General features: G+C 40.0%; 1 protein-coding gene across 2 annotated transcripts; it reads right to left on the reverse strand.

Moving 5' to 3' along the window:
- Positions 1 to 21,510: 21,510 nt before the first annotated feature.
- On the reverse strand, positions 21,511 to 58,530 carry LOC144537679 (monocarboxylate transporter 2). 2 transcript variants are annotated; one of them, XM_078281490.1, is made up of 7 exons: positions 58,439 to 58,530; positions 42,534 to 42,779; positions 31,794 to 31,937; positions 29,433 to 30,236; positions 28,286 to 28,753; positions 27,995 to 28,156; positions 21,511 to 27,697 (listed from the first exon to the last, which is right to left on the reverse strand). In XM_078281490.1, exons 2-7 carry the CDS (start codon positions 42,748 to 42,750, stop codon positions 27,417 to 27,419), a joined length of 2,076 nt encoding a protein of 691 aa, XP_078137616.1. In that variant the 5' UTR covers positions 42,751 to 42,779; positions 58,439 to 58,530; the 3' UTR covers positions 21,511 to 27,416. The 2 variants fall into 2 exon arrangements, with proteins under 2 accessions (XP_078137616.1, XP_078137617.1); XM_078281491.1 differs by lacking the exons at positions 27,995 to 28,156; positions 28,286 to 28,753.
- Positions 58,531 to 60,948: the final 2,418 nt, after the last annotated feature.

A 60,948-nucleotide genomic window follows, 5' to 3' on the forward strand; every position in this document is an offset into this window, starting at 1 on the left:
GGTGTTTGAGTACTTTAATTGACTGTATTTGCTAAACTAACGATGTTTGATTGTATTAGGTAACATAATGCAAGTAAATTGAGACAACAGTAGAGAAGTAGAAATGTATTTGATGTGGTTGTTGTATTTTGTATAATTGTTTAAATTGAGTACATTTCAGATTTATCTTGTACTATGGTAGGGTCGAGATAAGGTCAGTGGCAGGCTATAAAAGGCTGCCAGTTTCCATCTAGTGCTGCTACTGTCTGGACCACATGCTTCCGCTGGTGCTCAGTTTGTTGGTTGCGATCATGGCTTCCATGTTTGTGTTAATTGTTGGGGAAATAAACACCTGTTGATCTGCACCGTACCTCTGCTTCAAGTCTCCGGCTGTAATTATCCAGCCGCTATGCGGCCGTCCTAACAGCGACCAATCGCAAACATCTACCACAGCCGCATATTTTAAATAAGAAGAGCAAACTATAATTCTACATAAATATGAAAAACACAGACACGGTTTTGCAGGCAAAACGCAATACAGTCGCTGCTTCCTCAAACAGGAAGGAAAGCTGGCAAAAAAAGCCAACGATGTAAATGTGTAAATCACAACTCTTATCAATATCTTGGACTTCATATCTTTGGACTTGAGATATGAGTCAGCCCTGCTACACAATGTATTGTCAAAGAACCCTTAAAGCTGAAACTGGCTTTGCATTAACCAATAACAAAGTCCTCTACTGACATTCCCATTTCAGTGTTGTCGTGCGGACTTAATGATTAGAGCTGTATGCTTTAATTCGAAAACATTCCAACAATAACTTATTTTTTCATAAAAGAGAAACAGCCACCAGATTGTGCGAGAGGCCGACTAAAACATCTCACTTCAAAAGACACAGCCAAACCAAACACACAGGTTACTCAAACAAGAAATGAAAAAAACGTATGAACACAAACGAGGGTTGTTCAACCTCAGGCAATCAAAGCGACCCTCGTTTCTTCTCATTAGCTTCTCAGATTCCTTTGACAGAGCTACCTGTACATCAGAGATCACAGCAGGCCCCATGATGAGTGAGACGCCAATTTGTCTTGACATGTTAAGTTGTGACTTGATCGGATTACGAGACGCAGCAGCGTTAATGGATGAGCTGAGCGTTTGTCTTTGTACACTGAAGGCAGCACCGTATTTAGTTACCTACACAAGCCTGTGACCTTGCCAGTGTCCATCATGCAGGGATTTATCGACAACATCATTGCAAGATTTCAATCAAACATAGTTGAGAATTTACTGAGGTATAACCTAATCTTACTTTCCATGTGCCGTTTCTACTTCCTTTTGTCTTCTGTCACAAGGGACTACCGTCATAAAGAACAGTTGGAATTGCCATACACTGCAAAAATGCCTTCTCAAGTTTAAGTGAAAACTTTATACGAGTATACTTTTGCATGAAAACAATCAAATTCGGCTGCCAGTGCAGTTAGCGATTTTCACTTGATAAGTTTTATTAAAATAAAGCCCTATGCGCACGGGACTAGTATTACCTGGGGACCTTAATAATAATAATAATAGCTGCCAAACATCAACATTGTCACTGTGAGCACAATTGCATGCTAACGTAAGCATGTAGCTCCAATGAAGCATTGCCTTTCAGATCCACGAAGCTGTATACTGATTTATTACAATGGACATTGTAAAAAATATCAACTTTGATGACACATTCGACCAATAATTATGGTCAAACTCACATTAGTCTATATCCTTCGCGTTCCACTTCCGGGATTTCTCCGGTGCTGCAGGAAATTCCGCCGGATGCATGCATTTTCAGTTTCCTTCTGCTTTCTTTGTGTTGGAATTTTAAATCCGGTGGAGTTCTGAGGACTATGGTTAACTGCTCCTCAGATCTCTGCAGGGTAAATCCAGACAGCTAGCTAGACTATCTGTCCAATCTGAGATTCCTCTCGCACGACTATTTTGCAGCGGCTCTGTGCGGCGTTCAGCAGCGCCCATGACGATTCTGATTGGTTTAAAGAAATGCCATTAAACCAGAGCACGTTGTCGTCCAATCCCCAAATGCTATGTGGAGTAGCCAGACCCTCCTTCAGCGTACTTTTTAGAAGGGTCTGACAAAGCGAGACTAACCTGACATTAAAGGGGGGGACTATGTAACGTATAAAATAACACTTCATCTTACTGTAAAACATTTTCTCAGCGAAACCTTCCCTTGGATAAATACAGAGAGGATAAGAAATTAAATTTAACATATTTATGTCCTATTCCTAGTTGCTGGTCAGGTTGACAGTATGCACCTGGCTAGTGTCAGTGTGTTATTGCCAACAGTGTCTCTACAGATCAGGCACTCAGCCACCCTGAGATAGTGCTGCCCTCCGTGCCCTGTTCCAGTTGTGAGGAAATCTGTCAGCTAAAGCACACCAAGGCCATTACTGCTGCCTGCCAGCCAGCGTCACATTCCTCTTTATATAAAAAGGTTTAAGAGTTTCACACGTCTCAAATACAATATTACAAGCAACATACATGTAACTTTGCTTTGTAAATGAAGTAGAATGAAACAACTGCCAAAGAAACTCCATTTTTCTCCCACAGATAGCACAGAAATCCCACGAGTGCAGGGATGAAATATTTTCGATGAGGTCAAATTTTATTATAAACGCTCAGAACAAAACTAATTACAGTGATTACATGAATATGTCACCTTGTTTATCTGATTGCTTTGCAGGCCCTTCAGTGAAATCAATTTTCATGGTTCAAATTGAATCCCTTAATTGAGAGAGGTTCTTTCCGTGTTTCAGCGTCCGATGCACTGCATTGATTGATGTCTGGTTTAGCGATCACCGCAGGGAAACAGCAGCGAGGCGGCTAACACCGCATGAAAAATGTCGACTGGAGCAGACAAAGCAAAAACGCGAAATGTAGTTCCGCCAGGGGTTATGTTATTAAATAATGTCTCTGTGTACGAGTATGTGTCTGCATGGGCATGTCTGCACTTGTGTGTGATTGTGTTTGTGCAAACCCCCGCTGCGTGACATGTTCAGTTACAGTAAAATGATTATAGCGTGGCAAGAACATTGTATCAGAATACAGCTATTGTAAATGACAAAGAAGTGCCATCAATTCTCAACTAATTGTGAAGCTATTTTTGGGTTTTAATAAGATTAGATTCATCAGTTTGTGTTATGGGAGCTGAATAGTCCTTAACACTTGCATTTGCAAAACCACAGCCTCTCAGTTAGAGGGGATGGGACGGCATGTTTCTCTTAGTGTCACAGTTTTAAGTTAGGGGAAACGACAGACAGTACCATTTGTGAGGTAGGCTACATGTGCTCAGTTTTGGTTTTACAAACAAATAAGGTAGTGTCTAATCTGGCTAAATTGTTAGCTTGTTACCACCTGTATGTTTATTTGTACACTCAGGGTTCTCAGAGGACAATGTTATCAACTGACAGATCAACTGGCCACATCTATGAAAATAAAACCCAAGTCGATATAAACCATAGTTTTACTTTAAAGCTAATACACCAATTTATATTTAGCTGGGCTAGCAATGTTGCTATAGGGGTGGCAATGTTCAAACGGTTGGTCCACCACTTGGGTCCAGACTGAAATATCTCAACATCTACTACAGTAGGTAGATTGGCATGACATTTATACAGAATGTTAAAAGTAATGAACGTGAAGGTATAACCTAATCTTACTTTCCTTAGAAGACATGAATGTCACAGCCTCTAATGCACCCACTTATACAGTAATAGCGCCTTCTTTCCGACCCCACTCCGTGCCCGAGTGCGCCACAGATGCACCAAAGCAGCCTGGCCACGGAATTACCAAAAGTGTTTGGCACACTACGGACGTCAGAAAGTCGAACATGACAAAAAGTCATGTCCCCCTTATATTAATTCATCAATAGGACACTTTTGATGTACAAGCACAAACCGTTCTGTGGTTATTTAACAGTCTGATGCTGGTTGCACCGTTTGTACACTTATCTCGTGCGCACAAATTATTGATCTGCTGCGCGTAAATGTCGCCGGACTTCACCATTTTGTCAACAGCCATAATGAGAGGAGTGGAGTTAATGGACTTATTAACTTTGTATCACCTCATTTGGCAATGGTTTGAATGTAACAGACGTTCATTAATATACAACAGTGGCACACTATAGCTTTAATTGAGGTAACGAGTTATATCGTGCACACAAATTATTAAATTGTGGCCTCATATTGTTTCTGTTTACGGCTACTTATGGGCTCTGTAGATTTTTTTAAAAAGGTATCTGAAAAGGATTATTGGAGTATGTATGCAAGTAAGATAACACATAATTACCAGTCACTATTTTTTTCAGGTAATCCTGCTGTGTAGCCTTCACTCACATGGAAAAAAAGGACTATATTAAATATGCTTTGTTTGTTGGATAAAGTAATCCATCAGATCAGAGTTACAGAAGTGTGGATGCATGTTAAGTTTGTCCATACAGAAATCTTGCCTGAACAACACCAGCATTACATTAGCATGAATCAGCTCTGAAAGATGATTTATTGCACAGCTGCACGACGACAGTTGTGTATTGGAACCAAAGCAGTTGCCCCTAAATTATTCATGAGATATAATAAGAGGATAGTTGCCATACAGAGTGTTTGTCGATGAGAAGATAGAGCTGAGGAGAGGGAACTCTGGTGTGCAAAGTGAACACACCTTTTAGTGAGATGGAAATAGGCAGTTAAAGAGTGAAGGAAAGTATGTTTACCGTGTTGCACACAGAGCTAAAGCCTTTCAAAAAGGAGAAAGATTTTCTGAGACCTCCGCTTTGGCTTGCTTCAGGGAATCTGTAGTGCAATGTTTTTTCTGGCCCGTGGACACATCGAGTTCTCTGCCACAACAAAAGGAGACTCATTCGAAGGGGAGGAGAGAGGCAGCTTTCAAACAGCATATATTAAATGTCTTCTTCTGCTGCTCTCACCTTCTGTGTTTCCTCTCCTTTGAGTTTGTCTCACGCCCCCAGGCTACAGCACTTACAAGGCTCCCTGCTATGGTCTCTGGTCACACTGTATTTACCTCACTGTCACTGTAGCTACGAGGTCAGCGCAGAGTTTAAATACACCAGTTACAATAGCAGCACATAAGTTCCTACCTTAACTTTAAGCTTTATTGAGTCACACTTGTTAAGTAAGAACTGCAGCCACAAACAAAGCGGTTTGGATGGTTTATCAAGAGACAACCAGATCAACCATCACAGTGACTCACCAATTCAGTCTGAACCAGCAGCGTATTGTGATAGTTCAACTAATACGATAGTGAACAGTGAACATGTTGTTCCGGTCTGGGCTAGTCAGTACCAGAAATATTGCAGTTGTCTCGAGGTGTACTGTAATCCTCCTTGGGTAAAGATTCACTAGTTGGTCAAACTCGGTTTCCTTGTGTCTGAGTATTTGACTGATTAAAAAGGCTTGGACATACCTTCCGCCTTCCCCGTCCACAGACGTGCACGTGGTCCCATTCATACTACAATTGAGAATCCGCATTGGTTTGGTGTTCCACGCATGGGCATTTCCCGATCCACGAGCGTTTATGCGATTTTTTTCGCCAGAAGTCCAACACCATTTGACTGTCTTTGTATTCCATCTCCTCGCACAACCTCTCCCCAAAACAAAGCATCCATTGTGTCACATTCTTCTTCTTGGCAAACCAGCTACAGATGCATACGCCACCATCTGGAGTGGAGCTTCTGGAAGGCCTACAATCTCATGGAAAACATGTTTGAAAATGTCTGTGCTTCTTAACAACAAAAAGCAAGTCTCTACACTGTATTGATGACATAAAAAGTATATATTTTGATGTACACCAGAGGGCTGATGAAAGAAAAAAAATTGGAGTTGTATCATTCCCAGAAATAAGTTTCAGATGAATAGTGAGGGAGACTCATTTAGGCAAATACTCTTTAAAACTCGCAGAAAACATTAATGCAAGTAGTGCCATGCACTATTTTACCCTTCCAATTAACAGTGGCACTACCAAATATCACTTCATTGCCTGTATTATGTGCATTTCAATACATCCATACGTTAAATGTGATCTTTTTACCCGATAGCGTTATTTCTTGACTTTTGATGATGTCATAGTAAACTACCCGTGCCTACCAACTACACCACCACGGTGCCAAACCAACCAGACAGCAGGTAGGCCCACTCATTTCACCTGTAGCTCTGGTAGCCGATTGTTCTGCTGTGTAGATTCATATGCAGTGGTGGAATATAACTAAGTACATTTACTCAAGTACTGTACTTTAAGTACAAATTTGAGGTACTTGTACTTTACTTGAGTCTTTTCATGCCACTTTCTACTTCTACTCCACTACGCTTCAGAAGGATATGCTCCACTACATTCATCTGACAGCTTTAGATGCTAGTTACTTTACAAATTAAGATGTTTGCACACAACACGCATGTAGTTTATAAAATATGTTTTATTATATAGATTAAACAAACAATATATAACCTGCAAGTCCAGCTGAAATGATTAGACGATTAAACACTTAGTTGAATGACAGTTTGGATCGTTTCTAGTAAAAAAAAAAAAAATTCTGCATTGAGACTTTTTCTTTTAATACTTTAAGTAAACTTTTCTAATGATACTTGCATAACAATTTCAAAGCAGGACTTTTACTTGAGTATTTTTACAGTGTGGTATTAGTACTTTTACTTGGATCTGAATACTTCACCACTGTTCATATGCACAAGCAGCAAACCTTGGAAGAAATGATAGTATCCAGTTTTTTTTCCAGGGTTGTGGTTACACCGTGACAATATGTTCTGGGAGCACTGTCATAACACCCTAAATTGTGATCTAACGTGTGTCATGCTGGTGCAACAGACTGCAGGCAAACACAAAGCGGTCAGTTTTCCCACCTGAAGTTGGCCTCTTTGAGCGGAGCAGAGTGTGAGCCGGTTTGCATGGAGGCCATGTTACCATCAGGCGAGCTATTGGGTGAGGAGGAGCACATCAGATCCATAAAAGCCAAAGATGTTCAAGGAGAGATGTTGGTCCTCTTCTCAGGGAGCAAACTTGGGGGGGGAGTCATGGATGCTACCTGACCTAGTGAAGCAGCACAGCACGGCGCTACAGCAGCTGGGAGAGAAAGCAGAGAAAATGCTCTATCGGAGAGGTAATTTGTGGAACACACTGGAAGTGATTCATTTTTATGCTCTAGTGTTCTTTATATAATGAACAGAGGAGGTGTTCATTAAGGAGAATGGCTTCTACGTCCGCCAATTAGGGGTAGATGATTAGCAAGGAGATATGCTAAAATTGCAAATCCAACCGCTTTGAGACAGGAAGTGTTTTGATAGTACCTCACTATACGAGTCCCGTGCCAACATTTGTCCTTGATGTCATTTTTCCCCAGAGACGAAACTAAACCGCTTTCCTTTAGTTTGCCGTTCCTTCTCCACTCTGGACTGCTGGCTGGACATCTAGCCCTGTATCAGTAAGGTCCAATGCCATATCAGGAAGCAAAGTGCCCTCTATGTAAAAAGGCCTAAAATTAACTTGATTTTTAGTTAACTTTAACCATGATCTTTCCCTAAACTTAAATGGGACGTACTCGGCCTTCATAACATTAATATAGCAGCAATCCAATATTTGCTGTGTAAAGATATAGCAGAGAAATGGTGTGCGTATGTGCGTGCGTGTGTAATCCGGGCTCCTCCGTTTGTTTTGATAGCCGGTCCGGCCACGCGTGCATGTGGCCGTAAAAAAATAAAAACGTAGGTATTTCATGTACTGGGGAACCGTCTGTGAGCCGTGTGGAGGCAATCCCAGCCTGCAGTTTTCTTTCCTTCAATATTTTGTGTACAGCCCCTTTAACCAAGTGTTTTAGTTGTCCAACTTTCAACGTGCATTTGCCATATCCACAATCTTTTCTAACCACAACCATACTGTAGTTTAAGATATCATTTAGAAAGCATTAGCACTGAACATTAAAAAGATGCTGCCTCTGAACATAATCCCAGGTTGTCAATAGTATTTTTGTTTTGGCGAAAGGGTTACCCTACTTTGATAACCACATTCCTGACATGAAAAGATTGAAAGGACCATTTTGGGAAATGAAATACAGACTACAGAAAATGTTACATATTGAAGCTAAAAATCACTTCTCATTGAAAGTGTCATATCATGCACCAGGTAGCGAGAAGGTCCTTTCAGAAGAGTTTTTCTGTGTTTCTCTCACTGGTTTAAAATGGGCAGGAAAACAATGTCATTTACGTATGTTGCCAGGCGACCGTCAATCAAATCTGATCAAACCACACCCACACTGTCCTGATGAAGCAGGTCAGTGGATTTTTTGAGAGTGTTTAACTCGGAATAAAAAATACTTAATGGATGTTGCATATTTACGTGTGAATATTTAAGCTTATAGAGTAAAATTTCAGATTTGAAACCACTTTTCAGGAGCTTTAAGACATGCAATACTTCCTGCAGTTGATATGAAAGTGTCCAGAAAATTACCAGAAAAGATACCTTGCACAAAAAAAATAAATAAAACAATATCAGGCATTGGATGAATTACAACCTCAGGGAGGTCTTTTAGTATCTGGTGCAGTTTCACTTCACACTTTGTTCATCCACAGTCCGACTTGGTGCTGAGACAGGTGACCTTTTTACCTCACGTCATGGCGTGAAAGATGCAACCTGCTGCTGTATGAATTCTGTGTAACCTTGCCCCGTAGACAGGACATGCCTAAGTATATCCGCCTGCAGTGTGATAGGTCAGGAGGCGGCCTGCTCGTCAGAAGTAAAAAATAAAAACGTACCTCGTTGATTAAAGCATCCTGGTGTCCTGCTCAAACCTGTGCATTTCAAGAGGGAAGCAACAGAAAAAAGAAATAAAAAAGCAGCCTGAATTCATGCAAAGAATGTGCGGTCAGGAATCACTACATGATGATGTGATGCGACGTTAAGTGGTGCTGGATGGGGTTTTAGCAAGCTGAGAGGTGGAAAGAAGCGATATGGAAAGAGCCGGAGACGTGCTGGCACCTGAGCCTGAAGTGAACTCTTTCCTGCACATTCAAACTTCCCGTAGTGACACTCCTGCAGGGCCGACGGCTAGAATTATAACATCAGAATTCAGCTCAGACCTGTGCATGCTTTAGTCTTCAATGTTTGTACATCTACTCCCAATTCATATTTTTGAATAATGACATGCATGTAGGACACAATCGGAGCCCAGCTTCTGCTGGATGTCGGGATCACAGTGACTATGTTTACATGCACATAACATTCCCGTTTTTGCCCTTATTCCGAAAACATTTTACATGGCTAATGAAAGTTAATATTCCACAAATTTCTCCATTTAAAATGCAGCTGTGCAAAATAGGATTTTTTCAAAGTTTTCTTGTTCCACCGTGCAAACACAGCGTCCCCCTTTCATTCTTTCAACAAGCTTCTTGAAAAAGGTCGGTGTTGCGATGTTTTAGCACATCCAAAAAATTAAAGTCTTTCTTAATGTTTAAAAGTAGCTGCGTTTCTCCTTCTCTTTTGTTCTTGCATCTCTATCACAGCCTTGCAAACTGTCGGCTGGTTGGTTTGTGTACAGCAACCATAGCAACGCACAGAGCTGACCGTAAGCCGTAAAGAGGCAAGAGGCCACAAACTGGCCATAACAGTCACAAACTGCAGTAAAAATCCGATTGAGACGCATATTCCGAATGCTCTGTACTGTCCGAAAACGCTCAATTTAGAAATCCATCTAAAAATGTATCCAAACAGAATATGCTGTTTACATGACCTGTATCAAATTCGGATTATTGTCATATTCTGAATAATAGTGGAATATTAGTGTGCATGTAGGCTAAACGTAGTCAGTGTCATTTTTATGGTTACGTAAAACAGGTGAGTAATTAATGATAGCAGAAACAGACATTGCAAGGTGCTTTTGCAGGTCTGCTGGGGAGATAAGGTGAGTGTGAGCGGAGTCAGAGAAACTGCTGGGACTTGCAGCACATTAGTTTGGATGTCAGCACTTTGATTGTAATTAAATACCAAAAACTGGTCTGCCCTACTTTTGCCCAACTTTGGCAGCCGAGCACATATTCTCCACACCGCCGGGTTGAGGGACGTGATTAATGACATCGGCGTGAAGAAAAAAAATCTGTGTCATCTCTTGTTTGTTTCATTGTTGATCCCCCCTTCTTCTGTGTGAGAGGCGGGGGCATATGTTTTTTTAACGCCTTCCGTCTCAGCTGTGATTTATCCCTCTGTTGTGTGTCTTTCGCATGATGGTCTAATAAAAAAAAGAAGAGCTGGAAATACTTTAACACAAACTGGGAAACTCCAAAGACCCTTATTACTCAATTTAATTTGCTTACACAAAAAGCCTTTTCCCTTCTGCCTGGATGCTGTTATCATTGAGAAATTCTCCTCACCAGGCTAAATAAAAGGTTGAGTAAAGTATAGAATACCTCCAGTGTCTGTGTGTTTGAAAATTAATTTCCACCTCCAAATGTGCAGACTTGGTTCTGTTTCCTGATGATCTGCTTTTAGCAGATCCTGTAGCTTTATGCGAAATGGTGTGACGTCCTGTTGTTTCTAGTCTTACTATTTGTTATGCTGTTTGTTCTCTACAGTTTCTGGTGTGTCCTGCCAGCTTCTGCCTGTCCTACTTTACTGTCTCCTTCAATATTATGATTATTTCATCATTATTTTCAGAATTGTTTCTTTTAGACATTTTGCTTAATGCCATGACATTATTAATAACAATTAAAGCCATAGTGCGTAGTTTCTGCCGCCCCCATGAGGAATTCTAAGTAATGACAACAAAACTGTTGACGTGTCCACATGATACAAGCCTACCGTGATTGCGCAGCACCCCCACCCCTCATCCACACAGTTGCTAGTAGCCAAGGAGGACACGGAGGATTAAAAAACACCGACTCTTCAGAAGAGGTCATTATCGTCACTCGAGTTTCTGCGCGGGAAAGTCAGCGGACGCCACAATCTTCTGAACACAGCCATACTGAGAAATACAGAGAGAGTTGTGTGGAGCCGATAGTCTTAATTAGCTTTGTAGCAACTCATTGTTGCAATGGCTTGAATGTAACAGACGTTCATTAATATCCAAAAGTTACGCACTGAAGCTTTAAAATAAACAAAATGAGCAAACCCGCTCAGTGTACTAAAAACATAATTATTGCTCAAGAATAGTATAAGTAACTCAAAATTGTACTTAAGTATACAATGCTTGAGTAAATACATGTAGTTACTTTCCACCACTGGCTCAAAGGAATACATTTGGGTGCAAAACCGCTTTTGAAGATAAACATGATAAGCATTTCATCTTTCATCAACCAAAAACAAACTTGTTTGTTTCTGCATGATTACCTGAGATCAAACTCATTTGTAATCTTGATTTCTCACAACACAAGAAACCACCGACTTTAAGAGAAACATGTGCAGTCTGCTTGTCAGTAATTAAAATGTAATTTCCTCGCGAAGCAGAACAACAACACACACCGAGGACAAAACAAGGACACACTGCCAAGGAAAGGCATTGTTTTGGGAGACATTTTGGCGATGGCTTTGCTTTGTTGTGGTTTTGTGCTGGTGTCTATATTATTTATCGATGGTGAATTTCATCAGGAACTATGCACAGCCGGCTCTTTCCTCAATTGATAAACCGGATTGACTCGATAAATAATATAAATCAATGATTGGAAGACTTGACAGCCGGCAACACCGAGGCTGACGACGATTGATCCCAAAGACTTGACTGAGACTATTTGCTTGTTTTTGAGCTTTTACGCCCAAGGCATATTTCGTAGTCAAGCTGACAGTTGTGCAGCACACAATCTGCCCATACCCCAGAAAATTCACCCTCAGCACTAACTTTGGCCTCCCACTCACTGTCAAAGCCAGACAAAATTCATATTTTGGAGTCCATCAAAATAAAAGAAAAAAAAAGAAAAAAAAAAAACCACACACCAGAATCCTCCTTCGGGGCGGATTTTGGCTTTGAAAACCAGTGCTGTCGCTGCAACAGAGACATTGCAGACCTAGTTATCAAATTTAGCGTTGTATAATTTTCTGTCCCTAAATGATAGAGATTAGGAAATGCAAAGGCGGTCTAAAAAGTTGAAGACAAAAGACACCAAGCAGTCCTTTCCATCTCACACAAAAGCAAAAATCACCTCAATGAAACTTGCTCTCCTCCTTTGAAGCCAGCCACTATAAATAACTTCCCAGTGGTATTACATGGTGGGACTGCAGAGAAAACCGAGCTAACAGTGCCCTCTATGTGCAGGCTGAAGCTTTGTGCCTGCAAATGTGGCACACAGTCATGGAAAACTGCTCAAGTGATGCACTGAGTATACAGAATCCTGCACAGATATTGTGCTGCGGCTGCTTCTGCACAGGATGACTTCATCGGTAAAACTTTTTCCCTTTTACCTGCCGCTGAGACGCTGCATTGTTTCCACATGGGCTCCTTATTAAAAAGCGTCTAGGGTGAAAGTCAGAGGGAGAGCTTCATGCTCCCGGTGCCCTCTCTAAGTGCAGTGTCATTAGAATTTAAGTGGGAAGGCAGGCCAGATCAAAGCAGATCTTCACTGTCTGACTTCATCTCGGCTAAAGCCCGAGAAACCCCGTCACAACCTCCAGATGCTCCAAAAAACGATTTTCCTTTCAGACTCATTATTCCCTCCAGTGCCGGGTGATGCTACACACAGCAGTCACGCTTGTGTAACCCAAATAAAAGCCCTCCGTTTGAAGACTTGTTTAGATAGTAGTCTATTACAGAGCTATAAAAACTGCAATTAGATGGAAAATCTAGAAATCAGTGTCAAAATCCCAGCAGATTTTTTCCAGAGAGTAATTACATATAAAAAGACAATTCCCTTCATTCGCCTTTGGTGAATGTAACCTTGGCTGGGAGGAGTTGATGTCGTCAGACGGTGTCCAACGTTCATTGGATGCATCGACCCTGAACCATAACACCCTCCTGTTGATGGGTCAGCAGTGGTGGCCAAATCACTACCCATCTCCTCCTCCTGGCTTCCAGCTTGGCTCCTCTCTCCTGTTCCATAACCAGCAGGAGGCTCTTTCTGTTGCCTCCCCCATCCTGTGAGCTGCTGACTTCCTGTCATTCCAATGGCTGTGAGCAGTCTCCATACTGACTGGGCAGGGAATCCTCTACAGCCAACCTCGACTGGGAATAGCCATGCTTGCCATCCCCCTGCAGTCGTGCAAAAGGTCCTGGTACTTGGCGCTCTTCCTTTCAAAGGCTTGATCGCACCCTTCTTCCCACAGGACTCTAAGTTCTATATGTAGTTGTGTGTATATATATATATATATATATATATATATATATATATATATATATATATATATATATATATATATATATATATACATATATATATATATATATATATATATATATATATATATATATATATATATATATATATACACATATATATACACACACACATATATACACACATACACACATTTATAATTATTTTTACATTTGCACAACTTAAATTGATAATGTCTTTAAAAAGTAAAACATTTGGTGCTTTACACAAGACAGACATGACAGAAGTACAGCAACCACAAAAGAATGTGAGAATGAAAAACCACACCGAAAGAATTTTTTAATAATACGGTGAAGCAAAAGGAAGGCCAAATGCTTTCAAAGCCATTGAACAGGAATTATCTTGTCAAGATTTTTGAAGGGCCAGTGTGAATAGAAGTTGTAAGGGCATTTCTAAAATTGTCAATTAAAGTGGCATCACTAAACTTTTCTCAACTTGACAAGTGTACAGTAGCCTGTAGCTGAAGTAAATGTAGAAGACGTGTAGAAAAGTAACAGCAACAACAAAAACACATTGTAAGTAGGAAATGTCTCGTCAAGTTAAACAAACTGAATAATAGTGCTAAATCGTTTTTGGCTTGAAATAAGGAAGTGTAACTGTCCATCACTGAAAACTTCTTAGTATAGTAGTATCTTATTTTTTTTCTATAACATTAAACATTCATGACTAAACAAGCAACAATCAATCGTTTAAGAGTTTGACATTTAGAACATTTAGATTTGAACATTCAGATAATCTGTTGCTAAATCCTGATTGGTGCACTCAAGGACATGAGTTCACTTTTTTCCCCAACTAAACCACACCCACTTCGAAGTACTAAGAAGACAGACAAAACTATACAAAAATATGGAAACCCCTCATGTGAAATAAAAAATAACTGCCATAAAAAAAATGGTTGTGTATGATGTATTTGTGAATGAAAAGAAGATGATTGGGAAAATATTGTGTCTTTAAATACCAATGGGGATTTTGGGCTTTGCTGCTCAAACCAAGACTGTATGTACTGGACAATCTAATAGTTGCCCACTGCAACCGGATTTTGACTTAATAATGGGGGGTAGACAAGTTTTAATAAGGGGACAGAAGACACCAGGGCGTCCATCTTTTCAGGACTGGTTTACTGAACTCAGTAAAGTAGTCTTATATGAGCTGATGTCTCTATAAAAGTACTGATAGGAGGGCGAATATATTGACAAATGGGGAAAATACATTGAATATCCAAGTTGGGATAACGGGGATTGACCCCTTCTTGTGTTGGTAGCACAATATAGACCTATATATTACTTGGATTGTTTTACCTGGAAAATCTGGCACTCTAATATTACCAAAGACATATGGGCATGTTTGGCATTTCTTTCTCATTAATTTTATTAAGAAATAATTTGTCTTCCGTTAAGTTATGTGATGTTTGTTAGTCATGTTTGTCTGTACAGTGTATAAATCATAAAAAAATTATTCTGGTTTAAATACTTTTTTTCTAAAATAATTGTGTCTTTAGCTCATATTTTCATGCTAAAATAGACACATTTTAAAAAAAGGGAATGTCTGCTTTTGCTCATACGTTTCAGAACTTCAATATTTTGCTGGGCTGGTGTTGATATCTGAATAACTTCCAGTATAACTCCCGACAATCTCCCCTTCAAGATCAGGATTATGTCTTTTTAAAGTGTCTTCCTGACACTGAGCTACAGCTAGATCCAGTCATTAAGTGGCAGAACGCTTGCTGGAGAACGAACAGCCAGTTCTTCACTGCACAACCTGGCGCTGGAGCAGACAGATATGCTGATATGCCATCTATAGCCTCAGGCCTTTTCTGACTTCCAAAGGCTTCCGCTGTCAAAGTGGGGCGCCTGGGAGTGCATGACACAAAAGTTAAATGAAGGTTAAATGGAAGCACTTCAAAGTGGGAGATCTCCACAGAAAAATAACGCAGGAAAGGTTAATGTGTGTCTTGTTGAGACACCAGAGCAGCTTGTAGCTTTTGGGCATGACGGTTTGAGGTCCGGTTTGGTTCAGAACGCCTTGGGGACAGCGTTTATTGGTTTCATTCACACAGTCAAATAGTACAGCGCAGTAACAGGGGTTTAAACTGATGCTTGGAAAGCAGATTTGTTTCATGTCAGATTTTCCTCAGTCATAGCGTCAGTACCATAGACTGTAAAGATAACGGACATTAGTTTGTGGACTGCGGTTTTGAAGCCTTGAGTTTGGCAATTTAGCTGTTTTTTAACCGGACGTGGTGTTTTTTGGACGAAAGGTGGAGCTGGGGTGGATGATAAGGCCAAGCCAGTGTCGTCTATGGCTGCAATGGCACTGTGGCAAAGTTTTAACGGCAGGTAAACGCGGACCTCTGGGTACTGGTGCCATTCATCTGCATGTACGTCAGTACACAGAAAATAGGCAGACTTTCCCTTAAGTTACCAGCTAACGCTAGGGCTAGCTAGCTAGTTTGGTTGGCAATGTGCTACTGAACGCTAAAAACATTTTTAGGCAACCAAAATGTTCAAATACACTTTGATGAAGTGAAAACACACAGTGAGAGGGTCAAAGTTCAAGACAAAAACACAGACAACATCCAAAACCAAGTTCACGGTTATTTTAATGTACACACTGTCTTGGTTAGCATTGCTAAGCCTCTGTCCTGATTAACAGGTCAGTGTGTAGCCACGCCCTAAAGCATCCCCTGCTTTATTGTCTATTTTAAAACCATAATTTACAATATGAACATCATGCTATATTGAAGACTTAATACTAGTGGTTGAGATCATAAACTTATTAAAATGTTAATTGCGGTAATAAATCGGGGTAGAACTACTAGGAACTAGGGACTTTTTTTTGCAACCAGTAGAGTCACCTCCTGCTGGAAATTAGTTAAAGGCCAGGGAATGTTTAAAAAGAACTAGCTCGTCGTATCAAGTGTTGTCCGACCACAATCAAAATTGGGTGAAAAGTCTCATACTGAGGTACAAGACACGAAAAAAAAAAATCATACAAATTTGGATAACAGTGCACCCTTCGTTTCCCTGAAGGCAGTCAGAGTGTTGCACTCATTTGTACAAACAAAGAGCAAAGGAAGTAGCTCTGTGCAGAACGAAAAAAAGAGGAAAGCTTGAAAGAAGTTGTGTTACTGCTGACTTTCTCACTTCCACACTCTTGGCTAATTTCCTGTGTGAATTGAGCATGTTTGTCTGATTGGATTTTGACAATTTACAGAATCTGTTGGACACAGCTCACCCAATCCCAAAGTTGGAAAGATGTGGGAGAAGGGGGTTAAGACATGTACTAGCCCTTATGACCTGCAAATGACCAAAACCATTCTTACAGGCTGTTTAGCAATGCATTTCCTTTTCAGTCAGAGACAGAGATTGACCATTAATAGCAAATGGTTAAATTTGCCAGAGCTTTGCTCTTTGGGAGTGTTCAAAGAATTCAAGCAGCAAAGAAGATTATGTAGGAGATCCAATCCCCCCCCCCCCTTAAAAAAACAAATACTCTAACATCAGATCTAATACTAAATCAACAATACCAACAATGGAAGAAGATGGTTGAGGTGGTGGCGGGACCTTCAGCAGCTAACGGCAACAGACTTATGTTAATGGCTGTATGATTAGACCTAACAAGTCAGCTGATAGGCTCAGAGCTGTAAAGCATGAATGAAACAGCCGATGCCAATCGGCTAGAAAAAGCTTCAACTCAGTGCTTTGCCTGAAGTAATGCTCCGCTCCATTTATTTTATCCAACAGGCAAAGCTTCCATAGAATTAGCAAGAGTAGTTGGGGCTGTGTATCGTTCATTTTTTTTCGATATTAATACTGTGACTTCGATTTAGGGGTTCCTAAACAATACTTTTTTTGATACCAATTCGATAAAACTAAGAAATTACAACATTATGGCACAAATCTTTAGTTATTTTGCTGCTCCTACTATGTGAGCCCCGTTTCTGTGCGTAAGAGTTTTTCCTTCCTGCCTCTATGACGTGTAACAATAGACAGCCAATCAGCATCATTATGAGGTCTTAATAGAAGCATGCTGCGTGCTTATTGGCTCACTGACTCTGATGAGATTTACTCCTTATGTATTGAAATTGGTTATTGAATGACGAGGCATTTTTCGATACTCGATACTTTAGAGGCAATTCGGTCTACAGAGTATTGAGTTTGGTACACAGCCCTGTCCACAAATTGTATTGACAGTACCTAAATGTGTAGTAAATGAGAGCCTCTGCACAGTGACACACACTACATGTATATTTGTACATAAACATGTGGCCGCTGCTCCTATCCAGATACACTTTTACAGTCCATGCAGCAGGGGAAAATCTTAAGAAGCTAGACCTCCATTACATACAAGTCCTGGTCCATGTTGTTTGCAGCCCGTTTTAAATAAAAAGAGCAAGAAAAAGAAACCAGAGGAATACGGGCCATTGGAAGCAGATAGATGGAAGGCAATCAGCAGCTCAACGGCACATCAAAAGGAATGGTAACATCTCCAGTGGGCCGCCTGCGTCCCTTCACTGTTTAACCTATTATCACAACATCGGTAATGAAGTGCGCTTGGCCTGTATTCCAATGCGACAGCTAACTGCCAACAGACAGGACTCAAAAGGCAGCCGACCCGAAATGCTGCAGCATTACAGCGAATAGAGTTTGACACCGTTTTGGAGGTCAACTTCTTCTGCATTGAAACCCCGACAGGTTCCCCCGCCCCCAGATTGCCCGGCACTGCTGAAACGCCTATCACAGAAAACTGGAGAGACTTATTGTACTCTCCTCTCCTGTTGACCCCTACTGCCCCATTAAAATCTAGCCTCAAACTCTGCCTGAGGGTCTCCAGCCATCATCGGCACGTGCAGCCTCGCCAAAGCATCGCATACTAATGAGACAGAGGGGAGGGGGTGTTTCAGTGCATCTTTAAAAGTGCTGGTTGGGATTGGTTACCAGGCATAATTAATGCTAAGTCTCGTGCTTGCTTATTAGTGGGTTTGAAGCAGGAGGAGAGCAGGAAGAGTTCCACCTGGAGTGTAATGAGAGCTGCTGGTCCCATCCCGGTGATCGTGTGTGCCGACTGGTAATTTAAATACGCACACAGATATTATTATGCATTGTGCTGACATGCTAAAGGATTATTACCTCCATCTTGGAGGTTCTGTTTTCGCCTAATGGTTTATTGGTTTGTCTCTCTGTCAGCAGCATCTCAGAAAAATGTGTAAGAGTTGAAATTTGGTGTGCAGGTCAGCTTGCGGTGATGAAATTAGCCGACTGTATCTTGACTGATCATATGCATATTAGTCCATATAGCGTATCGCTGTATTAGAAATCTGTTTAAGAAACAACCAAATAATGTTATTAATCACTATCCTGATTAGTGGGTGAGAATCACAGAGGCCCCATGATACAAGATGATTACAACGCTTGTGTCACAATATGATATTATTGCGATTCAAAACATATTGGATATTTCACGATATATTGCAATTCATAACGTTTTTACCAACTTCGAATAATGTCCCCAAAGGAAACAACTGTTTTTATCTAAAAAAGATCTCCCTTTAATTGTATTGCTGCAAAAATGGGATTGTCAAGCAGATAACACGACCAACACATACAGTATATAATTAAAAAAAAATATATATAAAAAAAAACTATGTTCTGTGTATCGATACAGTATTACCACGGAAAATATCGAGATGCATGCTGTATTGATTCCCCACGCCACCACCCTTAATCCTGATTACCTGTTGTCCAGGAGGGTGGACACAGAGGCAGTGACACACAGCAGGATCTGCAGCACCTTGGGCAGGTAGATGTGGATGAGGTGGCCCAGTTTCTGGATCAGCACATTGATGATGTTCAGCAGGCTGTGCTGACGGCCCAGCGGCAGGACGGCAGCCACGTCTGTCTCCGCTACGGCTTTCTCCACTGCTGCCAGGCACGAACCTGAGGACACAAAGGTTGGCAAGGGACTGGTAAAAGGCTGTTTTTACACCCGAGTCTCAGGGGAGCATCAGTTCAAGAGAGACTTGTGTACTGAGCTGCATATGATAAACTATTAGAATCATTCAAATCTACAGGAGGGCAGTCTAACTGTGGGTGAAAGAAACAATTAATGTATTCATCAGTCCATAAAATTGCCCGTCACAGGTTACCAGAGAGCAAACTAAAAGTTTTGAAATAGCTTATTCTGTTTATTTACACCAGCAAAAAGCCAATATCAAAATGTGTTATGATGTAAAAGCAAGCAGGACCTCACATCTTAAAAACCTTAAATGCAAAATATGATGGTTCATTTCCAGATAATCTTAATGATTAATTATGAAAAAATAATTGGTAATCTTTTCCTGGCCCAAAGGGGCTTTACCAGTTAGAAGAACTTGGAAATACACTTAATCAAACTTCAAACATAATTTTAGATGTCAGAGAGTTCTTTATCTCAATGAGACAGCCACATAAAACTAAATTAAACTTTACTTTGATTAGGGTTGAAACTCAACTAAAAATGTAGCCGTGAGCCACGAAGACTTATACAGTGGCTTCACAAAGCATTCAGACCCCTTTTTGCACACTTTGTGTTGTAGTTTGGATAAGTGTCATTTTTGCCCATCAATCTCAATAACACAGAATGACAAAGTGAAAACACTTTTAGATTGTTTTGCAAATTTATTAAAAATCAAAAAACTATAATTCAGTACTAGTATTCACAAACTTAATTGCCTGAAAAGCCTCCTTTTGTAAGTCTCTACAAGCTTTGCACACCTGGATTTTTGGGAAGTTTATTCCATTCTTTCTGGCAGATCCTCTCAAACTCGCATACGTCGGGTCGTTGTCGTGCAGAAAGGTGAGCCGTCGACCCAGTTTTTCTTCAAGGACCTCCCTGTCTTTGGCTCCTTCCCTCAATTCTGATCAGTCTCCCTGACAGGCGGGTAGCTTTCAAACTCCTTTCCAATCAATTGGATTTGCTACAGGTGGACTCCAATCAAGCAATATGATCAAGGCAGAATGGGAGGCAGATGAGCTCAATTTCAAGTCTCATAGCAAAAAGTCTGGATACTTAGATCAATGTAATATTCAGGTTTTTCCTTATATATTTGAAAAGAAAGTCAAAAATACTGTTTTGTCTTTGTCTTAATGGGGTATGCTATTTATTAGCTATTAGCACATACAGTGGGGCTGGGATGAAGAATCAAGAAGGATATATGTTATAAACATATTTAAACCTGCGGTTAGAAGGTAATTGTGTAAAAGGTGCTTAGGTAGGATTGTGACGCTCCAGGATTTAGCCAAAAAATTTGAACATTGACAACTTCTTAGTCCCTCCCCCCTTTCCGCTAAAGCCTAAAACGGTCTCCTAAGCCCCTCCCCCCACAAGGGAGAATGAATGCGTGTGCCTGAGCAGTGATTGACACGCAGTTAGACACCCCCTCTGGCCATGATTGGTGCATCTGAACAGGGAGCTGTGGAGTTTTGCAATTCGCACTACAGGCTGTAGGTGGGGCCAGAGGAGCCGGATTTTATTTTTTTAAATGACCTGCTTCATGTAGTTCTACTGGAACATAGGGTCAGTTTCAGCAGATATGACAGAAAGTTAGTTTTATAAGTCTTACCTACTGCACCTTTAAAGTAATTAATTACTGATCATGTTGTCCTTTAATTAAAAAATAAAGTATTTTAGTCTGAATAACCAGTGGTGGTATGTGATAATGAGCTGAAAACAATGTATCCAAACTAAAGAAAAAAATATGAAATGGCTGTGAGCTGGACCAGGGATGTGTTTGTTTGTTGACTGTTTAGTGGTTTTGGTTCATCTGTTCAGATTGTTTTTCAAGCTGAATGAGACAAACATGCACCCTGATGGATGCAAATTCATTTTCTATTATCTAAGACTAATGTAACAAAATTAAGAGGGGGTAGGACCAGAAACGTTCGCATCTTCTTCCTTTTCGAACATGAACAATTTTATTTGAGTTGTGTGGTCAATATAGCTGCTACTCCGTGACCAAAGAAAATAGTAAAATCATAGTTAATTTGCTTTTCCTTGGGTATTTCATTTTCCACGTATTTTGTAGTCTCACTAATATTAGGCTGTTTGAATAATAGCAGCTTTCCCCCTCTGACAGCTTAACCATAAAATCATAAACAGTCATTTGGCAAAGACTTATTTGGATATATACTTTATTGATTGAGCTACAGTGATAAGTGATAACATTCTTTTATATAATATATATCATCATAACATAAATCAGTATTCTTATACCCGTTTGGTACTTTTTCCTCACTCTAACATGACGGCTGCAGAGGTAGTGGAAATACTGACACAATCTCAGGAACGCTTTAATGGCCATGTATAGTTGCCCTGATGAGAAAGCATACAGCAGTGTGTCTGCTACTGGAAGGATGTAACGGACTGAGTTCACTGCTGAGACAAACTACAGAACTGAGGTCCAAACATGTGAACACAACTGTCCTCAAATGGGTTCATACACAGAAATATTATGCATCCTATAAACACAATACAAAGCAAAGATCGCAAAGAAAATAATAATTATTCAGGGTGTTTTCACACTTGGTCTGTTTCAGCCCTGCAAAAGAACTCTGACCTATTAGTCAGCATTTGTTTGTGCATATGTGAACAGTCTAAAGAGACTCAGACCACTCTGGAACAAACCGTACTCAGGCTACCGAGAAGGCCGGAGTATGGTTTGGTTTCAAGTCTGTGTTGTGGTTTTCTTCACCTGTGCATAGTGAACACAGCAGGCTTTAGGTTCGTTTTTCCTTTTGCTAGTCTCGCGTTGCCAGACCTTCCTCCACAGTGCTGCTGAGGAGGGTCTGGCTAGTCCACACAGCATTCCGGGATGGGAGAAAAATGTGCTCTGGTTTACTGGCATTTCTTTAAACCAATCACATCGTCTTGGGCATCGCTAAGCGACTGACAGAGCCATGGTGCCGCTGCAAAATAGCCTCGGGAAGGAACTTATTCAAAAGTAGTTTTAGTCGCGCAACAGAAAACTCAGATTGGACAGATAGTCTAGCTAGCTGTCTGGATTTACCCTGCAGAGATCTGAGGAGCAGTTAACCATAGTCCTCAGAAATCCACCGGAGTTTAGAATGCTAACACGAAGAAAGAGGAAGTTGACAATGGAGACAAAGTCTATGGATATAGACTAGCCTTTTGCCAATGTGTTTTAGCTCTGATGTCCCATCAGAGCTGATGTGGGACCAGAAAGAGAGCTGAGTCCTCTTTCAAGTAAACTGATAATGTGAACGCAAGGACTGAGTTTGGTTCGTTTAAACAGGACTATATGTGACTATACCTGGTGTTACAGCTTATTTGTTCACAAATTGTGTTAATATGGTGTAAAGACTCAGACACACAGAGTGAATTTTGAGTGAGTAGCTACATAATTTGATTATTTACATAAAATGAAAGACAGTAAACATGCAATCAGCAGGAAGAAAGGACAGAAATGACCCTGAATGTCATAGTTTAGGCAACACAATTCCATTTTTTCACGTGTTCACAAAAAGCTGTTTCTAATGGCCAGAATAGCACAATAAGGCACAGATATGTTCTGTTGTAGTCCTTCAGCCTCCCAGTAGCAAACCACCTTGTATACATCAACAGCAACAAATTGTAACCACATAAACCGGGGAAAAAAAAGAAATATACATACATGGAAGTGTCAAGAAGATGCAAGATTGAGATCTGCAGATTGGAAATTTGTTAAATTATAAAACACTTAATTGAGGCAGAAAAGATCCCATTGGCTCAGGGGGCAGAGATTAGCTTCTTTAAACAAATCAGTTTTCCAAATGGAGTTTTGAATGTAAAAATCCTGACTTCAAAATAAAAACATTCATTTTCATTAGAGTAAACTCAGGTCCAGAAAACATAATGCTGAGTCAAAAGGCATAATTAAAATGAATTTCGCTTCTCGGCTACAAACTCTTCCATGTGATGATAACATTTCTGCCTCAATGATTGGAGCCATATGAATGTTTGAAACCCCAACCTGCTGTCATTTCTATCAGATAAACACTGTGACGACGGCATATAATCCAACTGGACACTAAGTGACATCTCTTCCAGTCTCTTAGAAATGTTAAAGCCTTTACTTTCTGCATATTGCTATCACAGGAGGGAAAGAAAAAGCAAAAAAAACAAAAAAAAAAACAGCCAGAGCATGTCCTAAAGTGAGCACTTAACATTTCCTCTATTAAACACTTATTTGTGCGTACAGAAATAATCCCAGAGGGCTAAAAGTATTTCATATTCATTTCAATTTACCCTCTTTACTAAATTAGGTTTTAAGCAAACCTCCAAATGAACCTGTTTCTAAATATACCATACAAAAAAACAAAGATGTGATGCAATAGAATTGATAAGGCTATTGGTGCATGTCAAATTCAAATCAATTATCTCCATTTGTTTGAAATCATTATAACTTATTTCCTTTTGTTCTAAGACTAAACAATATGAACCAAAACACAGAAATGTATTGCTTAAATTTGAATAAATAACGTCAAGAACGTTAAGGAGAATACCATAAAATATCAGGCATGTGTATTCACTATATATCGTGACCAGAATTGTTAGGGACCTTGAAACCAGCAGTTCCCAACATTTTTTGCTGATGTCATCTTAAAATGAGACATTACTTGTGAGCCCTTCTCACAGACTTAATATAGTACCAAAGGATACAACTATCCAGTACTTCACAAGAAAACAGCAATCATAGAAGCATCTGAAAACACAATTTTGTGTCGCAGATCATATTTTAGATTTCTTCCATATAGATGTTGCAGATTTTGCTGCATGCTTCCTGGACTACTGCTATTATTTCTGCTCCACCTACAAGAAGAATAACACCCTCTTTTGAGTCTCTTCTTAACGATTATAGTGAAAAAACTAAGTATAATTCATAACTTCTACATGAATGGAAAAAAGCAAACACAATGTTGAAATCCAATGGCATTCCCCTTAGTTCCACCAAACCATTACAAGGTTGTGTTTTGTTCTATTTGTATATGTTAACATGTAAATACCAAGAAAGTATATTCATAATGACAATACCCCCACACATAAAAGTACTGATGCACTCCCATTACCTATGAAACTGAATCCTACTATTGACAATACAAAAATAAATTCAAGAAAGTAAGAGTTGTCCTGTTGAATGGGAAGTGTTTTTAAAACCAGCAGGGGGCAGTGCTATTTGGTAGAAAGTGATAGTACAACAGTCTAATGTCCCTCATTGAGAATCATCATGTACAATGAGCATCAGTACCCACAGTGACGTCTGAGTTCAGTGAATTAAAGTACAGACATGGCAATATGACAACACTGAAATGCTAGTGAACATAAGCGCATTATGGGAGAATGAATCAGAGTAGCTAAACTAACAGACAAACTCTTAGGAGTGTTGAACTCAACACGCAATGACACAAACTGGGTTGGTCCACGTGTTGCTGGAGCTGCAGTGACAACCAAGACTAGCTCATCTCAACATGGAAATAGAAGTGAGACCCAACTCCAATATTTACAATGAATGGAATAGCAGATATTCTCTCAACAATGTTCTCCTGATACCCTCAGAGTTCATCCAGCCAAACACAACAGCAGCTGATTCCTCCCATTTCACCACAAAGCAGAGAGGATTTCAATGTAATGTAGCGTTTGGTTGTAATGACTCGGAGGTGGAGACGGTACATTGTTGAGAGCCACTGCTACACAGCTGGACATCCATTTTCATGATTCTTAATACACAAGGGACAATAACATTGTTTTCTCTTTGTTCATGATTGCTTTGAAAAATGTGTTATTAAAATGGCTTTGTTAGGACATCTGAGATAGGACGCTATTTCCTCAGCGTTTGAGACCAAAGCTGCAGATTTGGATGAAAACTGATCACCAGCAACAGCGGGATGACATTTACAAAAACACATGGAATGGATAGAATACTGAACAACTTTGACATTCATAGCAACACTTCAATTGTAACGTGATATGTTTATCCAGTACATTTTGTTTGCACACAATACAAGTGAAAATACTATACTTCAGTAGCATTCGGTAATTAGTAGCATCAGTAGAATTCCTTCAAATGTTTTAACATACTGGTGTGGATGTTAGTGAATTAGTCACAGAATAACATTACATAAAGTCATGACATTTATACAGACATGTTAGGAGACAAATGGACCAGACTACACTGATTTCTTGTGAGTTTAAAAGTTAAACACAGCCACAAAAAGTGGGACACATTTAACACAAAAGTTTATCAGCTCAGTATAATACTACCAAGTATTCACTGTACAACTTCTCTGCATTCTTTACATTACATTTAAGGCAATGTATCATAGAATGGACTGTTGAGCTGACCACAAGAAATACATTTCCCTGTATACATGTATCTGCATTAAAAGTTAAAATATGAGAAATGATATTGCTCATGGGCTCTATGTGTGGAAAAACCACTATTATGCCGATGGTTTTTGGTCATTAATACCTTGTTAAGGCCCAGGAAATTACATTCAACCATAATTAAACTCATTTAACTGCAGCTGTTTAATACATGTTTGTATTGCCATTTATCTTTCAGTGTAGGACACTGTGTATGAGTGCAATATGGAACACTAGACGACTTACAGGAAGCATTTTATGACTAGATCGAAAGTATTAAAAGTGGCAAATTTGTGCAGGTTTTACTACACAATGTTACAGTGCTCAGGTGGGCAGCATAATACATGGGCACCAGCGTCACCAACTGTGAACACATCTGTTCTTTATTAATGGAAGTGAGAATTTTATGGTACCCGATTGCCATTTTAAAACAGTGCAATTCGAATTTTGACTTCTTGCTTGACGCATATCACCAGATGGATCAACCATTTCTGGTGCACTGGGATTGCTAACGCTGCATTCACACTGCGAGCAACACAATCAACAAGTCATCAGGAGTTTTTCCTTCCTACAGAGCTGACCAACCAAGGAAAATCAGCCAAACATTTTAGGCTAAATGCCTGCCACCTCCAAGGCAGCTCCTATTTTGGTATGATTTTAGGGACATCAGCCTAAAATAGGAACATTTGATTCCAGCCTTTCAAAACAGTTCTCCACAACTTTGATGTAAAAAACTACTAGAAGGGGCATCTTAAAGGTTGATGCTAGAGAATGGGTGTATTTATCATTATAGCCAATGATAATATCCAAAATTGTTTCACCTATTTAGTTTTGTATGCAAACTAATTATTTGATTGTATCTACATTCAGAGCCTCTAACTGTCAACAATTTGTAAAAAAAAAAAAAAAAACATTAACCAAGTTGCTTGCGGTGAGAACGCACAGTTAGGGATCACTATTCAAAACTTCACCAAGAACAGACACTTTTCACTCACAGATAGTATGTCTAACCACCGAGAAATCCATTTACTGCTTCCTTGTTAATTTAGCATTTCCTCGTTTACCAAGACTTCAGTGTGTTGTGAATAAGACATGATTTCATTTTGAACATGAATTCAGTTTGCTTGTGCTGTTGAACAGCGGTGACACGCAGTTAATTGTCCGACTCTGAATTTAACTACATTTTTAATTATCTGCCAGCATGTGTGGATTTGCTGCTAATGTTAGCTCTCAGTTTACACAATTTTGGAGTTCCTACAGAATCTTACATCGTGATCGTAACTAGGTGTCTAGTTGTAGTCTTGTATTTACAGTAAATCCGATATGAGGTGAATGTGGCAAAAAAAAGAAAATAGGGTTAGTACTACACTGTTTTCCCATTTAATTTTCTGAATTCTAGTCCCCTCACATGCATACGGTTATCTTACACTTTTCTCTGTGGTTAATATTTCTGTTATGCTCTTTGACAAACAGATTACTCCTCACAGCCTCCTACAACACAGTAGTTGCTTTGGCAGTTAGTTTGAGTGCAGAGGACCCCGAATAGAGCCTGGTGGAACACCGAGAGGCACCTCTTGGCTTGGAGCTCAGTTTGATCGTAGTGGAAGGTGTTGGTAGGTAGTCACGGAAGTCAGGGTGAGCTGTTGGTGGAGCAGAAGGATCTAGATGTTGGTTTCCCGCTGCATAGGTTCGTCACCTTTCTCGCTTTTGTCGACCAGGTCCTCCGACGCCTGGGCTTCCCCATCAGCCTCCTTCTGATCCAGAGCTTGGTCTGGATCTTCTGTTTCAGTCTGTTTGTACAGTTCTGCACACTTGCGCTCACGCTCCAAGAGTCTGTAGTTAATGAAGTTTCCGATGAAGAGCCAAATACTGGCCAAAATCACGACACCTCCACAGCAAAAATACATGGACTTGTAGTTTTTTGTGACATCGACCAATTTCCCTGCAAGACAGCACAAGGTTTTTAAATGTTTAAGTATCTGCGCAGTTATAAAACGTTATTGCCAAGTAGAATTTCCTGAAATTTACAGAAAATGTATTTAAAATGTATTAATTCTACCCAATTTAGTAAAGGCCTGGTCATATGCACATTTAAAAATGTTGTTTCAATAGAACTGCTAGAATCCTGTACATGTTGCGGTACTCCACTTATAAACTTAGCACAAAAAGTAAGGAAATTTGTGTTTGGTAGATTATTTCTCTGTGGTAACAATGCTTTTTGGCAAAAAAAATCTTATACCGTTGGAAAGCCTGTGTAGTTCCCTTTCAAATTTGTAAGGAACATGCATTTGTGGGATGAGCAGATGCGCTGAGTATGTGGGTTGCGACCATGACAAATTAGCCAAATCTTCTCTGCCATTGCCCTTCACCGTCAGGCCTGTTTGCGCTGGTGCACTGGAACCTGAACATGTGGAGGAACGTTATGTTCAGTGATGAGTCCAGATTCTGCCTACGGCAGTTGGACCGTATTGTAAAAGTGTGGAAAAGACACGGAGAACGCTATGCTAATGCTGCACTGATAGAGTAACACCTTTTGGTGGAGGCAGTATGATCGGGGCGGCATCTCCCTCACTGGAAAAACAAGGCTTGTCATCATTGGAGGCAATCTCAATGCAGAGAGATATAGAGATGAGATTCTGCAACCAGTCGCAATCCCATATCTCCACAGTCTGGGACCGAACTCTATCCTCCAAGATGACAACTCTCGCCCCCACAGGGCGGGGTTTATCAGAGACTACCTCCAGAATGTGGGATTGGAGAGGATGGAATGGCCTGCCAGCAGTCCTGACCTCAACCCAATTGAACACTTGTGGGATCAGCTTTGGCGTGCTGTTCGTGCCAGAGTGACCAACACAACCATGTTGGCTGACTTGCGACAAATGCTCGTTGAAGAATGGGATGCCATCCCACAGCAGTGTGTGACCAGGCTGGTGACCAGCATGAGGAGGTGCCAGGCTGTTGTGGCTGTGTATGGTTCTTCCACACGTTACTGAGGCTCCTGTTTGTGAAATGAATAAATTGTTAAATTGCCAATATGTCTTGTTTCTTCAAAATTCAATCGTCCAATCCACCAAACGAGTCATTGGCAGAATATGCTGTTTGGCATTGGCAGAGAAGATTTGGCAAATTTTTCATGGGCCCAACCCACATACTCAGCGCTGCTGCTCATCTCACAAATGCATGTTCCTTACAAATGGGGCACCATTTGAAAGGGAACTAAACAGGCTTTCCAACGGTATAAGATTTATTGCCAAAAAGCATTGTTACCACAGAGAAATAATCTACCAAACACAAATTTCCTTACTTTTTGTGCTAAGTTTATTTAATCCCCTCTGTCAGAGTATAAACTCTTCCATGGCATGGTTTGAGGCAGTTTTGAGACAAACGTTAGTGGTGCTTAGTTGTGTGAACATATTGTCCCATTAGCAACCAAGCTAGCTCAGAGAGCTTTTGTGACGGACGAGCACTAGCATATTCCCGGCTGGCTACCATGTTAGCAGTAAGCTCACAAGTTTGAGTAGTTTGCCAACTAGCTACTGCAAATAGTCACTACCAAGCTTCTAAAACCACTGCACCTTTTTGGTATGACTGGGCCATAATAATGTTGTGAACTGACTCTAAAAACCAGAAGAGCTAAGAACACTTTAAAGTACAGGCAGTAAAAAAACGTACCATACCTGCTAGAGGTGGACCAATGAGGACTGGGATGCACTCCACAATGGTTGTGAGTCCCACAGCACTGGAGAACCTCTGAGGCCCAACCAGGTCCATCAGTGTTTCAAACAGCACTGAGCTGACCATGCCAAAGGCAAAGCCGAAGAAAACCGCATACACCACCAGACCGGTGTAGCTTTCCACCAGTGGGCAGAGGATGTGGCACACTCCATTGTACAGCACAGCAAAGCTGAAGAAGTACTGGATCTTGGGCCGGACCCAGCGCGAGTTGGCCAGTAGCCCCATGGAGGGCCTGGCAAACATGTCAACAAAAGCCAGAATTGAGAGCAGGAAGGCAGCAGAGTACTCATCCACGCCCATGTCCTTAGCGTAGGCCGTAAGGAAGACAATAGGTGCAAAGAAGCCCACGAACATGAGGACATTTCCTGACAGGTAAATGAGGAAGCCACGATGCTTAAATAGTGATAGGTCCAGGTACTTGTTGAATGTTTGCCAGCAAGTGCGCTTCTCTTTTGTTGTGGTGGCAATAGCGGCTAACTCTTCGTCCTTCTTGAGCTTGCTGGGTGGCGGTCCCAGAGGCCTCATGAGGGAACCAGCCACACAGCAGTTCAGAAGCAGGCCGCCCAGGATGAGGAAGCTGCCTCTCCAGCCGAATTGGTTGAAGAGGTACTGGTTGAGAGGAGCCAGGGTGCTAAGGAACACTGGACTGCCTGCCATCGCCAGTCCGTTAGCAATGGGGCGCTTCTTAAAGAAGTATTTGCCTATCATAGTCAGTGCTGGCTGCAGGTTGAAGGCTAGTCCAAGTCCTATGAGGAAAGATGAAAGAGGTACATTATACTTGTAACAATCATGCTGCAACTGTTAATGTACCAATGCTAAAGAACAATTTGAAAATGATCTATTTTACTTTGTACTCGCCTAAATAAAAAATGATTAACAATTTAAAAAAGAACACTTTGTTAGAAGTAACTGAATACCTCTGAGCTACTTGTTTTAAGAACAAGCTAGCAACATTGGTGATGCTTTAAACTTTAGAGTGTCAAGTTGTTTTTCTGGTTATATAGCTAGCACCATGGCTTTTTGCACAGATTCCTCCTTTCAAATGAAAAGCCATAAAAGCTCCTTTAAGCAATATTTTTTATATTACTATTGAATTAATTGACTTCCTGTAAGGCGAAATCACTGAGAGCTGCCATATTTAAGAGAATGATGCAGAACAAGACACAGTTATTAGTTTGCTCTCTACATGTGGGTATTATTGATTATTAGATGGACTCATGCAATTTCATTTGGATTTAAATGGGCAACTGATTGACAGTTGTGCTGACTCCACAGTATATATCTAAAACATACGGTGGCCCTGAAGTGCAAATCACAACAGCAAATAGAAAAACGCAACAGCAAATCATAAAACACGACAGCAAATAGAAAAACGCAACAGCAAATCATAAAACACGACAGCAAATAGAAAAACACGACAGCAAATCATAAAACACAACGGCAAATAGGAAAACACGACAGCAAATATGAAAACACGACAGCAAATATGAAAACACGACAGCAAACAGGAAAACACGACAGCAAACAGGAAAACACGACAGCAAATATGAAAACACAACAACAAATATGAAACACGATAGCAAATATGAAAACACGACAGCAAATAGGAAAACACTTCAACAAATCATAAAACACAACGACATTAACTTGTACCAGAAAAGGTAGGGCCTATCTAGCAGAGGACGGACCCGCCTGATTGGACAGACAGTTTTCATATTTGCTGTCGTGTTTTCCTATTTGCTGTCGTGTTTTCATATTTGATGTTGTGTTTTCATATTTGATGTTGTGTTTTCATATTTGATGTTGTGTTTTCATATTTGCCGTCGTGTTTTCATATCGTGTTTTCATATCGTGTTTTCATATTTGCCGTCGTGTTTTCATATTTGCTGTCGTGTTTTCATATTTGCTGTCGTGTTTCCCTATTTTCTGTCGTGTTTTCCTATTTGGCGTTGTGTTTTATGATTTGCTGTTGCGTTTTTCTATTTGCTGTTGTGATTTGCACTTCAGGGCCACCGTAAAAACAGGCCTAAAAGATTTGATGAAGCCCAATAATGGAACAAGGAAACTAAATTAATTTGGTGGAGTTAGCCTGCTATTTGTCAACCCCTACTATGTTAAGTTGTAAATAACATATATAATATTATAACACAGCATAATAAAATGAAAGCAAGAACCAAAATAGATTGAATAAACAAAGCAAATGTTCTTCCTGCTAAAACAGTTTTGTTTTTAACTTGCTACTTAGAAGTAGAGGCTCATCAAATTAACTGAAAATGGACTTAAGTGGACTTAGATGGACTTACCACCGATAACTCCTATGCAGATGTAAAGCTGCACTACGCTGTTACAGAAGGAAGCCATGATCATGCCAGTGGAACAGAGGCAGCCCCCCATCATGACGACGGGCCTGCAGCCATAGGTGTTGACCAGTATACTGCTGATGGGACCTGGAACAAAGGGAAAACATGAAATCAACCCACACGTGTCAGTTGTTGACAGTACTCAGGATCACTGAAAGTGAGTGCATAATGATTTAATCTGGTTAGCGCTCCACGCTAGCGGGAGCCCAGCTTCTATTAATAGCAGCGACTAAGCTGTTTCCATTTTTAAACACGGAACTCCCATCGTCTCGTGCCAAATTAATTTAAGAGAAGTAGCTGACAGTGTGAAGCATGAGAAAATACTTTCATATATGAGTGCCATTTTCATATCATATGTTTTTAAACATACAATGTTGGAAAAAAAAAAAACTTCAGGTGTGTGAAGTTATATTTTATTTTTCAGCCTGTGTCTTGAGCTGCACAATGTGTAAAGAAGCAATCTGCATCACAATACATTTCACTCACAAGTTGAGTATGTAATGTTTATATTCAGGCAACTGCAACGCTGCTTCAGAGATCTCTTTGTCACAGAGAGCTGACAGAAAAAGTCTTAAATGAGGTTAATTAGGTTCTGACCAATTAATTCTGACCAGTTAAACCATATTATCTAAATTACTTAATTAGAAGTGAAAATAAAAGGTGAACCGTAATATTATTACACAAACTGCCTATAGTTAACATCCATTAGGTCTTGTATTGCCACTTCCTGGTTTGGAAGCCTGGAACCCATTTGATCATCACATTTCTGAATCAGAGTTTAAGTTTTTTGGTCACTTGGGGGCACAATGACATTTTTACCTTGTGAAGTTAATGATGATGGCGAACATGTTTGCGAACAGTTACCAATCATTGCCACTCATTCTAAGTTGTGTTTGTGTCCACCTGATGAATTCCAATATTCACTTAATTTCAGCTCTGTTTTGGTCTCCACCAACTCCTGAGGGAAATATCTGGCTCTTTAGCAGCTAATGAATACAAGTATTCATTAGTGCAGCTTTAACATGTTATCATGACAGGTAGGCATGATACAACTCAAATACTGACCACATTAAAAACCAGCCACAGGATGCATGATGGACAGAAAGCGCATTCCCATTCGAATCACACAGATGAGGCAAGTTTCCTCTACTCTAATGACTCACCATCTGTATTCTCAGTTACCACTGTAATGTTGTTCAGTCTTCTAATGAGGTAAATCATAACTATAACTTCAGAAAAGCCAACACCTTTCTGGGGTGAGAAAGGTTGTTTTTTATTCCTGGGATGCTCAATATGTTTGTAAATTTTTGAATTAGGACACTGTTCACTGAATTTGTGAGAGAAGAGGTAGACTCTAAATTTGACATATTTGTGCTGTTATTACGTTGTGTTCTATTGTTTACATTTTTCCACTTAAGGTATAATCTTGATACATTACATCCTATGAATAATGTAGCTGCTCAGATCACTTTTTAGGAATCTGCATCTTATTATTGACACTGTCTTCCCATCCCTTTACTGAATTTTAAGCACAAGAGGTGTAAATTGAATAGGGAGAGAGAACAGTAATGAAAGATGTATTTTCTTTTGAAATAATACTCTCATTACCAGCCAGAAGATGTATCATATTCCTGCCAGGCCCAGTGCAATTTAAAAAGCCACAACGGGCGAGGAGTCATCGGACTTAATTTGCTCTGCATGAATCTTTTTTCGACCTTGAAGAAAGTTCCCCTCATTTGCATCCACAGCAGTGATCAGTATTCTCCGGGGCTTGGCGGGACCCGAATCGACCGAGATGAGGAAGCCCCTGAGCCTGCACATTACCTCCCTTGAAAAAGGCTTATCGTCTCCTGGCCAAAAGCTGCGTGGACTTCATTACAGGGTGGACAAAACCCCAAACTAAATATAACCACCTAGATCCCAAAAGGGAATGACACATATAGAAATGTGTCCAACCGTTTTTTCCACGACCCTTTAATGTGAGCTGCAGCAAAGAGCGGGTACAGCTCATGATGATGCGAGGATGCTTGCTATCCATCACACTTCAAATAGGATAAGGTTGCCAGAAATGGAAGCACACAACTTCTAAAGGCTGTTCTGCTGCAAATGGGACACAGACATGGTCTTCTGAATTGACTGTGTCTGGCTGCTGACCCATTACACAGATATTTACAGGGACATAATAAAGAGTAAACCAGCCTAAATCCAGTGTATTTATGTAATGAAAGTTTATCCACATTTTCAGGTTGACATGAGGTTTAAGCCGCCTACACATGATCCGCACTAGAAGCGCGAGGTAGGGCGCAGAGCAGAGAGGAAAAGCGCAGTGCAGGAATGTTCTGGAATTGGTTGTGCCTTGAAAGGTCAGTGGCAACGAGGTCAAACAATATGAACTTTGAGCTGGGCAGCACCGCTCTCCCCATCGGAAAACAATAGAACGGCCGGCGCAGAACGGTTTTACCGTGGATCATGTGTAGGTGGCTTTAGAGGTCAAGTTTAGAGCTGTGTAACAGTAAGCAGCATCACACTGCATGATGTTAACATGGCGGCCTAAAGGTTAGATGGGGAAACATTAACACTACTGAGGGCCGCTTGAGCAAGGCGCTTTCCAGTGGAGCTGCTCAGAGGTAGCAGATCAGACTGTGGTTGTACTGGGCACTACCAATTGCCGAACAGCCAAAACTTATGCTAAAGAGAGCAGCGAGAGTGAATCAAAACAGTATGAAAACGTCATTATTTTTTACGTTGTACTAAAAGACGCTAAAATACCCTGTAGAAATGAGGGGAACTGCTGTAGTGTGATAATTGTCTGTGGATTTCTCAATAAAAAGGGACAGCTTTCACATTACATGTAGTCATTTCATCATTTGTTAATATAAAAATAGCATAGCTATAGCTTTAAATATGTTAACTATATTCTATTATAATATTAACTGACATTTGAATGACTTTCTACTTAAGAAATAGTCCCTATGAAAACTATTCACAGCATGCTCTATGGATCATTTACAGTTTTTCCCAATTGCTAACACACTAAAATGACATGCATAGCACAATTATTTAAACTGACACACAGAGAGCAAAACCTCTTCTCAAGTCTCCAAAAGTCTTAACACATTTTCTGCTTTACACACAGTTTTCAATTCGAAATGGCACTTTTTAAATGCACTGAACACGGTTCTCTGCATAAGACACAACAATCTGACAGCAACTCACATGTTTGCCATTTCAAAACACTGTTACCACTTCAATCAGGAAGTAAGCACTATAAAAAGACCACATGTGAGCACCTCCCTTTTTTCTATATATTTTTTCTGCAATTTTCTTTTCGGGTTTACTGTTTGTTGGGAGCATATTTCTGTTCAGTCCTATGTAAATATATCTGCTGTGCATATGTTGCACTGACTTGTTTGGTTAAAAATAAAAACAAATGTTTCAACAGTATGTGTGTGTATCTGCAAATATTTAGATAGATAGATAGATAGATACTTTATTCATCCCGAAGGAAATTTTAGGATCCAGTAGCTTAGACAACCTTAACACAACAAACGCATATACACACAAATATCACACATACATAAGAATAAAAATAAAAATCATGCACAGAAATGCAATAACCATGATAAGGCCTGTGCATGTGAACAATCTTCTACAATTTGAACTATTTTAATATTATGGCAAGGCATACTAAAGATGAGAGTGCTTTTCATTATGCCCAACAGTGTGTAGTTGGTTAGGCAAAAATCTGGTAATATGAATGAAGTGTGTGCCATGTGGTGCAAAAGTTTGATTTTGATAATTCTATATGTAGTTTTGGTTGCAGTGCTTCATTGTGCAGGATATATGAGGTATTTTGCAGTCTGGGTGTGTGGTTTTGTGAATTGTGTTGAGTATTTTGATAAAACCACACTAGTTTGCAAAATTGTGTTTTAGCAATTGGAAAAAACTGTAACCTACAGTAAAAGACTGCAGAGGCTAAGTGCTCAATCAGTTACATATGCAGTAAATCCAGGGAACGTCAAGGTCCTCTTGATGTGGAAAAGACTTTTCACCTTTAAGAAAACATTCTTCAGGGACCCTTGCAGAGCATAGAGGACATTTATGTTAAAAGCCTTTATGTATTCAAGCATAATGGCGTAATCATCCACTTGGTCTTGATCACGGTAGGAATAAATAAATAATGACACCTTGTACTCTCTATAGACAACCATGTAAAATATATTCTTTTCTTATATGAAAATATAAAAGCAATTACTTCAATGCTTCCCTGAAACAAAAGTTCCGTTGAATTTTACCTCATGACAAACCACGCAACAGGCACTTGCTCTTTATTTGTCACACTGGCATCTACCTGTGTTCATGGCTGACAGCGAATGTAACATGGGGGTGTGCACTGTTTCCACGCTGCCTCGCACAAGGTCAAGTCTCTCTCTCTTTTCCTGGATTGGCGACACTGATCCAACACGGACACACAGCTTAAACACGTCATCGCAGAGCGACGCTCGCTGTGCTGACTGAGGGAATGAAGGATGGATGCTTTGACAGCTGTCTGATGTAATGCTATGAAGGATTGCACTGGAGAGATGAAACATGTCCAACCCTGTTTTGTTTTTCTCACACAGGACAGATAGTAACCTTAAATTAGTGCTGTCATGTACAGCTTTGAACCACACCCGCTTCCATTGAATTTATGAACTTATACCTAGTTCAGAGGGCAAAGGGCAGTTGCTTTCCCCTCTTCACAATAACAATAGTACATTGTAATACATAAAGTAATACACTTACTATGGATCATCTCTTTATGCCTAAAACAAATGATGTCAGTTTTTTGGAATATTTGCCAATTGATTTGCATTGTCGCTCAGGCAAATGATTTTGCAAATCCTCAGAGGGTGAGGTTATTATCCTGCCAACATTTCTTATCAGTAACTTGCTCAGGTTTGCAGGTAACATTTTATTACACAACAAAAATGCATTGACATGAGCAGCAACACTTTATAAAGTTATTACGGTATAAAGCTAAAGCAACAGAAGACTACTGTAAATATCCCAAAGTAGACAAACTAAAGATGTAATAAAAAAGGCCATACTAGCCGCTCTAACTACTTTAAGCACAGACGTGCTTTGAACTAAATGCTAACATCAGTATGCTAATGTATTGCAATGGCAATGAGGACATGCTGTTTAGCAGGTATAATGTTTACTATCTTAGTTTAGCTTGTTGGCATGCTAACAATTTTTAACTTGCACAAAGCACAGCTGAGGTTGATGGGAATGTGAGTAGTTGTGCAGATATTTGCTCATTACTAAAATATTGGACAAAGTGATTGCTCATTCTGGAAGTTGATTGCTTAGTCGACTGACAGAAAGCAACTAATCAAGTTATTGTTGACTGGCAAAACAGTATTGTGTCTTAGGTAAAGGTTTTAAAAGTTTGCATACATTTTGTATTAAACTTTCTGTGTGTTGAGTAAAAACCTTGCATCTCCCTTTTTGATTATTTTCATGTCAATATTAAAATCAAAGGATTACATACTCCTTTGTGGATTTTCCATCTTTGGCTTATGAAACTGTAAAGCTTTGAGTTTGTAAAAGGTTGGCAGGTTGTAGACACAAGGGCCCTCATTTATGAAACGTGCGTACGACCTAAAACAGGCGTAGGACGGGCGTACGCCGATTCCTACGCAAAGCAAGGGATTTATCAATTTGAACGTGAGCGTAGGCTGCGATAAAATCTCACGTCTGGTCTGAACTCGTGTATGCAAGTTTTCGAGTCAGTGTGGACTTGCAGTGCAGCATATAATCAGTTTAACAGGAGAAGGAGAAGTCAAGGATGTATACATTAAATAAACTTCAGCTGGAGTCCGATTTACTACAACACTGTTCACTGCATCAGTGATCTCGTTCCATTCCCCATTCATTCTACAGCCTTTAATAACAGTTTTCAGGCTGCCAAATAGTACACACGTAAGTGCAAATGAACCTGAGATATCAGGGTGTCAATCTCCACCTCTGAAAAGTGCCGCTTCTTAGCCGGATTACATCTCGCAATGTCGTAAATTGTAGGGGCGAGGCATCAAAACCCAGAATATATTGGGGCGTGATATTTAAATTACGATCGTTTCCAGCCGCTGCATTTATCAATGTACGACCATTCTTACGCTCTGATTGGTGTGATACGAACGTTTCATGAATCACACGTGAAGCCTGTCGTAAGAGGATTTCTGCGCTCATATCTGCGCTGGTTTCTACGTTAGGTTGATAAATCACACACACACACACACACACACACACACACACACAAGTGATTGCTTCATCCGCATGAGTGGCAGGACAAGAGAGCAGATGTTTAATGAATAGCTGATGAGTGCAATCAATATGAATGAATGAGTAACACAAGTCGCTCACTTAGTAATGGCACATATTGACGGCGTGACCATGGTAACGACATACAGTCGTTGTGAAACTAAAGCAGCAGTTGCCGATCGGTACAAAGCTGTGACCTGGCCAACACAAACTTCAATTGTTGTGACTTTTCAGAAGAGGTAATTATCTTCACTTGATTTTATGCACGCGAAAGTCGCCAGACGACACTGGTTTCTGAACATAGCCATACTGAGAAATACAGAGAGTTTTGTGGAGCTGACAGTCTTAATTAGCTTTGTATCAACTCATCTGGCAATGGCTTGAATGTAACGGTTCATTAAAGGGCAACTATTATTTATATATATATATATATATATATATATATCTCTCTATCATTTTCAGGGTTTTACTTGTATTTTGCGTTTGTAATAGAACATGTTTACATGCTTTAATGTTAAAAAAAAAAAAAAAAACACTTAATTTTTCCTCATACTGTTCATGGCTGCTGCACCTGTATTCATCCTCTGTGTGAGATGCTCTGTAGGAGCGCCTGTCTCTTTAAGCCCCCCTGCTGACAAAGCCGCACTTTCTACCGTCAAACATCGAAAATAAAAGGCTTCTGAACCAAACGACCAATGCGACCCGAAATTGGGGAGAATTTAACAAATTGGCAGCCAAGATGACAACTTTTCCTGCCGTTAGCATGTAGCTACTATAGTTAAAAGTGGACACTAATAGAATATAGCAGCAAATTCTACAGTCAATAATCACATATAAAAGGCTTTTTAACCAAATACTTCATAACCGGGAATGTTTAGTAATGTGAGTAATGTGACCCCGAATTGGGGAGAATTTAACAACACTGGCAGCCAAAATGACATTTTACTGCCGTTAGCATGTAGCTACATGCGACAATGTTAACACCACTGCAGTAGCGTAGTAAAAACACTCCAGTCCTGCCTACCTGGAGCAGATGACCAATGATAGCAGGCCGGCTTAGAGTTGCGTAACACTTAGCCGAGAGTTGCCGAAAAATACATTTACCTCATCATTAAAGTTTTGGCTACGTTTAACATTAAAATCTGACATAATATTGTAGATGTGACAGAAAACACGAAAACCATAATATGTCCACTTTAATATAAAAAAAAGTTACACACTAAAGCTTTAAATCACCCGTGTCACGTAAGAACAAATCTGTTCATGCAAGTGGTTCTTGCATGAGGCCCAATGTTGTTAAATGACCTCAAACATACCTACTGCCTTTGGCATTTACTTAATGACATTTCTCATTACTTATCAGCCGACACGCATGCTGATAACATATCTTAAACAAGCTAATATTGGCCGGAGAGATTTATTAGTGATTTAAGGAGATTTGAGAGTGACTTGTCAGCATGTCAAACTGCTTAACCTTATTTACCAGCACTTTCTGCAGTAATTTGTTATTTCTGACAATGTCCACAACACAAAACCTACTTAAAAGTATTTATTATTTTATAAAATATGAATCTTTATATTAAAATCTTGATATTCAGAAAGCATTTACTTAAATTTGTTTAATGCTCTTGGTGGAAGCTGCACTATAAAACATAGGAAATGAGCTTTCCAGGCCTGCTGTTGACCGGTACAGATGGTGACAACAGCAGTCTATCGAGTGACAGGAGGATTACAGCGAGGGCAGATGGCAGCCGTGGCACTGCCAAGCAGAAGGCTGTGGGTCTCAATCCAAAGTGGGAAATACAGCAGGTGATCAGAGCAATATGGTGGAGAAAATGACCTGTGGAAAATACATTCCGAGCCTTCAAAAGGTTCCTTATTCAAGGAACAATGCAAGACCAGCTGTAGCATTGTATTATGCAAAAACATTTAAAATCCCTTTTGAATTTATACAAAGTACTGATTTTTTCTATGCTGCATGCTTTTATAATAAATGCCAATTTCCCCCTTTTTTCCTACAACCTTCTCTTATCCTGGTTCCACTGGCTCCTATTGAATCACTTCCCTAAATTAATATGTAGATTATACATTTTTATACTATTATACACACATTTTTCATTGCATCCATACATCACCGAACCTAACTTTCATACCTCATTATCTTTATATTTGCACTTTCATTTAGTAAATGGCAGTTTGTTAATATTAACTTTGCTGTGCAGCTCCCTATTTTGTTGTGGCCGGTCATATGTGTAACAGATACTCAAGTTAATTCTCATTTGTTGCTTTTGCTCGGCAAAACATGGTGGTATTTCTGGTTGTCCGAAAGCGGAGCATGTAAAGCTGTGCCTGCATCCTGTGATGCTGTTATTTCAAATCCAGGTCACGATCTGATGACACAACCTACTTCCATCTATATCCCGTTAAGTCCTACTTTATCTTGAGGCAGAAAAACAACAAAACACAAAGTGTATAAGTCCACCAAGAGCTCCAAACGCCAAACACTGTTGAGTAAATGACTTCAAGATGAATCCAATGTGCGTCCATCTTTTCTGTTTATATATATATATATATATATATATATATATATATATATATATATATATATATATATATATATATATATATATATATATATATATATATATATATATATAAAAATATAACACAGCCCTCTACATTAGTGTTCTTCAGGTCATTTGATTGCTGCATTATCTGTGTGGAAGGGCACTAACATTTGATTATAATATGAATTCAATTCCAACAGACACACAGGTAGTTTGGGACCAATGTCTGTTATTTGAGCGCTCTGTACAGCTCCGTACATCACTCCGTGACTTCATACGTAGTACCAGTGGTTAAATTGGGCCGGGGCTCTCCGGGGCTCAGCCCCAGCACATAAGCCTGCTCGTTTGTGTCCGGCTGTGCCTGCTTGCAGTCAGTTGCCTACTGGAAATATGTCACATAAAATTTAATGAAAGTGATGCTTTTGAAAACATGATATTTCTGACAATAAATGAAAGATTTTTGAAATGGCATGTCTATTTTGTCTCGGCAGAGCTGAGAACAATCGGAACACGGCAACAACCCGAGCAGCACTGCAGACAATTCACCACTGCGGGTCAACTACATAACGCCTTTAGTGTCTACGTCGGAAGGATTAACAGATAAAATGCCTTCTCCTAAAGCTAAAAACCCCGTTCACAGCGGCGGAAGCCCGGTGCTCGGAAGCTCCAACAGCCGCTACGAGTTCATGTCGCTGACCAAGCCGTTGAACCGGTCCTCGCCGTTGCGCCGGCATCTGTGTGTGTGTGTGTGTGTGTGTTGTAGTAGTAAATAGAAAGAATGGGAAAAGGAAGTTTGTGTGAGGTGGACCTGGTCACCACGGACCCAAATCTTGTCAGCTGTTGCTACTGTCATATGCTGCACTGTCTCTTCATGCGTTACATTATGTTTGGCACATTGTATGGGTCACTTCTTATATCATAAAGGTAATACAATGTGTAATCAAGTGATGACTGATTAACAGTAATGTAAATGCTAAATGCCCTAATACCTGTTGATACTACAACAATGCAAAATATAGGCTCTTAACCTTGCAGTTTTGCACATATCATGTAAGACTAGATTTCTCAATTTCTTTGCACAAAACTCTCCAGAAAGTGCCATTTAATGGTTTATTTTTTTAAATTTTTGGGCGCGCCCTGGTAGCTCACCTGGTTGAGCGTGCACCCCATGTACAAAGTCTTAGTCTTCCCGCAGCAGCGCTGTGCTGCATGTCATTCCCCTTCTCTCTCAAAAAAAAAGGCCAAAAATGCTGAGTGGGACTCTGTGCTAACATTAGGGCTAACTAGGTTCCACAAGCCTAGCTGGCTCAATGGGTCCTGTTGAATGTTCGTAAGGGACAGCCAATTTAAATTGCTAGTGCTTGAAAACTTAACGCTAGGTGAGCTTGTTAAAAGGGAAAAAAACATCTTGTGTAAACTGTTAGTCTATACTACATGATGTTCTCTGGTCAGTAGCGCACCATGGATGTTTCCTAGCATCACCGGCAAAATATTATTTTTAAATTGACGAACATATGTGAAATTCATGGCTCAATTCAAAACAGGTTTAAATTGAAAAATATTTGTCTCCCCCCCCCCCATTCACTACTGTACATATTTTTTCCAAAAATAAGGTCCCATAGTGGTCCAGAGAGACGAAGTCCCTCAACTATTGTGGTTATAAGAAATGTAATGTAAAGCAATTGGACACGGTTTCTACAAATACCTGCTGTATGATTATAGTGTATTTCATTACACAGAAAAATAAGTTCAATTAAAATGTCAGTGTGACTTTATAATTAGATAAAAGTAAAACCACCCAATGACTCACCTGCAGCATACATGACCGCCAGCATGATGGAGGAGATCCACGCGATCTGACTGTAGGAGGCATCGAAGATGATCTGGATGTCTTTGAAGAAGACTGTGATGGCTTTGGGAAAAGCGTACGAGAAGCCTATGGAGATGAAAGATGCCAACACCACAGCCCACCCCCAACCGCCGTCTGGTGGGGGCACGGCGGAGGGACTTGTGGCTGGGGGCGGCATCACTGGCCCACCTCAACACTGACTATTCACTGCAACGACAGAAAGGAAGGGAGAGAGGAAAGTAAAACTTACCATCATTCTGTGTCCATTTTTGTTCCGTTTTGTCGTATGTCTTTGGTGGGTCTCTACACTACCGTACATATTTTTTTCCAAAAATAAGGTTCCATGGTTTAAAAGAAAATGTCACAGATCATTGTTGACAATACACATAAACCAGCTGAAGCCCATATTGAGAGTCTACAGACCGCTGTGGGATTATAAAAGGAGGTGAAAAGCTTTGTCCTCTGTATTTGAACAACTGCCAGCAGTAATATGACACGGGACGGACAAGGACATACCAGAAGTCCGTATCCTGGAGAAGACGTGAAAACACACACTCACACGCACTCACAGTATCAATTATCCTTTTCAGAGGGCATGCACTCACTCTACTTGAGAGACCAGACCAGCCCCACCCAGTATTCACCTGATAATGAAGGTGAAGGAAGAATCAACAGGTTCCCTCATGTTTGCATTGCAGCAACACAAGTGAGCAATTATTTGAGATTAACAGAGCCGGACGTGTTTGGTGCTGATAATTGCCACCAGGGATTGTAATAGCTACCTGTAGCAAAACAGACAAGTTAAAGGGGCGCTCCACTGATGTTACACATCAAGCTCATTGTACTTGACATGGTTATCCTACAACATTGTGTTGTGTCTCTGGAGGAAGCTTAGCCTGGGAAAACCCTGACGAACTTCCGGCAAATATGAGATTTGCTCTGCAAGTCAGTCTGGCCAAGAGCCTATTACCAATTTTTCCAAATCGAGGCACCAATCACAACTGTTGAGGCGGGCTTTAGACGATGACGATAGCGCAGAAACGGCAAGCAGCTTTTTGTTTACATTCAACATGACGGCCACCGAAGCGCAGCAACCCGTTGATGCCGCTGTCGCTACTACTTCACCAGGATCGTTGGTCCAATTTGTTGAAGGATTATCGCACACAGAGGCATTTGAGCGGCATCCGTTGGTGACACCCCTTTGGAAATGAGCTGTGAATGAACCTTGCCCAGACCCACTTTCAATTACAACTGAGAAGGGTCTGGTGTCAACCAAGCTAGAGGAAGCTGGAAGTCTGAAAAAACACCCCTGGTCGTGTAATCAAGGTTGCAGCCTGATGTCATTAGGACCTCTCCTTTTTTAATCTTGACCCAAGCTAGGGTCTAAAAGTCAGGAAATCTGTCTCTGCTGCTTTAAAGCGTAACTCGCGCCAAAAACCTAGGGTCTTTTTGTGAATGTATCCGAGTCAAACTTTAGTTTAAAAGCATATTTAGGACGGAATCGCCACTTAAGATTTACCGTAACCATAACTGGCAGTCAAAACGAGTCGATATCTGAATGCGAATGAACAGACTCCATATGAGGCTCCTTTTTCAACTACGAGGTCAATATTGTTTTTTTTAGCAACGACAAAACAAGAAATAACCCGTGCATTTATATGGAACTAAGCTTTAGGAGCTTTCCATCTTTACTCTCCCTCCCTGTTATGTTGCATTCGGAAATCAATTGTTTTTGACTGATAAAATGGCTGCGGCCAGAAACAAGACCTACGGTGAGTTGTTCAAAACTTTTTTTTTTAAGTAAACTCTGTGTACACAAAAAATGTTGTCAATGCTTTCATTAAGGTGTAGAGCCCCTGGTGATACTTCGAGCAAAGTTTCATGTTGTGTCGAGCCTTCTTAGTGTTTTAAAAATAGCTATTTTGAGGCTAGCATGAAAAAAGGCCATTTGACCGAAAAACGAGAATACGGTAAATCTTAAAAGTGGCGATTCCGCCCTAAATATGCTTTTAAATGAAAGTTTGACTCAGGTATATTCACAAAAAGACCCTAGGTTGCATTATTTTTATTTTTTAAAATACTACTTGTGTATCCTCCAACCTTATGGAAGTGCTATACTAAATCACAGGAGTACCCCATTTAAGTAGTTTATTTTCCATTTGCAACAATATGGATCATAATTCCTTATCCATGCTAATGTAGCTAACATTTTAAATGCATCTTTTCTAATGTGAGCTCCCATTCACAGTTTTTAAACAACAAACTGCAATGTCGGTATACAGTTGCAGTGTGGATGATGATAAAGGATTTAAGGACATGCTTATGCTATGTGATTTATTGGCTCAAGGAGATGTATACATTCAAATTCCTTGTTTTATTCCTCAAACATTCCAATACCCAAACTTATAGCCTACTGATATTATCATACAAAACGGATCAGAAAAACCATCACATCCTCACATTTCAGGAGCTGGAACCAGTAGCAAATGTTTGGTGTTTTTGCATGAAAAAAAAGAAACAATTGAAAATGTATGTATCTACTTTTTACCTCTTTACCCCTCACACACGAGGCAAGGGACAGAAAACCGAAAAAGCCATGATGAAAACATGATGAAAAAGGGTGTAAAACACTGTCCCACTAATAATTCAAACAAAACCCCTTATTATGTATAAACTAAGCTTTGGTGCTTCCGTTTCTGGGAAATGTTGGTGGAAGTCTACATTTTACAGCAGCAAGCTTCATTTAAGAACATCAAAGCCTTACAAGGGAAATAGACACTGCAGTTGTCTGTAAATGACCCGTCAGCTACCAACATCAATAAATTGACTTTGTGCCGCTCCCACCAGATCAGGTTGCAATGTTGTAGATCCTCACACATACTGAGATCTACTCAAGTGCCAACATGAAGCCATTAGTGGGATGACTCACTGTTGTGCATACACACACATTGCCAACAAACGACAATTTTTATGTCACGAGAGTTTTATACAGGTGGTAGAAATACGGACAACAAGGACTAGCCACTGGAAGTATGGAGGCTGGAGAGTGCCACCAAAATAATTATTAACTTGTTCATGGGTTCAAAACAATAACTTTTAGCCTCCATAAAAAAAGGTTGTCAAAAATTAGGAAATATTATATAAACTTTAAATCTTACATACAATATAATTTAAGGAACCATAACTGATTTATTTTCTATTCTTTCAATTTTATTTTTCTTTTGCCAAGAATGAGTCATTTATAAAAAATTTTATAGAGATGCACCGATTCCAATTTTCTAGGCCGATTCCAATTTTTAGGGCCCGAGCGCCGACAGCGGCGAAGGCCCTATTGAAACTGAAGGAATTATTCCCTGGCCTTTTTGAGGGGCTTAACATACTCAAAAACTCACCAAAATTGTCGCATCAAATCTGGTGAAAATGTACGTATTTTAAGGGTTTCGGAAATAGGCACACAAAATTGGCTCGCTAGCGCCCCCTACAAATTTAAAAACATTGAGCCCCTGCAGTACGTTTAACTTAGACTCATCAAACTTGGTACACCTATGTAGCATGTCAAGACATACAAAAAGCGTCATTGGAGCCATACCCTAAACCCAAACCCAAACAGGAAGTCCACCATTTTGAATTGAAAGTTCGAAATTAGTGCGATTTTGGCCATTTCCACGTCGTACTTTAACGAACTCCTAATTATTTCATCTGATCAACTTCAAATTTGGTCTGTGCCATCTTAAGACCTTAAAGATGAAAAGTTATTAAAAGAAAAACTGTGTCATAGGGCATGGCCGTGGCGGGGCGGCCATTTTGTGCGTTTCGCCATCGAAACAGGAAGTGGCTGTAACTCGAATGTACATTGTCCAAATTGGCTCGAAACTTTTCATGATTCATAAGACCAACTCGGAGGACATTTACCGGACAAAATTGACTTAAAGTCATAGCGCCCCCTAGTGAAACAGGAAGTAGGCCTAAAAGTCAAGGTGCTATACTTTAATGAACTCCTCCTAGAGATTTCATCCGATGGACTTCAAATTTGGTCTGTACCATCTCAACACCTTAGAGATGAAAAATTATTAAAAGAAAAACTTTGTCAAATGGTGTGGGCGTGGCGGCCATTTTGAGTGTTTAGCGATGAATGAGAAAGTGGATGTAACTACAGTGTACACTGTCATATCTGCTTGAAATTTCCCACAATCAACAAGGCTCCAGGCCTGAGGATATATACACAGGCCAATATTGACGTTTGGTCATAGCGCCCCCGGTTGGCAACAGGAAACTTGTGTGTGGTCTACATGTTATACTGAGCCGCCCCCTATAATTTTACCACCCCCACTTACTCAGGCCACGCCCCCTTTCATAACATTTGAACCGTGTAAGGTAGTTTTGTGTGAGGTGTCATTGAACTCAGCCGGCCGGTCGCCGGTCAACCTCCGTTTCACCTCCTCAGCATCCATTTTCATGCTAATCGAAATGCATCACCTGACCGCTCATTCACCTGGAGTGCAAGCCCGAGCCCATGCAAAATGCTAGAAATTAAGACCGAACCCGTCGGGCAAAGATCTTCAGCTCTATGCTGCAATAAGTGCTGTAAAAGTATTAAAGTTGTGGGCCAAAAACCAAACAACAATCTGGAAGACACTTAACAACTGAAGGGAACTGGAGATTTGGGCGATAATTTTCTGTGTATTTGTCACTACCAGCTACTTCTTCACATTACACAGTCATTTTATCCACTGTTAAGACAAACATTTATTAGTGCAGCTTTATTTTATTGCTAATCTTTTGCACGTTGTACTACAACTGAAATCTATCCTTGAATCACCATATTAAAAAAAAAAAAAAAAAAAACTTTTTTGGAATGTTCGTTTGCATAAAAATTCATTTTATTAATTCATTAAAATTGACAATTAGGACAAAATGTGTTCCAAAATGAGAGACAATTGAAAAAAATTAACAGAATGATAAATCAAATTTGACTATTGAAGTTATACAGTTTTTGGAATGAATTCCTACAAACCATCAATGACTGGAACATGCATTTATTTGCAAACAAAACATTTGCATGTGTCTTTTATTTGGTAATGGTGGTTTGCCTACGCAGTATACATACTGTACTGCAGCATTGAAACGTTGGTATTGATAATTATACCTGGTTTTAACAGGGTGGATGACTGAAGACTAACAAAACATCTCTAAACTGTGCTAAAACCGAACTATTGAATGGAAATATAATCCTGTGTATATCTGTTGTATTGCCCCTTTAATCAAAGTTAGAGATTATGCCTCTCCATACAGTGGGCCTAATCCACGCTAATCAGATTACAGGCTGTGCGCAGCAGCACTCAGTGTAGATACTGGTTTTGATTGAACGAACGTGACGACAATGCAGGCACAAACCTCAGAACTCGTAAGCAGCTTAAGTTGATGGGTTTGAATATGAAGCTCCAAACAGATTGACCAGAAAAGAGTGGCTAAGGAGAGAGTACAAGGCAGACTTCCACACAAGCTTGACAAATTTGGTTTATGATCAACCATATAAGTACATAACAAGTCAGACAAAGCAAAGTCACCCGTTCAGTCACTACAATGTCAACACTTCCTCTTTACTTTAGAAGCCCAGATCGTCATGTGCCTCCTTCGCTGTGTCCTTCATCTGACACCACTGAGCAAAAGTGCAGCTGACAGAAGAGTGACTGACAGGCTGTGATCACAGCCAGAGTGTTCTGAACGCCATATTAAAACACAAGTGAGAACCAAGCAAATGGTACTGCCGTGACACAGAGGGGCCTAAAAATACCTATCCTCAGCGTTTTCGTTTGTTGGGAGCCACACCTCTGTCCACACCCACTGGAAAGAGTTCAGTATCACTTGAATGAGAATTTCAGGTAGATTAAATTCCAAATCTGCAACCAGCAGCACTTGTTAGTTGAGGTGTCTGGTAATAATAAAACTTTGTAATTGCCTGAAATCCCGGCAGGGTTTCCGCTCCTTCAGCTTTTTATGAAAAGTCATAAAGTTGTAATTACATCTGTATCTGGAATTTTTGATTAGCTTTGTGCGATATCTGTAAAGCTGAACGAACTCACAGTATTATTATTATTATTATTATTATTATTATTATTACTGTATGTGCGGACTGCAAACTTGCCTACGCACAGTTAAGGGATGATTTCCACCACCTGGAGTTGGACCCTAAAAAAAAAAAAAAAAAGGGGGGGAATCAGGTGATCGATGGCTATTGTTGGCCCCACTGTTTAGCTCTCTGTTATAGTGACCTCTGGATATCCTGCTTTTGCCTTGCTTTGTCTGTCAAAGCACTTTGTACTCACTCTGTTTTTAAAATAAACTTATTATTCGTAGCATGGACAAATGCAGTATCTCAGGTTTAATTAACAACAAGGGCCAAGCAGAGACCCCAGTGTTGTATTTCAGGTCAGGGCTCAACACTAACTTTTTTTCCCCAAGGACCACATGTGCTCCTAAGCAGAAAAATGCAGATTCACTGTATTTGAGAGAAATACTTTTACACATAATTCAATACAGTCAGACTTTCTGGAGCCAGCCTTTAATGGCAGTTAAAACAGGAAGAAAAGAACTGCAAAAGGTACCATTCAGAGGAAGAAGAATTACTACTTTCTTTTGACTTCTTAGTTGCTAAGTGGACTACTTTCACGGATAGTCAAAGGTTGGCCAATGATTACTTAATAAAAGGTTTCTTGTGGGCTTTTGTGAAGCTCTGTAGGACATCAACTGGAACGAAGGACAAAAGAGGGTAAGCTGATTGACAGGTGCTGGGGTGAGAACATGACTAAATCAGAGTAAGGGGGCAATAAGACATTCCTATTCAACCTGTATGTGTTTTAAGATTGTGTGTGTATATATGTGTATATATATATATATATATATATATATATATATATATATATATATATATATATATATATATATATATATATATATATATATATATATATATATATACACACACACACACACACATACAGTATCTTTGAAATTACAGGCTCTGCCTCTCTTAAATAGCAGAAGTATTCAAGTTCCAGTTAAATGCCTTCCAGATAAACAGGTGCTGTAATCCCCGTCAGACGCTACAAAAGGAAACCTGACCTCTACAGTAAGCGGCTGCCAGCATGACCCTCACTACACCTACAGCCCACCCCCCCCCACCCGCAGTCTCATGTGACTTCATGTGACTTTAAGTTATGGCAACGCAAGATTAGCTCCAAGGTAACCTCTGAGTAACACTGCTCACTTTGTTGTAGAAATAGTTCTTAATTAACCCATTTAGCAACGCTTTGAATGTTGACTGAAGCACACATTTCATTCCTCTTATCAGCATCTAATCACTAACAATAACCCCATAAACACACATAAATGATCTTGAGCACTAACAAAGCAGGAGAAATACCAGAAACAATGGCTCCCTCTGAAAGCTGCTTTCTGATCAAGAAAGGCCACCAGGCAGGGGGTCTTCACGTTAAATATACAAAGACTAAAATACCCTTTCTACTGAATTGTCAGCCTCTACACTTTGAAGCTCATTAAAGCCAATTCCTGGAGATGAAACCTTGATTTAAAAAAAGAAAAAAGGTTCAAGTGGTCTGATAAATTTCCGTTAACACGCCTCTGACCACTAAAACCGGATGGCGAGCCTCTGCCAAAACAGAACAATTCTCCCAACCTGTGATTTACTGACAGAAAAAGCACATTTATGCAGCGCTCCTTGGCAGTTTGACATCAAGATATGTCCTTTGTTAAAAAAAACAAAAAAAAAGGGCCTGTATATCACGTACACACAACTACACCTCTGTGGACACAATGGCATGCTGGGAAGTATGTACATACATTTAATTTTTTCCATGTGGTTGGCCAACACCCACATTCAGCATCCAATCACAAGCTCCCGCTACGCTCCACACCTCTAAAACACGTAATTAAGATCAGAGACACTGATCTCTGTTACATCTTTGTTTTAGCATGGATATTTGCTCATACAGGAAATCAAATAGACATCTAGCATCTTCAGATTGTGGAGATTGAACTGAGGTGCTGAATGCCACAAAAAGTAACACACATCCAGCTGCAGCCAGGTTTTAAAGTCAGTATATGCACCACAATAAAACAAAAAGTCAGCAGCCACTTCTCACTGCTTTTAAATTGGGATTTGACTCGCAGTTTTGCCATAAAATCCAAGACGTCTAATTATATCTATATATTGTTTATATTACTTTTTTGCGTGACAGATACAGGGATATGGGTGAATTAACTACAGGACAAACTTCAAGTTCTCATTTCCTTGGCTTCCTTCCTTTATGGTGAAAGATTTACAGTATGGCTGACCCCTCTTAGTCGACTAAGTTTTCTTTTGTCATTAGTCAGATGAAAAATGAAAGTGAAAGTCTGTCAACTATCAGTCTCAGTATTCCTTATTTTGTTTCATCTATTATCCTTGTTAGACATGGGGTCAGATTTGGAGGGAAATCCGTTGAATGCATCTTTACACAACAGGAGGAGGGGTGGGTGGGCGTTTCTTTTAAGTAACCCGGTTCGTGTCGGTCACCCGGCGCTAGTGAACTGACCCATGAACGACTCTTTTGGTATTGGTGTTTTAATAGTAACTTATGTTCTGAATGTGGAGTACAATGCCTTGTACTGTATCAGGCAGTCTTTTCTGCACACAGCATGTTTGTGTCCACAATAAACTTCCCGCAGGGGACATGGAAAGAGGTCCTGATCTTGAAACCTGATCCAAACCTATAAAAAAAAAAAACACCTAGAGAAAGGTATTCATATGAGCACAACTGTCTGGCTGTCTCTCTCTCTCTCTCTCTCTCTCAGTTAGGGGTGGTACGGTTCATGAAAAAACATCCGAACCGCTCGGAACGTGTGTGCGTCGCACGGTTCGTCAGTACACTGTTAATGTGCACTAACCACTTACTGCCGTAATGCCCACTTTCGACACCTATGTTAAAACACTTAATGGAAACAACGAGGGGGATGAGGGGGATGAGCGTGACGAACGCAACACATGGCAGCTGATTGGACAAACGCGTGTTCTTGCTGCTCCTGAATTTCAAAACAGACTCTAATGGCGTCTCGTTCTGAATACGATCTCATATTTTACAAAAATAGTTCACCGAAAAGTCTTTCTGAAAACATGTTAAGCGAGAAATAGGCCATACAGTTGCTGAATCTGTCTGTTTTTTTGATCGACAAAGGTCAGTTTAAAACACTTTCGCCAGATTTTGAGAGGCGCCGAGCCGACTGCTCCTCAGGTGGAGTGTGGAGTGCTGCAGGTCACGTCACATGCAGAAATGGTAAGTGGGAGAGATAAGGAAGGCTGCCCGGAGTTGGAGGATGCGCCAGCGTCGTATATAGTCTGGTGTGTGGGAACATTTTGGATTTCATATTATCTATGATGACAGCGGAAATAAAACAATAGATAGAACTGCCACTGTGTGCATGTATTGTGCAACATGCATTCAATATGCTAATTTTATATATATATATATATATATATATATATATATATATATATATATATATATATATATATATATATATATATATATACATATATATATCTCACATCATATGCTGAAGTACATTTCTGGAGTGCTAAAGATTAAAAGAAAAAATAACAAGAACCGTACAGAACCGAAAACTTTGACCCTAAAACCGTGATACGAACCAAACCGTGGATTTTGTGAACCGTACCACCCCTAATATGAGTACAACCTAGGGATGGGCGATAGAGACGATATGCAATATAAACGATACAAAATTGGCCTGCGATAGAGATTTTAATTATATTGCACGCGATAATGCATGTTGATGACGCAATCTACCCGCGAAGTTTAGAGCCACGAGCTGCAACGCATCATCGTCACCTTGAGCAAACATGGCTGAAAGTAAAACGGAGGAGCTGGTGAAAAAGGCCGGTGCAACATCCATTATTTGGACTTGGTTCGGATTTAAGCCGCTAACGGACCTGTGGTCGAGCCGTACCACGGAGCCTTTCATCAGCCTGACAATTCACTATATAACGGACGACTGGAATCTTGGCAGGCAGTGTTTGCAGACATCGTACTTCCCCGCTGAACATACGGCCATGTGTGTGTGTGTGTGTGCGCGCTCGTGTTTGTGTGTTCGGAAAAGTGTGTACACGTGTGCTCAAATGCGTTACATTAGGCTGCAGGTAAGAAACTTTGTTGTTTTGTAGTATCTGTATATCTTTGCCTAAGAGTGAAACTTTTTCTTTATTAAAGTCTCTGCAACTAGTGTACTTGAATTCAACCATTAGGTTGTATAATTACAGTTTTGCACAATAAATGTTCTCAAAACTACATACCACATTTCTCTCGCTTTAAAAAAAACAACAAAAAAACAATACATTTGGCAGTTTGGCTTTCCTTAGGGTCTATGTAACCTGGTCTGACATGGTTCTATTATAATTTATATATCGTGATATATATCGTTATCGCAAGAGGCTGCAATGTATATCGCAATATGGATTTTAGGCCATATCGCCCATCCCTAGTACAACCATACCAACAAAACGTTGCTGTCGACCTTTAACACCTGGGTAATGAAACAGCAACAGTATACAATATAAGTAAAGCCACTGTATGCAGAGCCGTCAGAAGAATGTGACTCGCTCTGTTTTTTTAAACATTTTTGTAGTGTTCCCTGTACACAAACCAGTAAGAGCCATTAAAAAGGAGTTCCACAGTATTGCAGGTGAATGATGTAAAGCCTTTGAAATAAAAGATTATGAATTATAATTCTGTTAATGATGGTGCTGCAGCCTCAAAATGGGATTAGTAGGCCTAGGACTTTTTTGCTCGCAGTGAAATAGATTAAAAGGTTCAATACCATTTCACCAGTAATATTATACTTATGATTAAATATGATATTAATACACTATATTGGAACTTATGCATTAACTCTAGCAGCAATTTTCTCCCACACAAAGTCTCTTTTGCAGCAGCCGCCGTTGCTTTAACGAAATATATGTTCAAACTTGCTGTATGAGTATTTCCGCCGACCAGTTTGTTTGTGGTTGTTACCATGGTGAATCGTAGTATCATGGCTCCATTCATGCTGCCTTTTTATAGTGGCGGTGCACGCGCTTAATGGCGCTGACACACCAAGCCGATAATCGGCCGTTGGACAGTCTGGGACTCGAGTCACTGAAAAGTCAGTGACTCGAGTCTGTTCGGTGTGTTCCGTGCCGTCGTCCGTCAGAGGAGCCGTCGGCCTTCATTTTGGCCGACCTGACATGCTCAGTCGGAGACAGGGCAGTCGGGACTCACCCGGAAATGGCGAGTGGATGAACCTCTCAAAATCTGACAAAAATCTTTTAAACTAACCTTTATTGATCTGAAATGAAGACAGATTCAGCAACTGCATGGCCTATTTCTCGCTTAAAATGTTTTCAGAAACACGTTTCGGTGAACTATTTTAGGACAATATGAGATTGTATTCTGAACAAGCCGCCATGACAGTCTGGCTGTGAATTTCCAGATTAAAAAGAACCACGTGACGAGTTTGTCCTATCAGCTGCCGGTTTTCATTTTCTGGGAAACAATACAGAGAGGCGCCGCCTGCTGCTATGGAGACGCATTACGTTTTGCGCACGCGCAGACCGTACGCTTAAGTCGGCGTCGCCTCAGTGTGTTTTGAGGCATTTTTTTGGACTTCGGGGACCCGACTGATCAGTCCGACTGACTTTTCTATAAAGGCTGAAACAAAGAAGGAAAAAAAAATTGCAAACCATCCCACCTTTCAGCCAGCAAGCAACACAAAATAAAGAATCAGTGACACCACTAGCCATCAATGTGTGTCAAACTGTTAAGAGCACAGGAAACTGTTACTTTGATAGAAGGCGGATGCAAACCGCGGCTGTGTTATCTTTGTCATTCAACATATCCTCGTCAACTTCCCCTCTAGAATCCCCACCTCCATCCTAACGTTTTTTCAAACTGCAGCGAACTGGGTAAGATCGACCCTCGGAGGGCTGAGGGAGCAAGTGCAACAGTGTTGGAACCATCCAGTAGTGGGTTAAACATTATCTTTTTCAAGCAAAGGGTTTTCAGTCAACATGTGGTCAGAGACAAAGAAGTCGGAGCCTAAATGTAAATTCCACAGCCTTGTCACCAAACTCCCACAGGTCACCCCAAAGGAATTCTCCAAAATGGCAAATTTACCTTCAAACACGAGGAGAAAACGGCAGACTGGTGGAGGGCCTAAGAACTGCAACAATATATTTTCACACCTCCTCAGAGATCTCTGAATCCCCAGTCGCTTAACGGCCCTTGAACACAGCATGGGGCCTATAAAACCTTTGGACACCTTTTTTTTAATCGTCTTCCACTGGTGGCTCACGCTGTTGAAGGAAACTGCTAGGCTTGTGCTAGAACTTCCATTTTCTGGAGAAAGTGGATTTAATTTCGGTGTCCAAGGAGCACCGTGGATCCTATGAAAAACGCACCAGTGTTTTTCATATCTGCAGGAGAAGGACAAACAACGTTTTTCTTCTCAACGTCGACATAGCTTACCCTTTTTGGAGCGAAAGTTTCTCCGTGACAGCTGACGAGCGACACGGACCCGTTCTGTTTTTCTGTGGAAATCTATCTATCTATCTATCTATCTATCTATCTATCTATGGACAGAAACAACGAACTGCACACCCAAAGTAAGAGGCTTCATAGTGTTCTGGGCAGATTAGAACAGGGTGTGTTTTATTAATGAGTAATTTGCTATCGTTGCTATTTGTGTTACCATTAATGTGATCTGATTAATAATGTGCTACTGATGTACGGTTGATTATTAATCTGATGGTGACCACTGTGTCCCATTATTTTGCTGTGAATGTATCATTTGATCACGATACTTGATGATGTGTTGATTAATGTAGCTTGGGCAAACTGTAAATGCTACATTGCTAGCTCCTTCCACGGAGTTTAGGTATGTACACCGGAGTGGTTATGATGAACGTCCCCTCAGTCAGACGAAATTCTCAGAGTCTGCCTTAATTTCACGTTAGTCCAGACATGAGTGACTGAGAGGGCTGGTCATTATCGATAACTAAGATCTAAATGTGTCTTTTTCTTTCCTTTCCTCTATCACTAACACACGCACGTGTCTCTTTGTCAATCACACGTTAGTCTGAGAGCTAACATAGCTAACTGACTAGCTTAGTCACGTGGCGCTGCAACGCAGCCCACTGCCGCCCTCTTGGGCTATATAGCTTTTGTGCAGCTAACACCTAGCCTAGCTTCAATGAGCTAATCTGGGACATAGTCTAGCAACCCCCGGGTTTCGTCAAACACTTTTGTTTTTGCTTTTGTTGTACTTTAAAAAAGGGTATATTGGGTTTAATTGATCAAAGGATTGTTGGTTGGACATTGATAATTTTGAAGTTAATAAATTCTACTATAATTAGCAGTTGTCTGTGATTATTTGTGTACTTATTGTAATAATTGCTGGTTGAACACAGGTCAGTGCTCGGATTCACTCTTCCTTTAAAGAATCAGATAGCTTAACCAAGTTAAGATCTGTATTTTAAAAAGGGAACACCACAAATGAGACTGTTTCGCAGTTCAGTTATTGGCCCCTGAAGTTCCAGGGTGGTGCCCCGTTTTGATTGTTTGTCGATTTGATAAAGTTATTATTAACCATATTCATAACTGCATTAATATTGATAAAACATCTTTGATAATTTGCCAATAATTAGATCTGTACACCTACGAGTACCCAACAACAGCAATGCTCACTCCAGAGGAGTACATCACCCACAATGCATTGCAGTTATGCATCTGGTGCAAGAAAATACATCCATGGTTAGGTGGCAGTAATGTACGTAATACTCTGGTTACCTACCACCAAAGAAGGAGAAGATGATAAATTGGAATAGCCTAAGCCTACTCCAGTTCAAAATACTTCACTATCTCCTGTTTTTTTTTAGTTATAGCATAGGTCTGTATAGGTAGGCTAACAGGACAAGCTTGGTCGCCTAGTTAACAGATTCTTAAGACAATCTCCTTGATAGCTTGAAATGTTACTGATAAATCTAATTTATTGCAGTTTATAATTACATAGATTGTTGTACTGTTCAGCTTTTTGATTTCTTTATTCCCAACATTATCTGTAAACACATGGGAAACTTGCTTTTTTTTTGCAAGATAGAAACCTATAAAAGTTATGATAATCATACAGATCACAAACAGAAATTTCTAAATCTGAATCTGATGCAGACAATTATCCGCACAAGATGCCTTCGCCTCATTGAAATGGTCTGCAGGTATTTCAGATGATTTCTAAAAAGCAGCGCTAAAGCTTAATTTGTACTTCTGTGGGAAAAGCTTGCGCAGAGCCACAGTAATGAGCTTATTCACTTTCTTCTATCTGCTGTTATCACCAGCAGCAGCAGGTTAGCTTAGCTCCAGGAAGTGACTGCACCTGGCCAAGAAATAGTCCGGTAATGTTACATACCCCCATAAAACCATAAAGTGTTTTTACAGTTCAGTTTGTGTACACATTAAACAAAGCAGATATAACATTACACTAATGAGGTTAGGTGCTGGGAGATGGATTTTGTTTTAGCTTTGGACTGACACATGCTAGCTCTTTCTCCCAGTTTCCAGTCTTTTAGCTAAGCTAAGCTAGCCGACTGCAGCTTCATATTTAGCTAGTGTACAGACGTGAAGGTGGTATCAAATGTATCTAAATAGTTTTTAAAAGTGTTAAGGTTACTTTTAAAGTGAAATTGCGGACTTTTTGAGAGAGAAAAATAAAACATCCAGACTCATTTCAATATACAGGGCTTTTGTTGATATAGCCTTGACCATTAGCTATTAGGTAATGGAGGTCAATGTTAGCAAAGTTTAGCTATATAGCTAAAATGGTTTAGCTGACATTACCTAGTCAATTTATGACTTTTTTTTCCTACACTTTGTTTGAGCATCTAGTTGACACTTAGCTAGCTACATCTTGTAATTCTTACTTTTGGCCACAGTGGCTGCTGTTCAGTAAAAATGACTTGCTTTAAAATGATTGTGAGGCTCTTCCACAGCAATCTGCACAACTAACGGTTTACTGTTAGTTCTAGCTAGCTGTATCAATATCTGACTACAGGCCTGCTTGACGTTTAGTCCTAATACATAGAGAGCAGTGATACACTTTCCAGGGTAAACCATGTGTGACAAGTTATTTTTTCCAGCTTACCAGCTGACCTGGAGTGAAACGTTCTCATTTTGTGCCAAACCTACTCAGAGAAGAACTCCTCACCACATCCTGGGATAATAATAGACTCGCTGTCATCGGTCACTGAGAAAACCTGTAAAAGTTGGACTCCCATCAGGAAAAGGGGTTAGCCAAGGAGATGCAAAGGCAGAGTGATTCCTCAGCACTGCAGACTAATCATATGATGCTGCTGATGTAAGGATAGGGACTGGTTGAAGCCAGTCTAAATGCCCGGGGCCTAATGTGCTAAACCGGGCGCTCACAGTCAAAGTAACGTTAGCTTTAAAAAGAAACCATTAAGATTGTATTCAAATCATTACGCTACCTCAAGCAATTGACCGCATGGCAGCACGGGGAGGGATTTACACATCTCTCCAAAGGCCCCTGAACGCCTCACAAAATGTATTCAAACATAGACTCACATAGCCTAAACGCCTTTGTCTTGATACCGTATATATTTCTTATTCATCGCAGCACATGCTCATCATCCCTGCATACCAGGCGTCCCGAAAACGCCGAACGCCCGGTTAATCCTCCTCATCACCGCAGCGGCGGCTCGTCTTTCAGTGCTGTCAGCGATAAACAGACATTAAATGTTATTTTACCTTTGGGGAATGCAGGTGTGTGTATGTGTCCTGTGGAGGCTGCCTGGCTCGGTGACCTTGGAGTAGAAAGATGCGTGTGCCTGCTGCCTGTGTTATGGACGGCTCTGTGTTTAAATTTCCTGAGTGAGCCGCTGCCTGACGTGAAGCTGCAGAGGGCGGCGCTGTTCGTTATCCCTCCTCTCCTCCCGGTCCGGCGGGTACTGTAGTGTTTCTCTGCGCTCTGCTGCCTGTGTCCCATGCAGGGCACTGATTGGCAGTAAGCTGATAGGTGCTGATGGGACACGAAGAAAGTGATGCAGGCAGCTATTATCTTCATTCTCCAGTTTTGGCCTAGATAAAATGTCATAAAATTGATAAAACTCTCAGAACCCAAATATATTTCATTTACAATCACATAAGACAAAGAAAAGCAGCAAATACTTACAATTGAGAAGCTGGAGAAAAAAAATCAATCTCCTATCAATTATTTTTAGGCCTATCTGTATCTATTTTTATTTTTGAATACTTCTACTAACAACAGTAAGAAGAAGAAGCGGATTCAGTTGAAAGTTGTCATTTAAAGAATGAACGATAAAACCGGTTGAAATGTCAGTTGAAGATTAAAATAAGTTTTTTAAATTATATGAAGTGTCGGTCAAAATATAAATTTCGATCAACTTATCAATCAATCGACTCATTGTTTCAACTAAAACACAAAATGTGATTTTAAGAAGCAGAAACTAAGAGTATGTAATTGTATTATTCAGAATACTACTATACTAGGTTATACTAATTATTATAATAATAACTACAAAAATGAAAAATGATGAAGTGACAGTTGAATTGGTAGAGCTGAAAGTTGCATTTCTAATTAAATGTTATTGAATGAGTATCAATTTAAGCATGAGCGCTAGGGAAGTTGAAGTATAAATTGATGTAAACATGCTCAAAGGAGTCAAAAAGTCAAATATGCAGTTGAACTTTGAGCATTGAAATCAGTTGCAATGTCGGACAGAGGTTGCGGATTGATTTTCTGTACATTGACTTTTACTCTGTAATCATCAGATGTAGTCTTTCACCTAAATATTCTTTGCGTGTATAAAGCTGCTGGCAACACCAGCGGAAAACTCAATCTGGGTCATTTGAGCTCAATCCGTTGGATTAATGTGAAAGGGTCACACAGGGAAGCCTATGCATATGGGGAGAGTGACTTGCCAAATGTGAAGAAGACATTTAAAAACAACTGAATTCAACAAAAAATACAACAAGAGTTCGATGAAGTCACCACTGCCAACATGGAAAACATCTGATAAACTGCAAGGAATTAGAAAGAGACGAGCTCAAAGTAAAACTGTGGTTATGGGAGTGCAATAGGAGGGATGCAAAAGCAATCCAACATTGATTCTGATTGATCACAATGTAAGTTCATTTTTCAGGAGGAATTGCATGATAATCACTTAGTCGCTGAGTCATTTCTTCATTTCCCTGTGAGTCATTTTCCATCTTATGCATTCGTCTACTGTATGTGTAAGCCAAGAACAATAACTGACATACAGCAGGATAAAGCCTACACAAGCGTTTGCCTTTTACATTGCTTAATGTTTCAGGTTGGTTTGTTTAGGTTCAGTATAGACACAAAAAAACAGATGATTATTGAGTCTCCTTCCTGTAACTTTGGCATGTACTTGTCTGTATTCTACCTCTGTGGTGTTTTCTGTCAGTTAAAAAAAATGCTGAATTATGTTTATGTTTAATGTTTCACACACATAAATTGAAATCACATTGAATAAATATAAATAGGCCTACATGTGAGGATGTGGTAATGGCTTATATGAAAAACCACACCCAAAGGACATACGTACCAAAGGTAAAATGTAGACAGAAATCACAGATCCATTTTAAGTATTAGTGTTTAAGTTTCATACAAAATAAGAGTAGATTTATGTTTAACAATAACAAACATAGAGAGAAATAGATGCAGAGAAACAGAAGTAATCATCGTAATTTGAGCATCAATGTAAACACCATTTCATTCTGTTTACTGCATGTATCTTCCTTTTACCCATAAAACCTTGTGCAGTTTTCTGAGCTCAGACGATGCTGGCTGTTAGCTTGCCCTAGAAGTTGATCATTAAATTTTCAATCCTAAAATGCGTCAGTAGCAGAGTTGCTGAATATAACTTTGGGGAGATGCTCTCTCTTCTTACTTCCTGTCAGGATAATTTCTTATTACATTTTGATGTAGCCTACCTGGAGTATGAACACACAGTATGTACAGGGAATCATGGCATGTGGCTAAATGACACAATAAATATATCCTGGTCCAATCAAAGGTGTAGTAGTTTTTAAAAGAAATTGGTTTGATTTGATGGTCAATAATAATTCAATATCTTGCCAAACATGCTAGGACTGCCAATGTTGTCACTTGCTGGAGCAGCATTTTATCTATAATCTGCTCCGTCCTGAAGTCTATGTTCCTTCCGGTGATCCACTGATGGATTCTTAATTAGATATCCCAATAACAAGAGTTC

This window comes from Sander vitreus, chromosome 23 (assembly GCF_031162955.1).
Source record: "Sander vitreus isolate 19-12246 chromosome 23, sanVit1, whole genome shotgun sequence".
NCBI lineage: Eukaryota > Metazoa > Chordata > Actinopteri > Perciformes > Percidae > Sander > Sander vitreus.

What these genes read in the sequence shown, in the direction of transcription:
- LOC144537679 (XM_078281490.1), bottom strand. Translation starts at nt 42,750, where the DNA reads ATGCCGCCCCCAGCCACAAGTCCCTCCGCCGTGCCCCCACCAGACGGC. An exon ending in GGCGGTCATGTATGCTGCAG is followed by an intron (nt 31,938 to 42,533) that starts GTGAGTCATTGG and finishes CCTTTGTTCCAG; the next exon opens with GTCCCATCAGCAGTATACTG. An exon ending in CTGCATAGGAGTTATCGGTG is followed by an intron (nt 30,237 to 31,793) that starts GTAAGTCCATCT and finishes CTTTCCTCATAG; the next exon opens with GACTTGGACTAGCCTTCAAC.